This window comes from Triticum aestivum, chromosome 2D (genome assembly GCF_018294505.1).
Source record: "Triticum aestivum cultivar Chinese Spring chromosome 2D, IWGSC CS RefSeq v2.1, whole genome shotgun sequence".
Classification (NCBI taxonomy): Eukaryota; Viridiplantae; Streptophyta; class Magnoliopsida; order Poales; family Poaceae; genus Triticum; species Triticum aestivum.
In genome coordinates this window covers 558,981,983-559,054,071 of record NC_057799.1, presented here as the reverse complement: position 1 = coordinate 559,054,071, position 72,089 = coordinate 558,981,983, and the positions used below count along the sequence as shown (strand labels likewise).

At 45.0% G+C, this 72,089-nt stretch overlaps 2 protein-coding genes and 2 pseudogenes across 2 annotated transcripts in view; all 4 read left to right on the top strand.

Moving 5' to 3' along the window:
• The first annotated feature begins 26,642 nt into the window (after nucleotides 1-26,642).
• Nucleotides 26,643-30,953, top strand: LOC123054487 (E3 ubiquitin-protein ligase RNF14-like; annotated as a pseudogene).
• Nucleotides 30,954-36,440: 5,487 nt separating this feature from the next.
• On the top strand, nucleotides 36,441-38,790 carry LOC123054489 (uncharacterized). Its single transcript, XM_044478268.1, has 3 exons — nucleotides 36,441-37,279; nucleotides 37,656-37,885; nucleotides 37,983-38,790. Exons 1-3 carry the CDS (start codon nucleotides 36,754-36,756, stop codon nucleotides 38,646-38,648), a joined length of 1,422 nt encoding a protein of 473 aa, XP_044334203.1. The 5' UTR covers nucleotides 36,441-36,753; the 3' UTR covers nucleotides 38,649-38,790.
• Nucleotides 38,791-46,855: 8,065 nt separating this feature from the next.
• LOC123054485 (uncharacterized) lies at nucleotides 46,856-56,025 on the top strand (annotated as a pseudogene).
• An 11,983-nt stretch (nucleotides 56,026-68,008) lies between these two features.
• LOC123054484 (E3 ubiquitin-protein ligase RNF14) overlaps nucleotides 68,009-72,089 on the top strand; it is a 5,180-nt gene continuing 1,099 nt past the window's right edge. The window contains exons 1-4 of the mRNA XM_044478264.1: nucleotides 68,009-68,284; nucleotides 68,876-68,950; nucleotides 69,104-69,602; nucleotides 70,386-70,768. Of these exons, the coding sequence (XP_044334199.1) occupies nucleotides 68,135-68,284; nucleotides 68,876-68,950; nucleotides 69,104-69,602; nucleotides 70,386-70,768 (1,107 nt within the window). The 5' untranslated portion in view covers nucleotides 68,009-68,134. The remainder of the gene's footprint in view (nucleotides 68,285-68,875; nucleotides 68,951-69,103; nucleotides 69,603-70,385; nucleotides 70,769-72,089) is intronic.

The following is a 72,089-nucleotide window of genomic DNA, read 5'->3' as shown; positions in this document are numbered from 1 at the left end:
GGGCAGCAAGATCTAAGCCTTGGGCGCCTCCCTCCTCCCCTGCAACACCTCTCTCTCTCTCTCGCAGAAGCTTGCGAAGCCCTGCCGAAGACCCGCTACATCCACCACCACGCCGTCGTGCTGTTGGATCTCCATCAACCTCTCCTCCCCCCTTGCTGGATCAAGAAGGAGGAGACATCGCTGCACCGTACGTGTGTTGAACGCGGAGGTGCCGTACGTTCGGCACTCGGTCATCGGTGATTTGTATCACGGCGAGTACGACTCCGTCATCCACGTTCATTGGAACGCTTCCGCTCGCGATCTACAAGGGTATGTAGATGCACTCCCTTCCCCTCGTTGTTAGTAGACTCCATAGATGCATCTTGGTGAGCGTAGAATTTTTTTAAAATTATGCTACGATTCCCAACAGTGGCATCATGAGCCAGGTCTATGCGTAGTTACTATGCACGAGTAGAACACAAAGCAGTTGTGGGCGTTGAGTTTGCCAATTCTTCTTGCCGCTACTAGTCTTTTCTTGTTTCGGCGGCATTGTAGGATGAAGCGGCCCGGGCCGATCTTACACGTACTCTTACGTGAGACAGGTTCCACCGACTGACATGCACTAGATGCATAAGGTGGCTAGCGGGTGTCTGTCTCTCCTACTTTGGTCGGAACGGATTCGATGAAAAGGGTCCTTATGAAGGGTAAATAGAAATTGGCAAATCACGTTGTGGTCATACGTAGGTAAGAAACGTTCTTGCTAGAAACCTATAAACCACGTAAAAACTTGCAACAACAATTAGAGGACGTCTAACTTGTTTTTGCAGCAAGTGCTATGTGATATGATATGGCCAGAAGATGTGATGAATGATATATGTGATGTATGAGATTGATCATATTCCTGTAATAAGAATCACGACTTGCATGTCGATGAGTATGACAACCGGCAGGAGCCATAGGAGTTGTCTTTATTATTTTGCATGACCTGCGTGTCATTGAATAACGCCATGTAAATTACTTTACTTGTTGCTAAACGAGTTAGCCATAGAAGTAGAAGTAATCGTTGGCGTGACGACTTCATGAAGACACAATGATGGAGATCATGATGATGGAGATCATGGTGTCATGCCGGTGACAAAGATGATCATGGTGCCCCGAAGATGGAGATCAAAGGAGCATAATGATATTGGCCATATCATGTCACTATTTGATTGCATGTTATGTTTATCATGTTTTTGCATCTTATTTGCTTAGAACGACGGTAGCAAGTAGGATGATCCCTTATAATAATTTCAAGAAAGTGTTCACCCTAACTGTGCACCGTTGCGAAGGTTCGTCGTTTCGAAGCACCACGTGATGATCGGGTGTGATAGATTCTTACGTTCGAATACAACGGGTGTTGACGAGCCTAGCATGTACAGACATGGCCTCGGCACACACGCAATACACTTAGGTTGACTTGACGAGCCTAGCATGTACAGACATGGCCTCGGAACACGGAGGACCGAAAGGTCGAGCATGAGTCGTATAGAAGATATGATCAACATGGAGATGTTCACCGATCTTGACTAGTCCGTCTCACGTGATGATCGGACACGGCCTAGTTAAACTCGGATCATGTTTCACTTAGATGACTAGAGGGATGTCTATCTGAGTGGGAGTTCATAATCAGATGAACTTCATTATCATGAACATTGTCAAAAAGGTATTTGCAAATTATGTCATAGCTTGCGCTTTAGTTCTACTGGTTAAGATATGTTCCTAGAGAAAATTTAGTTGAAAGTTGGTAGTAGCAATTATGCGGACTGGGTCCGTAAACTGAGGATTGTCCTCATTACTGCACAGAAGGCTTATGTCCTTAATGCACCGCTCGGTGTGCTGAACCTCAGCGTCGTCTGTAGATGTTACGAAACATCTGACATACACGTTTTGATGACTACGTGATAGTTCAGTGCGGTTTAGAATTGTGGCACCAAAGACGTTTTTGAAACGTCGCAGAACATGAGAGATGTTCCGAAGACTGAAATTGGGATTTCAGACTAGTGCCCACGTCAAGAGGTATGAGACCTCTGACAAGTTTCTTAAGCCTGCAAACTAAGGGAGAAAAGCTCAATCGTTGAGCGTGTGCTCAGATTGCCTGAGTGCCACAATCGCTTGAATCGAGTGGGAGTTAATCTCCCAGATGAGATAGTGATAGTTCTCCATAGTCACTGCCACCAAGCTAGTAGAGCTTCGTGATGAACTATAACATATCAAGGACAATTATGATGATCTTTGAGCTATCCACGATGTTTGACACCGCGAGAGTAGAAATCAAGAAGGAGCATCAATTGTTGATGGTTAGTAAAACCACTAGTTTAAGAAGGGCAAGGGAAAAAGGGATACTTCATGAAACAGCAAGTCGTTTGCTGCTCTAGTGAAGAATCCCAAGGTTGAACCCAAACCCGAGACTAAGTGCTTCTGTAATGAGAGGAACGGTCACTAAAGTAGTACTACCCTAGATACTTGGTAGATGAGAAGGCAGGCAAGGTCGACAGAAGTATATTGGATATACGTTATATGAATGTGTACTTTACTAGTACTCCTAGCAGCACCAGGGTATTAGATACTGGTTCGGTTGCTAACTGTTAGTAACTCAAAATAAAAGCTGCGGAATAAATGGAGACTAGCTAAAGGTGAGATGACGATATGTGTTGGAAGTGTTTCCAAGGTTGATGTGATCAAGCATCGCATGCTCCCTATACCATCGAGATTTGGTGTTTGCGTTGAACATGATTGGATTATGTTTACCGCAAAACAGTTATTCATTTAAGGAGAATAATGGTTACTCTGTTTATTTGAATAATACCTTCAATGGTCTTGCACCTAAAATGAATCTCGATCGTATTGATACACATGTTCGTGCCAAAAGATATAAAATAGTAATGATAGTACCACATACTTGTGGCACTGCAATTTGAGTCATATTGGTATAGAACGCATGAAGAAGCTCCATGTAGATGGATCTTTGGACTCAGTCGTTTTTTGAAAAGATTGAGACATGCGAACCATGTCTATTGGTATATATGCATGAAGAAACTCCATCCAGATGGATCGTTTGGACTCACTTGATTTTGAATCACTTGAGACATGCAAATCATACCACATGGGCAGGATGACTGAAAGGCCTCGTTTTCAGTAAGATGGAACAAGAGAGCAACTTATTGGAAGTAATACATTTTGATGTATGCAGTCCAATGAGTGCTGAGGCATGCAGTGGATATCGTTGTGTTCTTACTTCACAGATGATTTGAGTAGATGCTGAGTGTATTTACTTGATGAAACACAAGTCTAAATTATTGAAATGTTCAAGTAATTTCAGAGTGAAGTTGAAGATCATCGTGACAAGAGGATAAAATGTCTGTGATATGATCATAGAGATGAGTATCTGAGTTACGAGTTTGGCACACAATTGAGACATTGTGGAAAGTGTTTCACAATTAATACCGCCTGGAACACCATAGTGTGATGGTGTGTCCGAACATCATAACTGCACCCTATTGGATATGGTGCATACCATGATGTTTCTTATCAAATTACCACTATCGTTTATGGGTTAGGCATTAGAGACAACCGCGTTCACTTTAAAAGGGGCACCACGCAATTCCGTTGAGACGACACCGTTTATAGAAACCTAAGTTGTCGTTTCTTAAAAGTTTGGGGCTGCGATGCTTATGTGAAAAAGTTTCAGGTGATAAGCTCGAACCCAAAGCGGATAAATGCATCTTCATAGAATACCCAAAAACAGTTGGGTATACCTCCTATTTCAGATCTGGAAGCAAAGGTAATTGCTTCTAGAAACAGTTCCTTTCTCGAGGAAAAGTTTCTCTCGAAAGAATTGAGTGGGAGGATGGTGGAGACTTGATAAGGTTATTGAACCGACACTTCAACTAGTGTGTAGCAGGGCACAGGAAGTTGTTCCTGTGGCACCTACACCAATTGAAGTGGAAGCTCATGATAGTGATCATGAAACTTCGGATCAAGTCACTACCAAAACCTCGTAGGACGACGAGGATGCGTGCTACTTCAGAGTGGCACGTGATCCTGTCTTGGAAGTCATCTTGCTGGACAACAATGAACCTACGAGCTATGGAGAAGCGATGGTGGGCCCATATTCCGACAAATGGTTGGAAGCCATGAAATCCGAGATAGGATCCATGTATCAGAACAAAGCATGGACTTTGGTGAACTTGCCCGATGATCGGCAAGCCATTGAGATAAATGGATCTTTAAGAAGAAGACTGACATGGACGGTAATGTTACCGTCTATGAAGCTCGACTTGTGGCAAAGAGTATTTTCACAAGTTCAAGGAGTTGACTACGATGAGTTTTTCTCATCCGTAGCGATGCTTAGGTCCGTCGGAATCATGTTAGCATTAGCTACATTTATGAAATCTGGCAGATGGATGTCAAAACAAGTTTCCTTACCAGTTTTCGTAAGGAAAGGTTGTATGTGATACAATCAGAAAGGTTTTGTCGATCCTAAGGATGCTAAAAGGTATGCTAGCTTCAGCGATCCTTCCATGGATTAGAGCAAGCATCTCGGAGTCAGAATATATGCTTTGATGGGGTGATCAAAGTTTTTGGGTTTATACAAAGTTTGTTAGAAACTTGTATTTACAATAAAGTGAGTGGGAGCGCTACAACATTTCTGATAAGTATATGTGAATGACATATTGTTGATCCGAAATGATGTAAAATTTTTGGAAAGCATAAAGGGTTGTTTGAAAGGAGTTTTTCAAAGGAAGACCTGGATAAAGCTGCTTACATATTGGGCATCAATATCCATAGAGATAGATCAAGACGCCTGATGATACTTTCAAAAGACAGCACACCTTGACATGATTTTGAAAGAGTTCAAAATAGATCAGCAAAGAAGGAGTTCTTGGCTGTGTTACAAGGTGTGAGTATTGAGTGAGACTCAAGACCTGACCACAGCAGAAGATAGAGAAAGGACGAAGGTCGTCCCCTATGCTTTAGACGTAGGCTCTATAGTATGCTATGCTGTGTACCGCACATGTAGTGTGCCTTGCCATGAGTTGGTCAAGGGGGTACAATGGTGATCCGGAAAGGATCTCATGACAGCGGTCGAACCTATCCTTAGTACCTAGTGGATTAAGGAATTTTTCTCGATTATGGAGGTGGAAAGGAGTTCGTCGTAAAGGGTTACGTCGATGCGAACTTTGACACTAATCCGGATAACTCTGAGTAGTAAACCGGATTCGTATAGTAGAGCAATTATTTGAAATGGCTCCAAATAGCGCGTGGTAGCATCCACAAGATGACATAGATATTCGTAAAGCACACGGTTCTGAAAGGTTCAGACCCGTTGACTAATAACCTCTCTCACAAGCATAACATGACCAAACCAGAACACATTGAGTGATAATCACATAATGATGTGAACTAGATTGATGACTCTAGTAAACTCTTTAGATGTTGGTCACATGGTGATGTGACCAATGAGTGTTAATCACATGGTGATGTGAACTAGATTATTGACTCTAGTGCAAGTGGGAGACTGTTGGAAATATGCCCTAGAGGCAATAATAAATGGTTATTATTATATTTCTTTGTTCATGGTAATTGTCTATTATTCATGCTATAATTGTATTGTCCGGAAATCGTAATACATGTGTGAATACATAGACCACAACCTGTCCCTAGTAAGCCTCTAGTTGACTAGCTCGTTGATCAACAGATAGTCATGGTTTCCTGACTATGGACATTGGATGTCATTGATAACGGGATCACATCATTAGGAGAATGATGTGATGGACAAGACCCAATCCTAAGCATAGCATAAAAGATCGTGTAGTTTCGTTTGCTAGAGCTTTTCCAATGTCAAGTATCTTTTCCTTAGACCATGAGATCGTGCAACTCCCGGATACCGTAGGAGTGCTTTGGGTGTGCCAAACGTCACAACGTAACCGGGTGACTATAAAGGTGCATTACGGGTATCTCCGAAAGTGTCTGTTGGGTTGGCACGGATCGAGACTGGGATTTGTCACTCCGTGTAAACGGAGAGGTATCTCTGGGCCCACTCGGTAATGCATCATCATAATGAGCTCAATGTGACTAAGGCGTTAGTCATGGGATCATGCATTGCGGTACGAGTAAAGAGACTTGCCGGTAACGAGATTGAACTAGGTATTGGGATACCGACGATCGAATCTCGGGCAAGTAACATACCGATTGACAAAGGGAATTGCATACGGATTGATTGAATCCTCGACACCGTGGTTCATCCGATGAGATCATCGTGGAGCATGTGGGAGCCAACATGGGTATCCAGATCCCGCTGTTGGTTATTGACCGGAGAGGCGTCTCGGTCATGTCTGCATGTCTCCCGAACCCGTAGGGTCTACACACTTAAGGTCCGGTGACGCTAGGGTTGTAGAGATATATGTATGCGGAAACCCGAAAGTTGTTCGGAGTCCCGGATGAGATCCCGGATGTCACGAGAGGTTCCGGAATGGTCCGGAGGTAAAGATTTATATATGGGAAGTCTTATTTTGGTCGCCGGAAAAGTTTCGCGCTTTATCGGTATTGTACCGGGAGTGCCGAAAGGGGTCCGGGGGTCCACCAAGGGGGTCCACCAGCCCCGGGGGGGCACATGGGCTGTAAGGGGTGCGCCTTGGCCTATATGGGCCAAGGGCACCAGCCCCAAGAGGCCCATGCGCAAGAGATAAGAAAAAGGGGAGAGTCCTAAAGGGGGAAGGCACCTCCGAGGTGCCTTGGGGGGGAAGGACTCCCCCCTGGCCGCACCCTTCCTTGGAGGAAGGGGCAAGGCTGCGCCCCCTCTCCCTTGGCCCTAGATATAGTGGGGGGAAGGGAGGGCAGCAAGATCTAAGCCTTGGGCGCCTCCCTCCTCCCCTGCAACACCTCTCTCTCTCTCGCAGAAGCTTGCGAAGCCCTGCCGGAGACCCGCTACATCCACCACCACGCCGTCGTGCTGTTGGATCTCCATCAACCTCTCCTCCCCCCTTGCTGGATCAAGAAGGAGGAGACGTCGCTGCACCGTACGTGTGTTGAACGCGGAGGTGCCGTACGTTCGGCACTCGGTCATCGGTGATTTGGATCACGACGAGTACGACTCCGTCATCCACGTTCATTGGAACGCTTCCGCTCACCATCTACAAGGGTATGTAGATGCACTCCCTTCCCCTCGTTGCTAGTAGACTCCATAGATGCATCTTGGTGAGCATAGAATTTTTTTAAAATTATGCTACGATTCCCAACAACATATAGATGCACATGCTAGATACAAAACCTAAGCATGCAAGGGGCGAGCAACTTTCAATGTAAGTAATATAAATACAAGTTACCGCAAAGAGGAACATTGGATAGATAATATGAAGATAATCCACATGACTTGGCTCGAACAAATAAATGGTGGATATCCTTTTCTTTATGAACTAGCCAAATCTCCAATGTCCTCCACACACCTATTGATCAAGTTTGAGCTTGATGGTACCCAACCAAGTTGGGTCCTAAGAAGTTAGTCACAATAGGCTTGGAAACCCAAATGGCCTTTTCCATTTCCAAGCCACTTTGGGCACCAGCAAACTTGGCAAACAAATTGCCAACAACATCCTTCCTAAGCGAATAATGATCATTGACTAGAGGAGGCTTAGGGATGTTACTGTTGGGACAAGATGAGGATATGTGTCCCTTCTCACGACAATTATAGCAACATGTGCTCCCCCTTCTCTTCTTCTTTATTTTCTCAACTTGGGGAGCATTATCTTGGTTCATCATTGGTAGTGGCCTTTCTTCAAGTTGAGGTTGACCTTGAGATTGAACTTGAGGCCGCTTCCCTTGTTGCTTCACATTTGAAGCCTTCTTCTTCAATGGACAATATCTCACATGGTGTCCAACATTCTTGCACTTGAAGCATGTAATGTTGGCATCATCCTTGACTTGGTCTTGTCCCTTCTTTTTTTCTTGGACTTCTTGTTGTTGGAGATGAAACCAAGTCCACCCTTGTCATGAGGGGATTTTTGAACACTCAAGATAGTGTTGAGAGTGGAATTTCCTTCATGACACATTTCCAAGTCTTTCTTCAAATTAGTGACTTGGGCCTTGAGCTCTTTGTTTTCCTCTACAAGGTTAGTATCAACAAAGGTACTGGAGGAAGTAGAAACTTCATTGTTAGAGCAACAAGGCAAGGAGAGCAATTCATCACAAGAATTGGGAATAATATGTCTAGATGAATCACTAGGACTAGCACATGTCAATAAAGAATTTTGAGTAGAAATAGTGCTAATGTCCACATGAGGCTCACAAGATGTTACCTTAGTCACAATAGCCTCATGAGCTAACTTTAGCCTTTCATGGGAGATTAAAAGGTCATCATGAGAGCCCGAGAGCTTTTCATGACTTTCTTCTAATTTCTCATAATTGCTAGTTAGCAAAACAAGTTGAGCCCGTAGCTCAACATTCTCCTTCAAGATAGATGCTTCACAAGAAGTAGAGTTAGTAGCACAAGCATCATTGACAAATATGAGAGGAGCTAGAAGAAACTAGAGACTTCACATGAGTAGCTTGAAGTTCCTCATAAGACTTAGAGAGTTTGGCGAGCTCTCCTTTGACATTCTTGTAGCCAAGGTCAAGGTGCTCAAAATCCTCTTTAAGTTTATCATGAGCAACTTCAATCTCTTCTTTGGAAGATTCTAAGTCTCTAAGAGTTTCTAGAGCATCAAGAAGGTTACAATCAAGTTTATCATTTTGTTCTTGCTCTTTGTGAAGTAAATCATTACACTTTCCAAAATGAGTAATAAGATCTTTAAATATCTCATAAGTGTTCTTATTTACTCCACGAAGAGAATTACCAATTTCATATATTTCTTGACTCATATCCCTATCACATTCATCATCACTCTCATCATTATCATTACTAAGAGTAGATGATACCTCGGTAGTACCTCTTGCCATGAGGCACATGTGAACATCGGAGGTTGATGATGATTCTTTTGGAGAGGGAGATTCTTCATCATCAAGAGTAGGATATCCATGTCCATCTTCTTGACACTCATAGCATTTCCTCTCCAACATAGTGATTTCCTTCTTTGCTCTTCTAGCAAATTCTCCATTAGTGATGTGTGCACCATTTTCTCTTATTTCCTCTACATGGTTAGTCAAACAACAACTAGAGGAAATAGAAGCATAGATATCATGGCAACAAGGAGAATCAAGCATATCATCACAACAAGTATTCAAGGAATCTCTATATGATATGTAAGGACTATCAACACAAGAATGTATGTCATTTTTGCTAGATGTGTTCAAGTCCAAAGAAGCTACAAAATTAGCATTTATGCATGAAAGATCATCAATGTTGAGCACAACATCATCATCACAAATTATATTTCCACTCACCACGTCATTACCTTGGGACATGTAGTATGATGGTGAGGTGGAAGAAGTTGAAATGTCCAAGCACACGGAGGAAGAAGCAATATGGAGTTCTTCATGATATGAAGATGTGGAGAACTCCTCAAGAGACACCTCCGAAATATGATTGACCTCATCAAGATTGGACCCACCATATATTTCTTCAAGTTTTGTCCACATCTCATGAGCCGACGCACACGTCATAATTGACTCAAACACCTCGAGGGATATAGACCGGATTAAGGCATTCTTTGCACCATACCCACAAAGCATATCATCATTTTCCTTAATAGATGGAAAAAGTTCATCCTTCCATGGAGAAGCCCCTACAAGAACAATTCGCACAAAATTTGGACCCATGGCCCAGAAATGACAAAGCATGCGAATTTTCCACAAGTGATAGTTTGTGCCACTAAAACAGAAAGTGTCATCGTGCACTATACCACTAGTCGACATCTTTACTCTCTAGGCGGTGAAGCCTAGCAAGGAGAGACCAAAGCTCTGATACCAATTGAAAGGATCTAGATGACGACTAGAGGGGGGGTGAATAGGCGTTTTAAAACTATTACAGATTTGGCTTTATCATAATGCGGAATTAAACTAAACGGATACCTTTCAAGCACAAATCCTAAATATGCTAGGCTAAACTAAGTGCACCAACAACCTATACTAAACAAGATAGGCACTTAAGGAAACTAGCAAGCACAAACTATATCACAAGATATGGAAATGTAGGAACAACTAAGCAATTCAACTAGCACAAGATATATCAATATGAGCAAGTATGAATTGCGGTAAGTAAAGGGTGTGGGTAAGAGATAACCACAAGTGAGTCGGAGACGCGGATTTATCCCGAAGTTCACACTCGTGAGAGTGCTAATCTCCGTTAGAGCGGTGCTGAAGCCGAAGCTCCGGGGCGTCACCAAGTGACTCACCGTATTCTCCTTTTCGAGTCACCCCCAACGGATGAGCCTTGATTCACTCGGGGTTGGTCTTGAAGGCGACCACCACACCTTTACAAACTTCTCCTGAGCACACCACAAACAAGGAAGCTTCCGGAGGAACTTGACCACCTAGGCCACTTCAACACCCTTCCCCGGAGCACACCACAAGAGGAAGCTTCCGGGGGAACCTTGGCCACATAGGCCTCTTTCACAATCTTCTCAATGTATCACCAAACCGTCTAGGGGGCGGAGGCCTCAAAGAGTAATAAACTCACGGGCTCACACTCGAACAAATCGATGCAAGGAGCTCAAACCAATGCAACAAATGCAATGCAAGGTCAAGCAACAAATGCTCAACTCACTCTCTCAATCTCATAAGATGCACTCTTGAAAGTAGGAGATTGAAGAGAGGGGATGCTTTGGATATGATCAACAAATGGCTCACTAATCCATCCACAAATCCCCCCTTCACATAGAGGGGAGATAGGGGTTTGGGAGAGGTGGAGAGAGGCTCAAAATGGTGTTTAGAATGTGTGTGAACCAACCCCCAACCGGTGGGAGGAAAGGGCCCTTAAATAGCCAAACTCCGAAACTAGCCGTTGGGGCTCCAACGGGCATTTCCTGGGCACCCCGTGCGCACGGGGGTTGAGACCCCGTGTGCACGGGGTCCCGTGTGCACGGTACGAGCCCGTGTGCACGGAGTACCCAGAATTTTGGACACCCCGTGCGCACGGGGGTCAAAGACCCCGTGCACACGGGGTCCCCAGGACAGCCAGCAGCAGCCCACTAAAACATCGATAACTTGGGCATACGGACTCCGAATTCGATGATCTTGGGCTCGTTTTGAAGCTATGGAAAAGCCCAAGGTCCTCACATAGAGAACCACCCAAGATCAACAAGAAAGAATGATGCAAGTAATGCAAAGGTTTGATCTCTCTACATGCGACGTGATCAAGCTACTTGCCCGAGAGTCCCTCTTGATAGTACGGCTATCAAACCTATAATCCGGTCTCCCACCAAGCACTATGAGACCGGCAAAACTAGGAAAACCTAGCTAAGGTATACCTTTGCCTTGCACATTCAACTTGAGCTTGATGATGACTTTAATGCTTGCCTCAAGTTGGAATCCCTTTCTTGTCCACGACCACTTGGTGAATATACTCGAATTGCTTCCTCATGATGCAATGAGGGAAGCCTTATGTCAAGCCCATCTTCACATACACATTATCATGATGTGGACCGCAAGCTTCAAAGCATATAACCTCCGGCTTCTCATCTTGCACCTGGACTCCTCGAACTCGATGACCATCACCACTTGATGTCATCTCATCTTGCACTTGGACTCCTCGAATCCGATGACCATCACCACTTGATGTCATCCACACATAGGCTACACGAGATCTTTCCTTTTGATGCAAGCCTATGAGAAACACCTAACCCACATAGACATAACAAACATATAGCATGGGTTAGGTAACAAAGCACAATTCACAATTACTTACCATACCACTAGATCACTTGATCTCACGTGGTACATTGTTTGTGCTTTGTGAGTTGACCACTTAGATATACTCTTCGAGCTTCATCTTGGTCAACCAAAATCTTTACTTCAAGCTCCATCTTGGTTTCTTGAAAGCCACAATGAACTCTTCATTTCACTTCATTGCTTCAAGACAATGTCACCAAAGACTCTTTCATGACCATATCAAGTTCCACTATGAATATCATCTTGGTAACCACTTGCCCTTCTAAAAACTCCATCCCAAACTCTTGAGAGGCATAATGAATTCGTCACTCTAGTTGCTTGCTTCAAGACTTGATCAACATGATCTTGTCTTGAGAGGCATAATGAATTCTTCACTCTAGTTGCTTGCTTCAAGGCTTGATCAACCGAAACCCAACACATGAGCTCACCATGATCTTGTCTTGAAACCATAACTCGAATTCTTCTCTTTGATTATTCTCTCAAGCCTTGATCCTCAGAAGACCAACTTGAAACCTCGCTGGATATGGAATCTCGAGAGCCAACACCTAGGCCCCGTGAGCACGGGGTATCCAGAGAGTTGACACTCGACCCCGTGCGCACGGTATAAGCCCGTGTGCATGGGGTATCCAGAGAGGGATACCATGAGGACTTCTTCGGATGCTTTGATGGCAATCTTCACATAACAACCCAAAGAACTTCAAGCATCACTATGGAACATATCTTCATATAAGATCCAATGCACTTGATGCTCCATAGGAATTGCCATTTAATACCAAAGCTTAGAGAAAATATAACTTCATCTATATGGACTTCATCCTTGATTCCATCCAATATCCTTGAGGCATTATCTTCATATATATGGACTTCATCCTTGATTCCATCCAATATCCTTGAGGCACCATCTATGGACAATACCTTCAAATATATCTCACTGAAAACATTCGTCCATAGAGATTGTCATTCAATTACCAAAACCACACTTAGGGGCTACATGCCCTTTCAATGTAGATGCACTCCTTCCTCTTGTTGCTAGTAAACTCCATAGATGGATCTTGGTGATGCGTAGAAAATTTTAAATTTCTGCAACGATCCCCAACAGTGGCATCATGAGCCAGGCCTATGCGTAGTTTCTATGCACGAGTAGAACACAAACTTGTTGTGGGCGTAGATGTTGTCAATTTTCTTGCCACTACTAGTCTTATCTTGTTTCGGTGGCATTGTGGGATGAAGCGGCCCGGACCGACCTTACACGTACGCTTACGTGAGACATGTTCCACCGACTGACATGCACTAGTTGCATAAGGTGGCTAGCGGGTGTCTGTCTCTCCCACTTTAGTCGGAACGGATTCGATGAAAAGGGTCCTTATGAAGGGTAAATAGAAATTGGCATATCACGTTGTGGTTTTACGTAGGTAAGAAACGTTCTTGCTAGAAACCTATAGAAGCCACGTAAAAACTTGCAACAACAATTAGAGGACGTCTAACTTGTTTTTGCAGCATATGCCTTGTGATGTGATATGGCCAAAAGGATGTGATGAATGAGATATATGTGATGTATGAGATTGATCATGTTCTTGTAATAGGAATCACGACTTGCATGTCGATGAGTATGACAACCGGCAGGAGCCATAGGAGTTGTCTTTATTTTTTGTATGACCTGCGTGTCATTGAATAACGCCATGTAAATTACTTTACTTTATTGCTAAACACGTTAGCCATAGAAGTAGAAGTAATCGTTGGCGTGACAATTTCATGGATTCACGATGATGGAGATCATGATGATGGAGATCATGGTGTCATGCCGGTGACGAAGATGATCATGGCGCCCCGAAGATGGAGATCAAAGGAGCAAAATGATATTGGCCATATCATGTCACTATTTGATTGCATGTGATGTTTATCATGTTTTACATCTTATTTGCTTAGAACGACGGTAGCTTAAATAAGATGATCCCTCGCAATAATTTCAAGAAAGTGTTCCCCCTAACTGTGCACCGTTGCGAAGGTTCGTTGTTTCGAAGCACCACGTGATGATCGGGTGTGATGGATTCTAACGTTCGAATACAACGGGTGTAAGCCAGATTTACACACGCAATACACTTAGGTTGACTTGACGAGCCTAGCATGTACAGACATGGCCTCGGAACACGGAAGACCGAAAGGTCGAGCATGAGTCGTATAGAAGATACGATCAACATGAAGATGTTCACCAATGTTGACTAGTCCGTCTCACGTGATGATCGGACACGGCCTAGTTGACTCGGATCATGTTTCACTTAGATGACTAGAGGGATGTCTATCTGAGTGGGAGTTCATTGAATAATTTGATTAGATGAACTTAATTATCATGAACTTAGTCTAAAATCTTTACAATATGTCTTGTAGATCAAATGGCCCACGTTGCCCTCAACTTCAACGCGTTCCTAGAGAAAACCAAGCTGAAAGATGATGGCAGCAACTATACGGATTGGGTCCGGAACCTGAGGATCATCCTCATAGCTGCCAAGAAAGATTATGTCCTAGAAGCACCGCTAGGTGAAGCACCCATCCCAGAGAACCAAGACGTTATGAACGCTTGGCAGTCACGTGCTGATGATTACTCCCTCGTTCAGTGCGGCATGCTTTACAGCTTAGAACCGGGGCTCCAAAAGCGTTTTGAGCAACACGGAGCATATGAGATGTTCGAAGAGCTGAAAATGGTTTTCCAAGCTCATGCCCGGGTCGAGAGATATGAAGTCTCCGACAAGTTCTTCAGTTGTAAGATGGAGGAAAACAGTTCGGTCAGTGAGCACATACTCAAAATGTCTGGGTTGCACAACCGCTTGACTCAGCTGGGAGTTAATCTCCCGGATGACGCGGTCATTGACAGAATCCTTCAGTCGCTTCCACCGAGCTACAAGAGCTTTGTGATGAACTTCAATATGCAGGGGATGGAAAAGACAATTCCTGAGGTATATTCAATGCTGAAATCAGCGGAGGTGGAGATCAAAAAGGAACATCAAGTGTTGATGGTGAATAAAACCACTAACTTCAAGAAGGACGGCAAGGGAGTTGCCGCCCCCGGTAAGCCAGTTGCCGGGAAGAAGCCAAAGAATGGACCCAAGCCTGAGACTGAGTGCTTTTATTGCAAGGGAAGTGGTCACTGGAAGCGGAACTGCCCCAAATACTGAGCGGACAAGAAGGCCGGCAACACCAAAGGTATATGTGATATACATGTAATTGATGTGTACCTTACCAGTACTCCTAGTAGCTCCTGGGTATTTGATACCGGTGCGGTTGCTCATATTTGTAACTCAAAATAGGAGCTGCGGAATAAGCGGAGACTGGCGAAGGACAAGGTGACGATGCGCGTCGGGAATGGTTCCAAGGTCGATGTGATTGCCGTCGGCACGCTACCTCTACATTTACCTACGGGATTAGTTTTAAACCTCAATAATTGTTATTTAGTGCCATCTTTGAGCATGAACATTGTATCAGGATCTCGTTTAATTCGAGATGGCTACTCATTTAAATCCAAGAATAATGGTTGTTCTATTTATATGAGAGATATGTTTTATGGTCATGCCCCGCTGGTCAATGGTTTATTCTTAATGAATCTCGAACGTGATGTTACACATATTCATAGTGTGAATACCAAAAGATGTAAAGTTGATAACGATAGTCCCACATACTTGTGGCACTGCCGCCTTGGTCACATTGGAGTCAAACGCATGAAGAAGCTCCATGCAGATGGACTTTTGGAGTCTCTTGATTACGAATCATTTGACACGTGCGAACCATGCCTCATGGGTAAGATGACCAAGACTCCGTTCTCTGGAACAATGGAGCGAGCAACCAACTTATTAGAAATCATACATACTGATGTGTGCGGTCCAATGAGTGTTGAGGCTCGCGGTGGCTATCGTTATGTTCTCACTCTCACTGATGACTTGAGTAGATATGGGTATGTCTACCTAATGAAACACAAGTCTGAGACCTTTGAAAAGTTCAAGGAATTTCAGAGTGAGGTTGAGAATCAACGTGACAGAAAAATAAAATTCTTACGATCAGATCGTGGAGGGGAATATTTGAGTCACGAATTTGGCACACACTTAAGGAAATGTTGAATCGTTTCACAACTCACGCCGCCTGGAACACCTCAGCGAAATGGTGTGTCCGAACATCGTAATCGCACTTTGGATATGGTGCGATCTATGATGTCTCTTACCGATCTACCGCTCTCATTTTGGGGCTATGCTTTAGAGACTGCTGCATTCACTTTAAATAGGGCTCCGTCGAAATCCGTTGAGACGACACCGTATGAATTATGGTTTGGGAAGAAACCTAAGCTGTCGTTTCTAAAAGTTTGGGGATGCGATGCTTATGTCAAGAAACTCAACCTGAAAAGCTCGAACCCAAGTCGGAAAAATGCGTCTTCATAGGATACCCTAAGGAAACCATTGGGTATACCTTCTACCTCAGATCCGAAGGCAAAATCTTTGTTGCCAAGAACGGGTCCTTTCTGGAGAAAGAGTTTCTCTCGAAAGAAGTGAGTGGGAGGAAAGTGGAACTTGATGAGGTGATAGTCACCCCTTCCAAACCGGAAAGTAGCGCAGCGCGGGAAGATGTTCCTGTGGTGCCTGCACCAACTGGGGAGGAAGTTAATGATGATGATCATGAAGCTTCAGATCAAGTTACTGCTGAACTTCGTAGGTCCACAAGGACACGTTCCGCACCAGAGTGGCACGGCAACCCTGTCATGGAAATCATGTTGTTAGACAACAGTGAACCTTCGAACTATGAAGAAGCGATGGCGGGCCAGGATTCCAACAAACGGCTTGAAGCCATGCAATCCGAGATAGGATCCATGTATGAAAACGAAGTATGGACTTTGACTGACTTGCCCGATGATCGGCGAGCGATAGAAAACAAATGGATCTTTAAGAAGAAGACAGACGCGGATGGTAATGTGATCACTATAAGGCTCGACTTGTCGCTAAGGGTTATCGACAAGTTCAAGGGGTTGACTACGATGAGACTTTCTCACCCATAGCGAAGCTGAAGTCCGTCCGAATCATGTTAGCAATTGCCGCATTCTATGATTATGAGATATGGCGAATGGACGTCAAAACGGCATTCCTTAACGGTTTTCTTAAGGAAGAATTGTATATGATGCAGCCGGAAGGTTTTGTCGATCCTAAGAATGCTAACAAGGTATGCAAGCTCCAGCGCTCCATCTATGGGCTGGTGCAAGCATCTCGGAGTTGGAACATTCAATTTGATGAGATGATCAACGCATTTGGGTTTACACAGACTTATGGAGAAGCCTATGTTTACAAGAAAGTGAGTGGGAGCTCTGTAGCATTTCTCTTATTATATGTGGATGACATACTATTGATGGGAAATGATATAGAATTCTTGGAAAGTATAAAGGCCTATTTGAATAAGTGTTTTTCAATGAAGGACCTTGGAGAAGCTGCTTATATATTAGGCATCAAGATCTATAGAGATAGATCAAGACGCCTCATTGGTCTTTCACAGAGTACGTACCTTGACAAGATATTGAAGAAGTTCAATATGGATCAGTCCAAGAAGGGGTTCTTGCCTGTATTGCAAGGTGTGCAATTGAGCACGGCTCAATGCCCGACCACGGCAGAAGATAGAGAAAAGATGAGTGTCATCCCCTATGCCTCGGCCATAGGGTCTATTATGTATGCCATGCTGTGTACCAGACCTGATGTAAACCTTGTCGTAAGTTTGGTAGGAAGGTACCAAAGTAATCCCGGCATGGAACACTGGACAACGGTCAAGAATATCCTGAAGTACCTGAAGAGGACTAAGGATATGTTTCTCGTTTATGGAGGTGACGAAGAGCTCGTTGTAAAGGGTTACGTCGATGCTAGCTTCGACACAGATCTGGATGACTCTAAGTCACAAACCGGATACGTGTATATTTTGAATGGAGGGGCAGTAAGCTGGTGCAGTTGCAAGCAAAGCGTCGTGGCGGGATCTACATGTGAAGCGGAATACATGGCGGCCTCAGAGGCAGCACAAGAAGCAATCTGGATAAAGGAGTTCATTACTGACCTAGGGGTGATTCCCAATGCGTCGGGCCCGATGACTCTCTTCTGTGACAACACTGGAGCTATTGCCCTTGCCAAGGAGTCCAGGTTTCACAGGAAGACCAGGCATATCAAGCGTCGCTTCAACTCCATTTGTGAAAGTGTTCAAAATGGAGACATAGATATTTGTAAAGTACATACTGACCTGAATGTAGCAGATCCGTTGACTAAACCTCTCCCTAGAGCAAAACATGATCAACACCAGAACTCTATGGGTGTTCGATTCATCACAATGTAACTAGATTATTGACTCTAGTGCAAGTGGGAGACTGTTGGAAATATGCCCTAGAGGCAATAATAAAATGGTTATTATTATATTTCCTTGTTCATGATAATTGTCTATTGTTCATGCTATAATTGTGTTATCCGAAAATCGTAATACATGTGTGAATACATAGACCACAACATGTCCCTAGTGAGCCTCTAGTTGACTAGCTCGTTGATCAACAGATAGTCATGGTTTCCTGACTATGGACATTGGATGTCATTGATAACGGGATCACATCATTAGGAGAATGATGTGATGGACAAGACCCAATCCTAAGCATAGCACAAAGATCGTGTAGTTCGTTTGCTAGAGCTTTTCCAATGTCAAGTATCATTTCCTTAGACCATGAGATCGTGTAACTCCCGGATGCCGTAGGAGTGCTTTGGGTGTACCAAACGTCACAACGTAACTGGGTGACTATAAAGGTACACTACAGGTATCTCTGAAAGTGTCTGTTGGGTTGACACGGACCGAGACTGGGATTTGTCACTCCGTATGACGGAGAGGTATCTCTGGGCCCACTCGATAATGCATCATCATAATGAGCTCAAAGTGACCAAGTGGTTGGTCACGGGATCATGCATTACGGTACGAGTAAAGTGACTTGCCGGTAACGAGATTGAACGAGGTATTGGGATACCGACGATCGAATCTCGGGCAAGTAACGTACCGATTGACAAAGGGAATTGTATACGGGATTGATTGAATCCTCGACATCGTGGTTCATCCGATGAGATCATCATGGAACATGTGGGAGCCAACATGGGTATCCAGATCCCGCTGTTGGTTATTGACCGGAGAGTCGTCTCGGTCATGTCTGCATGTCTCCCGAACCCGTAGGGTCTACACACTTAAGGTTCGGTGACGCTAGGGTTGTAGAGATATTAGTATGCGGTAACCCGAAAGTTGTTCGGAGTCCCGGATGAGATCCCGGACGTCACGAGGAGTTCCGGAATGGTCCGGAGGTGAAGAATTATATATAGGAAGTCCAGTTTCGGCCACCAGGAAAATTTCGGGGGTCACCGAAATTGTACCGGGACCACCGGAAGGGTCCCGAGGGTCCACCGGGTGGGGCCACCTATCCCGGAGGGCCCCATGGGCTGAAGTGGGAGGGGAACCAGCCCCTGGTGGGCTGGTGCGCCCCCCTTTGGGCCTCCCCTGCGCCTAGGGTTGGAAACCCTAGGGGTGGGGGCGCCCCCCACTTGGCTTGGGGGGAAGCCACCCCTTGGCCGCCACCCCCCTGGAGATTGGATCTCCCAGGGGCCGGCGCCCCCCAGGGCCCCTATAGTGGGGGGAGGGAGGGAAGCCGCACCACAGCCCCTGGCGCCTCCCTCTCCCTCCCGTGACACCTCTCCCTCTCGCTGTGCTTGGCGAAGCCCTGCCGAGATCCCCGCTACTTCCACCACCACGCCGTCGTGCTGCTGGATCTCCATCAACCTCTCCTTCCCCCTTGCTGGATCAAGAAGGAGGAGACGTCGCTGCTCCGTACGTGTGTTGAACGCGGAGGTGCCGTCCGTTCGGCGCTAGGATCATCGGTGATTTGGATCACGACGAGTACGACTCCATCAACCCCGTTCACTTGAACGCTTCCGCTCGTGATCTACAAGGGTATGTAGATGCACTCCTTCCCTCTTGTTGCTAGTAAACTCCATTGATGGATCTTGGTGATGCGTAGAAAATTTTAAATTTCTGCAACGATCCCCAACAGAGACCTTCTCACCCGTAGCGATGCTTAAGTCTGTCCGAATCATGTTAGCAATTGCCGCATTTTATGATTATGAAATTTGGCAAATGGATGTAAAAACTGCATTCCTGAATGGATTTCTGGAAGAAGAGTTGTATATGATGCAACCGGAAGGTTTTGTCGATCCAAAGGGAGCTAACAAAGTGTGCAAGCTCCAGCGATCCATTTATGGACTGGTGCAAGCCTCTCGGAGTTGGAATAAACGCTTTGATAGTGTGATCAAAGCATTTGGTTTTGTACAGACTTTTGGGAAGCCTGTATTTACAAGAAAGTGAGTGGGAGCTCTGTAGCATTTCTGATATTATATGTGGATGACATATTGTTGATTGGAAATGATATAGAATTTCTGGATAGCATAAAGGGATACTTGAATAAAAGTTTTTCAATGAAAGACATCGGTGAAGCTGCTTATATATTGGGCATCAAGATCTATAGCGATAGATTAAGACGCTTAATTGGACTTTCACAAGCACATACCTTGACAAAGTTTTGAAGAAGTTCAGAATGGATCAAGCAAAGAAAGGGTTCTTGCTTGTGTTACAAGGTGTGAAGTTGAGTAAGACTCAATGCCCGACCACTGCAGAAGATAGAGAGAAGATGAAAGATGTTCCCTATGCTTCAGCCATAGGCTCTATCATGTATGCAATGCTGTGTACCAGACCTAATGTGTGCCTTGCTATAAGTTTAGCAGGGAGGTACCAAAGTAATCCAGGAGTGGATCACTGGACAGCGGTCAAAACATCCTGAAATACCTGAAAATGACTAAGGATATGTTTCTCGTTTATGGAGGTGACAAAGAGCTAGTCGTAAATGGTTACGTCGATGCAAGCTTTGACACTGATCTGGACGATTCTAAATCGCAAACCGGATACGTGTTTACATTGAACGGCGGAGCTGTCAGTTGGCGCAGTTCTAAACAAAGCGTCGTGGCGGGATCTACATGTGAAGCGGAGTACATAGCTGCTTCGGAAGCAGCAAATGAAGGAGTCTGGATGAAGGAGTTCATATCCGATCTAGGTGTCATACCTAGTGCATCGGGTCCAATGAAAATCTTTTGTGACAATACTGGTGCAATTGCCTTGGCGAAGGAATCCAGATTTCACAAGAGAACCAAGCACATCAAAAGACGCTTCAATTCCATCCGGAATTTAGTCCAGGTGGGAGACATAGAAATTTGCAAGATACATACGGATCTGAATGTTGCAGACCCGTTGACTAAGCCTCTTCCACGAGCAAAACATGATCAGCACCAAGGCTCCATGGGTGTTAGAATCATTACTGTGTAATCTAGATTATTGACTCTAGTGCAAGTGGGAGACTGAAGGAAATATGCCCTAGGGGCAATAATAAAGTTATTATTTATTTCCTTATATCATGATAAATGTTTATTATTCATGCTAGAATTGTATTAACCGGAAACATAATACTTGTGTGAATACATAGACAAATAAAGTGTCACTAGTATGCCTCTACTTGACTAGCTCGTTGATCGAAGATGGTTATGTTTCCTAACCATGGACAAAGAGTTGTTATTTGATTAACGGGATCACATCATTAGGAGAATGATGTGATTGACTTGACCCATTCCGTTAGCTTAGCACTCGATCGTTTAGTATGTTGCTACTGCTTTCTTCATGACTTATACATGTTCCTATGACTATGAGATTATGCAACTCCCGTTTACCGGAGGAACACTTTGTGTGCTACCAAACGTCACAACGTAACTGGGTGATTATAAAGGTGCTCTACAGGTGTCTCCAAAGGTACTTGTTGGTTGGCGTATTTCAAGATTAGGATTTGTCACTCCGATTGTCGGAGAGGTATCTCTGGGCCCACTCAGTAATGCACATCAATATAAGCCTTGCAAGCATTGCAACTAATGAGTTAGTTGCGGGATGATGTATTACGGAACGATTAAAGAGACTTGCCGGTAACGAGATTGAACTAGGTATTAAGATACCGACGATCAAATCTCGGGCAAGTAACATACCGATGACAAAGGGAACAACGTATGTTGTTATGCGGTCTGACCGATAAAGATCTTCGTAGAATATGTGGGAGCCAATATAAGCATCCAGGTTACGCTATTGGTTATTGACCAGAGACGTGTCTCGGTCATGTCTACATAGTTCTCGAACCCATAGGGTCCGCATGCTTAAAGTTTCGATGACGGTTATATTATGAGTTTATATGTTTTGATGTACCGAAGGTTGTTCGGAGTCCCGGATGTGATCACGGACATGACGAGGAGTCTCGAAATGGTCGAGACATGAAGATTGATATATTGGAAGCCTATATTTGGATACCGGAAGTGTTCCGGGTGAAATCGGGATTTTACCGGAGTACCGGGGGTTACCGGAACCCTCCCGGGGGTTTAATGGGCCATAGTGGGCCTTAGTGGAGAAGAGGAGAGGCGGCTATGGCAGGGCCGTGCGCCCCTCCCCCTCTAGTCCGAATAGGACAAGGAGAGGGGGGCGGCGCCCCCCCTTTCCTTCCTCCCCCCCCTCCTCTTTCCCCCTTCTCCTAATCCAACAAGGAAGGGAGGGAGTCGTACTCCCGGTGGAGTAGGACTCCTCCTGGCGCGCCTCCTCCTGGCCGGCCACACCTCCCCCCTTGCTCCTTTATATACGGGGGCAGGGGGGCACCCCAAAGACACAACAATTGATTTGATCTTTTAGCCGTGTGCGGTGCCCCCCTCCACCATAGTCCACCTCGATAATACTATAGCGGTGCTTAGGCGAAGCCCTGCGTCGGTAGAACATCATCATCGTCACCATGCCGTCATGCTGACGAAACTCTCCCTCAACACTCGGCTGGATCGGAGTTCGAGGGACGTCATCGGGATGAACGTGTGCTAAACTCGGAGGTGCCGTGCGTTCGGTACTTGATCGGTCGGATCGTGAAGACGTACGACTACATCAACCGCGTTGTGCTAACGCTTCCGCTTTCGGTCTACGAGGGTACGTGGACAACACTCTCCTCTCTCGTTGCTATGCATCACCATGATCTTGCGTGTGCGTAGGAATTTTTTTGAAATTACTACGTTCACCAACATGCATCACGTCAATCTTAATTTGATTGATGATTCCTTGAAGCGGTGTGTGCGAGTTTTCAAAAATTCTGCCATTTCTTTCCCTCCATATACTCCATATAATTAGTGGTACCATAGTGTTCAAGGAATTCCTTCTAGGTCCATGGACTCTATTTCCGGCCTCTTGCCACCAACCCCAGAAATCAGGAGCATTTTGAGGGATGGCGTCGCTTAGATTTGCCCAAAGAAGCACTGAACTCCAAATGATGGTCACAACACTACAATCCATGAAGAGATGATGAACTGATTCTTGCGCAATGTTGCCGAAACAACATGCAACATTATGAGGCAAATCACGCTTAGCTAGACGGTCCGCTGACCAGACACGCCCCTTGACGACCAGCCAGGGAAAGAGCTTGCATTTTAAAGGAGCCCAAGCCTTTCAAATGGTGCAAGAAGTATTACACATAACTGATGCAGCGAAGTGCACTTTATAAACAAATTTCACCAAGTAGGTACCTTTAGAATTCCACGACCAGAACCATTTGTCTTCAGCACCATGTATGATTTGAACTTCAGAGATCGCCTCCCATAAGGTTAAGATCTGATGAAAAATGTGAATGTTTATTTTTCCCTTTATGTCCTTGATCCATACTGCACTAATCATTGCATAAGGACATCAGAATCTAACGATCAGATGATCTGCATAAGGATCCAAGTATATGTGAAGATTTAGATTTAATTACTACTTGGATCCTTATAATATTGAAAGGCAACAATCAACTAGCAGTCTAGCTACATGGATCGGATCCTCTTTGCTATCCCCACGCCAGGATGGATAGATAGGATATGCGGCGGTCCCAGTAATGCAGATATGCAGATGCACTTTGCCCAACACAGGGAGGCAGCAGGTAGTACTGAACCATGCTAGTGATGGATTATGGATGGGCTTAGGCCCATATACGACAATAATCTCTAGTTAATCTCTAAGGCCCATGCATGTATACGGCAAGTGGTGGGAAGTGTGGGAATTTTAGTCCCATACTGCTACAGTAAGAAGAGTGAGACCTCTTTATAAGGGCTGCTTTATCACTTGTTATTGGGAGCTTGGGAATACGAGCTGTACACGCGCGCTGCTCCTCCTTCGCCGCCCGCCTCGCCTCGCCACGGCACGCCGCGCGCGCCGCGGGTTGCGGGAATGAGCCGAGCCGAAGCTTATTTTTGCCGCTTAGGAATGGTTAATTAATTGTTCACTCACTCCCTCTCATACAAGCCTAGCCGCCACCTACTGAGAACGGCAATAAGGTTTTTGGGGAGCGTCTCGACGCGACTGCTCCCGATCCGTCCCCGTCTTTGTCCGCCTCTGCTTCCACTACTTCCTTTACATCGACTCCATGGCTGACGACGAAGTCGCCAAGAAGAAGGCCTTGGCTGATGCCGAGGCTGCTGCTGCCGTATATATGCTGTTCACAGATGGTTCGGTTCTATGTACTGTACGTGCTCACATGCTTAGGTATCAGTATGAGATGCATACCGTATTTGCCATGCGTACTGTTTACTCGTGGATTAGATTAGTCGGAAAAGTGCTAATATTTCCAACAGCTAGCTCAGTGAACATGGCTGATGAACAAGGTAAATTTCTTGCGAGACAACTCGAAACGATTCCACTTGTTCAATCGTTCAAGGCCAGCCAGTAGCGGTGTAACAACAGCGCTGCGGCGTCCATGATGGAATTGGATGGCGGTCTTGCGACCATGGCGGAACTGGATGGTGGCGGTGCCCTAATCATCACCGCATCACCGCGGAAACGTGGGCTTGATGCGGACGCCGCGGGACAGCCCACATATCCCACATATCTGGCTGCTCTATCCACGGGCGTCCATGAAAGTTGATTATTTGGGTTTTTATGTGGGCGCCGCGGGCAGCCCGTGTCCACTTGCAGCCTTAGCTACAAGAAGATCGATGCTCAGTGTCAGTAGTAGACACACGCCACAAAGGGTGCACACATGCATCAACTCATACAAGTGTAACATGTCACTTTTAGGAGTGCCAAGACCCGTAACGCCGCACCCCAGTGGCGGAGCTTGGGCTGAATTTGTGGAGGGGCAATGGACTAGAGGGGCAAGAAACATGCTTTTAGGCTGATTTTAATTGGACATATGGGCTGAATACTAGAGGATATTCGCTAACTTTCTCATGGGCTGGGGGTGGGGGGAGCGATGGCCCAGGTTGCTCTTACAAAGCTCCGCCACTGCCGCACCCTACCAGTCACACACACAGTACCGAGAGAGATCGCCGAGCAATGATCCGGCTAGGGCTGAGGCTGGGGCTGGCATGTCTTTTGCTTCTATTCCAGGCGTCTGTCTGCCTGCGCTGTGGATTAGCAGTATGTCATCTTTAGACTCCACTTTAAAAGTTTGACGTCATTGTCCCATTGGGTGTACTCAGAGAGTATGTTCCGATCCAAAGCATGCATGGAACTCAATGATTCACATGCATCGAGATGTAGGGACCTCCCATCCAATTAATTACTCTCTCAACACTCCAACTCAGTCATTTCGTGTTCGTAGCTGCTAAGAGCATTCACAGTCGAGCGTCCCAAACCCGTCTCAAACACCCAGGCGAACGGCCCCTCATATCCAGCCCAAATTTGAGGTGGATATGCGGCGCCCGGATGTGTCCGCCACATCGTCCTCGGTCCACGTTGGCCCATCTGACCCCACATATAATCCTTCCCATTCGCTTGCCAGACCAAACCCTAACCACTTCACTTCACTCCCCTCCGCCACCCAAGCTCCCGTACGACGTTCTCCGGCCTTCTCCGGCATAACGGGCAGCGGATCCGAGTACTACACCTCCATATCCGTCGACTCCGAACTCATCCCACGCAGCCCTGACGAGGAGATGGCTATTCGTCTTGCGTTGTGCCGCTCCCGAGAGAAGGCTCGTATGAGGCAGTGCTCGGACTCCATCCGCCATGAATCCATTGGGTCCGCTCAAATGGTGCATGGATCCCGCGCTAGGTGTGCCATCGCTGCCTCGCTAGATGCGATGCGATCTGTCTGGCGTCCGGACGTGGTGGCGGACGCGCAACCCCTCTGGTGTCCGAACGCGGTGGCGGATGCACAACCCCTCTATTGGCGAGCCGAGGCCATGGATGCACCATGGGTGTCATCCGATGCAAACATGACGTGGTGTGCCCACCGTGCGAGGCTGCGGCAGCCCTCGCGGTGGTGGGAGTTGGCGAGGCGCAGTCGCATTCTCTGGTGCCCCATATGATGCACACCACTCCGGATGCCGCAACCGCGTCGTGGTGGATGTCGCCATCTCGTCCTAGGACCGATCCATCATCGATCTGATGTCCATCGGCACTGTCCAGGTTCCGGGCTCCGACGAGGAAGAATAGGGCATGGGAGATGGCGACGCCTTGAGTCTCGTGAGCCGGCTCGTTCCCATGCCCTACCCTACCTTACCGGCGACCGAACCAACGCTTTGGTAAGCGCAGCCGGCCTCCGGACATGGACATGGCGGAGCCGGACGGGCTCCGCTTAGAGATCAGTTTACCTTGCATGTAATAATATGAATTTAAGATTTTCAAATATCCGATTGTAGAATTAAATATTTGAGACATCGTGAACTCCGTTGAGGGCGGATTTGATAGGTCCGATTGTAGATGCTCTAAATTCTCCCGTAAAAAATAAATAGGCTCTAAATTCTGCCGTACGCGTGGCGTCGCGAGTCGCGACGAACAACCAACCCGCAGCAGAGCCCTGGATGGAGATGGAGAGCGCTCACCGCGACGACGACCTCTCGCCGGAGGCGGTGAGGATGCTCGGCGAGATGGCGCTGCGGGATCGCGAGGAGGGAGTGGAGCCCGATCTGTCGGACGAGTAGCTGCGCTCCAACGACCAGCTCCAGCAAGACGAGGTATCCCCTCCCGAAACTCCGTGCTTCGCCCTAAACCTCGTTACTGATAAACCCTTGGACCGATTTCGCACTGCAAATCCCTCTCCTGGTCGCGGCGTCCACTGAATCCTCCAAATTTTCCAAAGCTCTTGTGTAATTTCAGACCGCAAACCCTAACAGTGGAAGATAGAGGTCGCAGAAAAACAGGAATATCCATTCAGTTTTTGTGATTTGGAATAAGCTGCGACTTCGACTGTAAGATCCAAGTACTTTGTTGCTCTGACGTTCAGCTAAGCAGGTTCCAAACTGAAAGCATGCATACAGTAGTATGCAAAAGTTGGTTTCAGAGTTGGAGTGGCACTTCCAGATTTCTGGAATGCAGGATATTTAGAACAGAGGAAGCTCTGACATTGGGTATCAAACAATATGTGAATGGTTTCATTCACAAGTTAATTCCCGCCCTTTCTGTCAAGTAGGCTACTTTTTCGGGAACGCAGTCCGGAATAAGCGTTCCTGTGTATATAGATATCTTCGATGCTGTCATTTTGACATGTCCGCTTCAACCCCTGTTTCGCCTCCCAAAAAGCAAAGTTGGCTTGACGAGGGCATTTGAGGAAGCGGGAGCAATAAAACCAAGAATCTCTTTCTTTTCTTTGATTACATAGGATAGGAGTATTTACTTCAAGACAAAAACAACATAAAATTTCTTATGCCAAACAACCCATGTTCAGAAACAGAAGATGAGTATTGGTCGTCTCAAACTTGGATGTAAAAAAGTTATAGTGAATTTCAAAGAGTAAATGCCGAGGTAATCTTATTCTGTGATATCTTATTTGTTTCTTAGATGTTAGCTCTGGAGGCGATTTTTGGAGACAAGATCTGCATTTTTGGTGAAAAAAAGGCTGGACCTCGGTCTTTCCAGGTAAAACTTTTTAATTGGCCCACAGGGTCCCAGGAATCAGTAACTATCATCGACACAAAAAAAATCATGATGCTTCCTTTCTCAATTATTTGCAGATCCAGGTGTATTGTGAAATTCCAGATGGTATCACTGTAATGTTAGAACCATTCCAGGGTGATGATGACGACCCAAAGAGCCAGTTCCTTGAAAACTTCAGTGTCGAGCACTTGGCTCCGCTATCACTGACATGCCTCATGCCTCCATCGTACCCAAGCCATCATCCTCCACACTTCACTCTCGGTGTACAATGGTTGGATAATGTGAAGGTCTCCTCCCTTTGTCACATGCTCGACTCGATCTGGGCGCAACAAGCTGAATAGGAAGTTGTTTATGAGTGGGTGCATTGGCTGCAGAGCTCTATGCTTTCTCATCTTGGTTTTGATAACGGAATAGTCGTACGACAGCCTCATATTGCGGTTGGTCCTGTGGATTTTCGGGTTGTGGGAGAGATTTTGTCTGCAGAGTCTGTCGTTCAACAGTTGATCAGCTACAATGAGGAGCAATGCCATGAATCCTTTCTCCACGGGCTTCATGCCTGCATGATTTGCTTCAGCGAGTACACAGGTAACTTGAATGCTCTAGTGGTAACTTGAATGCTCTAGTTGATGCTCGGGGTACTCTTCCTGGGGCTCATTTCTTGCACTATGCTCAGCATTATGATATCTCTATTTTTTTCGTCTGAATATGCTGTTTTCTGCACATAGTAATTTTTTCAGGACTTACTATTCACATTTCAAAATATATACATTGGATGCCGAATTGGGGTTCCATGATTTAATGAGCACGAATTCGAGCCTATATTGGCCAGAATTTGGAAATAATATCACATAACTAGAATCTAAATATTTGCTCAGAATTCATTTCAACTATTTAATACTCGTCAAGGCACAACATTTTAAACCTGACAAAAATATCATTTTTCGCATATTCGTCAAGGCACAGTTGAGCCTCTACTAATTATGTACAGCAATAACAAATGCAGTGTCCATGTGTCACTGCGTTTCACTAATTATGTACACAATTGAGCCTCTGCTAATTAAACCAATGGACCATTCAAAAGCCTAAACTTACCATAGATAATCATGTCCATGTTCACTCTTCTGTGAAATAATCAATTAATCATGGGGATCTAAGTTCCATCATGTCAGGAGACTGGATCTTGTAAGAACTAAATCTTTGTCTTTTGATTACCCTCAGGCGTTGATTTTGTAAAGCTTCCATGCCAGCATTACTTTTGCCAGAGGTGCATGGAGACTTACTCAAGGATTCATCTCAAGGAAGGAACAGTACTAAAGTTGGTGTGCCCTGATGACAAGTGTGGAGGCATTATTCCTCCTAATCTATTGAAGAGATTGCTAGGAGATGCAGATTTTGAACGGTGCGAAAGGTTGATGCTTCAGAAGGCTCTAGATTCAATGGCTGATGTAGCATACTGTCCAAGATGTGGAACAGCTTGCCTGTTAGACGAGGATAAAGCCGGATGCTCCAATTGCCTCTTCAACTTCTGCACCCGCTGCAGAGAGCCTTGTCACACAGGGAGGAGCTGCATTATTCTTACTCCAGAAGAAAAACTTCTCACCTTACAGGTAGTAAATGGATCTAGGAGTACTATGTCATACTCTCTTTGAAGTCCAGCTAAACGCTACAGAATCTCTCGTTTGTCTCAATTCATTATTAGCTGTGACCTATGAGTGTTCACAATCAGAGCCAAGTCCAACTTCCAACATATTAAAAGCATTTTCATAAAAGAAAAGGCTTATTTTTTTCTTAAGAATTTAGTAAAAAACAATTTCAAACTTTAGGCCCAACATATTACAAGCATGGATATAACCCTATGGTCACACTGGCTGCGCTCTTCTGAGCTCAAAGACCACGCACTGCTGTGGTGTGATTTCCTTTCTTCGCATTGAATAAGCGCGCCTTTATAAGACATTGCCTCTCGGAGATTTTTGGAAAAAAAGGCATCAAAAAATATTCAGATGGAGAGTCTCCCCCTATGAAAGTTTCAAAATATTTTTTCCCAAGCTTCGGTGTTAATAATTGAACCATGTGTCCTACTTAAGTGCTGAACAAGAAAATTTGGGATGAGGGTGTGTAGTAATAGCACGTGCCGCTGGATATATCTCCCTACCAAATTAATCGTTGTAGAACTGATTTCCTTTGGTTAGTAGAGAAAAGGCACTACAAGTTTTTTCATTATATTTTCATTTTGAGGGGAACACATTCTTGTACATAAGGTTATTGTATAACATGATTTCCCGGAAATATATGTCTGGTTGATTAATGCAATGATGAACGATTACAATTATCAATGTGATGTTTGTTTTATACAGGAACAGTCAAGGGTGCGCCAATGGAGCAAAGGCGACATTGACAGACGAATCAACTTGGCAAATGAAATATTTAGCATCAAGGAAGTCCTCCGTTCTTCCGTTCCATGTCCTCATTGTGGTATCGCCTTCATACGTGTGTCTGGCTGCAACCACATGTTTTGCAGAAACTGTCACCGTGAATTCAACTACTTAAATGCTAGGAGGACAGAGACTGTAAGGGCACTTGATTTCATTACAGTGAATACGGTGCAGATTGAACGAAAAGTACTGAGTCTACCCGTCAGCATCAGACAGTATCCATGCCCAAAATGCCACCGACCATATCCCAAGGTAATGTTGATGTGGCTTTGAGATATCGTATGGATTTAAACATCAATTTTTCATCTGATGTTGGGGAATATTTCACTGTATCTGATATGAGCAGATGGGAAACAACAACCACATCTTGTGCCTGGCATGTCAGGTTCATTACTGTGCTCTGTGTCGGAAGGTGGTGCGGAAGATCTCGGAGCACTATGGCCCCAGAGGATGCAAGCAGCACACTGTCGACCCTGAGATTGTTAGAACAAAGAACAAGGATGACTCGGGATCAGAACTTCTGTGAAATGAATTAGAGGTCAAGCACATTAGGCTGTTCTTATAGGTTTATTTTTGTGCAGTTACACACATATATACAGTTTGGAATAGGAATAGTTACACCTACAACCTATTTTTATGGAACATGTTATTGAAGGTCAGTGACCCTCTGGATAGACTCAATTGACGACATTCGTTTTTTTAGGTTGGGGAGCATCAGTTATATTGTTGCGATGCCTGCCAGATTCAGTACAACACACTGTTCAAGGAATTAAGGTTTGTTGCTTGTTTGCCGCTGTCACAAGTTTTTTTTACGTAAATGATATCTGGCGAACGTTAGCCAAGAGGCCAACCCCAGCGAACGCCTTCCCTGCTGTTGCCCGTATCTTGGCACAAGGCCGATGCCATATGGATCAGCTGGAGCTGTTTGCTGATTCCCGTTTCCTGACAAACATTCTCTTTTTTTTTCTCTAAAAAAAATGCAGGACCAAGGTGCCCGAGGAGCGGGCGACCTCTTGCGTAAGGGGCGGCCGCTTATCACTCAACTAAAGTGAGGGGTTGTGACTTGCGTTTAAACTGCTATATGTATTTTAAAGATATTTTTTAATTTGATTTCCCCCTGAAAATCCAGTTTTTTTTTTTAATTTTCAAGGAACAAAAATCCCAATTTTTAGAGAGGGGGTATTTTCTAAAGTTTCCATGTGCATTTTAATTATAGGTAGCACGGCAATTCTTTTTTGTTTTAACCATGCCATTTTTTGTCTTCCAAAACATGGCAATTTTTAGGTTTTTTTTGTAATGCCCCCAGCAAGCTTTGGGAAATTTTATCACTTATTCATTGCAATTTTGGAAATTTCTTCTTACTTTCACATATGGCAATTTATTATTAAGAGCATGATCTTTTAATAATTAATAACGTGGATATTATTTAGAGGACGACAATTTTATTATTAAGAACATGTCATTTTTATTATTAATAACATGGCATTTTTTATTAAGAGGATGACTTTTTTATTATTAAGAGTATGAAATTTTTATTATTAATAACATGTCAATTTTATTTTTAGGAGGATGTCAGTTTTATTATTAGTAGTATGATAGTTTATTATTTGATTTGAGAGCATGACATTTTTATTATTAAGAGGATGTCAGTTTTATTACTAAGAAGATGCCAATTTTTAATTGGCATTGCAATTTAGTTTTTCATTGGCATGACATTTTTATTATTTTTTGGCACCGTGGACCAAATAAATCAAAAAAATTATATGATGGCATTTTGTTTTCTGTCCATGGAAAAAAGGAAAAAAAATTCTTCAACATATGGCATTTTTTGCACAGTGAAATATCTCTACAACAAAAACCATAATTTTTTTTTGTAGATCACACGACACTTTTTCTAATCATACCATTGTAAACTTATAAATTAGAGAAATGGCAGTTTCATAAAGTTGCATGTCAATTTTCATATCTTTAGATCATGGCAATTATAATTTATGTTTTCTCTATTTTTTATAATAAAACATGTATTTGTTTTGTTCATGACATTTAAAAAAATAGTTAACTGGGCCTATGGGTCAATCGGAGGGTTTGCCCTGGCCCTCCCCCCGGCGAAATCCAACGTGCTGCCGCCGCACCTACGTTAGTTCTTCTCCAAACCACTGCCACCCCAGAGCTGCCGCTTGCTTCCCCGGCACCATTGCGTCCTCGCCATGCCTCCGAAAGAAAGGGCACGACCGAATTAAAAGGGGTGCGCCGGTGCCTGTCCGGCAACTACGCGTTGAGTTCCAACATGCCAGCTAGAGGTCTTGGCTCGACAAGAACTCGACTGGCGACCTTGCTGCCCGCTTGTACGGCGTTGCCGTGTGGAGGCTCAACCTCCCCCGCTCGAAGCTCAATGTCTAGTAGATTTAGTTTTGGGCCGATGCGGAGCTCGTCAGGCCTTCGGTGACAATCGAGTCGAGCCCGATCAAGCCGGCTCCTCGCATTGTTGTCGACAAGTGGGACAACATCCGAGAGAGCGGCGAGGAGGCCATGGCGGCGTTTGCTAGGGCACATTCGGTTTATGTGCAAGCCGAAATGGAGTTCTACTGTAAAAAGGACACCGAAAAGCGCAAGAACGACGACGAGGCAGTGCCTTCGTCATCACAGGGCTAGAAGAAGAAGAATGCAGGAGCCTCCGGTGTGGTCAATGTCGATTCTGACGGCGAGAGTGATGGGTCCGATGATATCGACTGTGTAGTGATCGTAGTTTAAGTTGGTAGTTTGAAGTGGCAGTGTCATATTTGAACTATGTTTTCCATATTTAAACTTCGGTCAAACTTTGTTTGAAATATGAAATATGGTCGAAGTAGTTCAAACGTTAGTTAAAAAAATGATTTTGTTGATCTGGGTGCCCTATTTATAGGGCTGCTGTTGGAGACGACGCTTGCTCGTACCCAAAAAAATGCGTTTCATGCCTAATTTTTTTACTCCACCCTGTTTTCGTGCTAAAAAACAGGGCTGCTATTGGAGTTGCTCTAAAGTAGTAACACTATGATTAGTTGAGAAGATGATTTTTTTACTCCACCTGGTTTATGTATGCATTTTCAAACTTTCCATATGTTTCTTTTTTCGTTTTGGAACAAATTCTTGTACCTAAGGCTATTGTATAACATGATTTTCCTGTAATATATGTCTGGTTGATTGATGCAATGGGAATTGATCACAATTATCAATGTGATGTTTTTTATACAGGAACGGTCAAAGGTGCGCCATTGGAGCAAGGGCGACATTGGTAGACGAATCGTTAATGAAATATTTAGCATTAAGTAAGTCCTTCGTTCTTTTAGTCCCGTCCGCATTGTGGTATCACCATCATACGTGTGTATGACTATGATCACATGTTTTTCGCCGTGAATTCAACTACTCAAATGGTAAGAGCATCTATACTCGAATGGACCCCCCCCTCCCTTGTGGTATCACCATCATACATGTGTATGCCTGCAATCACATGTTTTTCAGGAACTGCCGCCGTGAACGTGAATTCAAGTAACCCCCTCCCCCACCCCACCCCCCACGCGTAAAAGTCAGTCTGTGGGTGCGTCGGACAACGCCGGCCCGTCCCCTCGAATGTCCTCCGGACAACCCCCCCCCCCCCCCCCCCCCCCCCCACTTTTGAAATCTCAAATTCATGCAGACACATGGACGTTAACCATTACACGTAAACAATGAATACCACACACAAATTAATATTATCCATATATAATAATACATAGTTCAAACATAAAATTTATTCGAAGTGCATAATTGAAACATAAAATTCATTAATTTCTAGCATGGGTCCACATATACTCCACAAAATTATTGAGTAGTTGCATTAGCACCCGTTGATCTCGAAGTTGTCGATGCATATCTAGAAAGTTCACAACATGCTTTGCGTCTTATTCCGGGAGGCGGGCATGAACTCGAGACTTCTCAAAATCATGCGTGTGGGCTGCCCCTTCGCCCTCATCCTCCACAATCATGTTTCACAAGATTACAGAGCATGTCATAAACTGCCAAAGTGTCTCCAGTTCTCACATCATTGCATCTCCACGAACAATACCCCAACGAGCTTCGAGCACTCTGAATGCCCTCTCCACATCATTCCTAGCACCTTCTTGCATTTGTGCAAAGAGACATTGTTTTCTACCTCGGGGATTGGATATAGTCTTCACAAACAACTTCCCACCAAGGATAGATACCATCGACAAGGTAGCATCCCATTTTATAGGTGTGCTCGTTGACGGTGTAGTTTCACGCATGAGCATCCCATCACAAAGTCTCTTGAACAATGAGATCGTTGGAACATATTTATGTCATTTGATAATCAATCATGCCAAAGAAAACATATCAAATGCACAAGTCCTTGGGTTCCCTGCTTTAAGTATGATGATGACCTCTTTGGTGTGATCTTGGTACTGACTGCGCAAACCTTTTGACCAGTTTTTTCATTGATAATGCATGCAATCAACTAAACCGAGCATATCCAAGAAACATCTTGATGGTCCAATTGCCAATAAATTTTCCGTGTCCTCCATAGTTTGTTCTCTCACGTACTCTGGTCCGAACACCTTCACCATATTGTATGCAAATTTCACCATAGTCTGTAGGCATGTGGTCGCTCCCATCCGGATTTCAGCATCAATGCCATCCGCGACTTTGCCATAAGCAAGCATCCCGAGAGCAACCGTGCATTTCTGCAAAGGACAGAAGGAAAGTTGTTCGATAATCCTTCCTCAGCTTGAAATAGTCATCAGCCTCTTCCACGATATTCACTACGTGCAAGAACAAAGTTTCACTCACCCGAAAGCGACGTCAAAAAAACCTTCATGGTATGTTGGGTACGATGTGTAGTAGTCCTTGTAGAGAAGTCATGCGACAGAGATCCTATCACGGAGAATAACTCTCCTGCTCTTTATCGAACCCTTGAAGTTAAGAACATGCTCCTCTTGCTTCTCCAATTCTCCCTGGATGCTCATTATTATCATCATCATTTCAGCATCTTTGTCGTCCGAATCTGACAAGTCAATGAATTCTTTGTATATGAATTCGCCAATGTCCTTCCCATACCCATCATCCGGCGAATCCATCATTTACGTACAAATGAGCAAAAAAAGAAAAACTGCTCGTACATTTCATCAAACACATAGAGGGCGAGGTGTATGTCCAAATGAGTTGGACGTACCGGCGTGGCGTCTTGTGGCGGCACGAACGGCTGCGTTGTGGATTGGGGCCTCCGGTGACGGTGATATGGGCTGGAGACGACGACAGAGCTAAGGTAGCAGTGGAGCTAAGTTGGCGGCTGTGCGGGTGAGGCGGAAGAGAGGAATGGAAAAGGACAGGTCGGGGATGACTCGAAAGGATTTTGGATGGCCCCCTCCCTTCAGTCCGACATGGCGAACGCATCAGACATGCGAACGTTTGGCCCAGACGTATAGGAAAATTTAAGTGGTTCGGTTGTAGATGCTCTAAGTAAGAGCACTTGATTTCATTGGAGTGAACTTGATACAATGAAGAATGGATGAAGGTCCGCGGGAGCGGCGGTGGCAGTTTCTATTATTGCTATTTTCTGGCCTGTAATTATTCTTTCACTAGTTTTGAACATTGTAATAGGGAAGTGAATAAGACCCATGAACTTGCTAGGTTAGCGAAATTTTCGGCGACAAAGGGATTGATTTGAGGAGCCTATGGACGATATTGTATCTCTCCTTATAGACGATGTAACCGTTATTTCTAACTAACAAATTTGTGTTATTTTCCAAAAAAAAAAAAAACTTGGTTTCATTAGAGTGAACGCGGTACAGATTGAACTAAAAGACCTAGTCTATCCGTCAGCTCCAGAAAACATCCATGCCGTTTTCAAAAAAAAGAAAACATCCATGCCGAAAATGCCGTCCATCATATTCTAAGGTAATGTTGTTGTTGCTTTCAGATATAATATGGATTTAATCATCAATTTTCCGTCGCAAGTATCTGATATGAGCAGATGGGAAACAACAACCACATCTTGTGCTTGGGATGTCAGGTCAACACGTCGTGCACCTGCATGACTGCATCCCCCTTCTCCGCCGGCAGTGACGGCGAGCTCTGCGCCCAGTACAGGTTCAGGGTGATCAGGGTAAGGTTGACCGGGATCAGTTATAAGGTACTATCAGTTTTAGGGATTAAGGGCTTCGATTCCAATGGGACTCGTAAGCGTTCAAGATTTTTTTTTTCATACTTCGATCTCCTGTAAAAGATTTGCTTCCTAAAATCCAATCCGGGAAGTAGGAAGCACGGATCAGAAGGAAATCCTCTCCGATTTTTGTAAGCAGCCCCGCCAGGCATGGTAATCTCAAGACGTTCGTTTCCAGAGGTCCAGATGCAAATCCATCTCCGACTCCGAGCAGTAGTAATATATTAGCCCGCCGGAAATCGAACCAGAAAACAAGATCCCGCCGGCCAGACGCATACATCCAGCCGAGGGTAGATGTCAAGGAGGAGATGGACGGCTGCAGATCCCACTCCCACCACCATCACCAAAAGTGACGATCGCGATACCAAGCCGTTACTTGAAGCTGCAACTCCCGTTCCCATCAACAACACAGGCTATGGTAATGTCGACGCGATGACCGGAGGCAAATCAGCCGACCAATCAGCCATGGAGTCCGATGAGATGGCCGACGAGGAGAAGCAGCACATGATCGAGCCGACCAAATCCGACGGCGAAGCTGCGGATCTCTCTCCCACCATCACCGAAAGTGACTTCGGCTACGATGTAGATGTTGATGAGTGCCGTGCTACCACGTTCGATTCAGACAAGCTGTTACTTTTAGCTGCAGATCCAGTTCTCAACAGCATAGGTTATGGCAATGTCGATGAGATGGACAGAGGCAAATCGGCCGAGCAATTAGCCATGGAGGCCGAGGAGATCGCCCATGATGAGAATTATTTCGCGCAGTACGCTGAGGCCCGGGACAAGGAATGGGCTCACCATGGTTGCTTCGGAGACATGAGTGAGTAACCAAATATCCTGCATGCTTTTCTCACTCGTTTTTGTTACACTTCAATAATAAATTTAAAAAACAATTTGAAACGATATCCAAAAAATCTGAAACTTTCCGACATCAAACATGATCAAATGTTTTAGGTTGTTGCGAAATTTCATCTACAAGCTAAAACAGTTTATCATGTTTGATATCGCCAAATTTCAACAAAAAAATTGGATGTCGTTTTATATTGTTTTTTTCGATTTATTGTTCACCTGGGTGTAGTATACCAGGAGTAGAAAATCTGAAGCTGGGGATTTAATAGTTAGTTTATATCTAGTAATTGTTCATGTTTGAAAGATCCCTAACACAACTTAATTAATTTCTATTGGATGAAATGCAGCGACATTGAGCTCCACGCAGTTCACACACTTGCTACCTGGTACCAATTCATACGGTACTGGATTCCCGCCCACCCTGCAGATCCTCTCCATCAAACTCACGGAAATAAAAGGTGGATTGGAATGGCCATTGCCGGTGTACGGTGTGGTTGCTGTCCGAGACACCGTGGATCACAATCACAACCTTCTGTTTGCTCGTCATCGGAGCGAGTGCCAGAGAGTCGAGAAGGACGTACGTGCACTACCTTTGCTCTTCATTTACTTTTGGGGTATATGCATTACCTTGGCTCTCTCGTTGATTAGTGGCTAATGGTAATGGGTGCTTGCAGCATCCTTACTTGCGCTTGACTGGCCCGTCTAGTGCAATTGTGTTTGAAGACAGTGTTATCTTTGAAATCCAACTGAAACTAAGAGGCAACACAATGTCTCAAGATAGAGCTTTGCTCACTGGTATGAAAAATTACCACGCAGGAAAGGGTACAATTAGCTTTAAGAACTGCTTTTGTACGGCAGAGGTAAGTTTGGAGGTAATTCAGCAAACAGTCCAGGCCACTATCTTGGGTGTCCGTCTCAAAGGGGGGCCATGGCCTTCCATATATGGAGGTAGAGTTGTTTGCTTCGCACCAGAGATCATTGATGGTCAAGTCACTGGCAGACCTGATGCCCAGCCTGGGGAAGTGGTGCTACTTGATTCTCGTTGTGGAGCAATGCCTATGGCTTCGGCTGGTTACCTTCTCATCTCAAGGCAGGTTGTTTCTGTAGAAATTCAAGGCAGCCTCAAAGTTGTCTTGCAGACTTACTCTGCATCTGGTGATATCGATTCAGAAACTCAGGTATGCTTCGCACCCGAATATTCGAACGCTCGTGTGACGACATGTAAGCTTAGCGGTGTTGAGGTGGAGATGACTGTTGCTTGGTCCCGTATGGTCACGGAAAAGGATTATATCACATCACGGGGCTGGGTACTCATCGACAGACACCAAGTGACATTATGACTAGGAGGAGTATATATGAAGCGAGAGGCCAACGGCAACCAAAACTTGGCTCTCTCCTTCGTATTTCTGTAGCAATTAGCTATGTATGTTGTGTATGGACAACAGGTCGATGTAATCCAACTATTTTGTATCGACAATAACTTATGCTATCATCCAACTATTTGTGTATCCACGGTAACTCTTAGGTTACTTCTTCTGAATTGGTCAGCGGTGTGGACAAGTGATCGGAGATTCATATAAAAAGAGGCCTGTTAAGCCAAGTTTTAGGAGTAAATTTATGTATCAATCAGCTTTGTAAGACATCCAGCTATTCGTGTACGTGCACATCATCATACTCTTCTGATGATAGAGCAACAATCTAGCAAACAAACATAGTAAAGGATGTGTACAACATATTAACCACAAATTGAAGATGAGGATGTATCCCAAATTTCACACTTTTGGAAAAGTGCTAATCTCCCTTGAAGAGGTGCAAGAGCCCTCGAAAGCCACCCTATTCTCTTTGAGCGTCCCACAAAAGAAAGGACCTCAATCCACTAATGGTTCATCAAACACAATGAGCACACACACCCTGTATGACTAGAATGCACACGACCAACATCAAGCCGCACACATGAAGAATCACGTCAGCAAAGAGCAAAGTCATACAAGACCAAAACTATAGTTTGATGGATGGAAAAAGAAAGCCCTGAAGCGATCAAAATGACGATTGACGAACAACAACAACAACAACCATCTCATGACATAGCAAGGATGACGAGATATGTTCTCTAGCAGTAACACCTCTAAAGAAGGGAATGGCGCCAAAGCGTCGCAGTTGCCATTGTTGCTCCAACGAGGACGGGGTGGTAGGAGGCGACCACTAAGGGTTTGGGAGTTGTGGTTACTAGATGGATTTAGGGTGGAGCCACCTTAACATGATTTACTTTGCTGGTATGCAATCTTTATTTTTGTTTTTGCATTCTTACCTGTATCTACATTGCTACCATTATTTTTACCAGCTTATGAGAGGGTGTTATTCTTATAGTTGGTTTAGTGCATTTTCAGGCTCTGGCGTGGCGTACAATCAAAGGAATAGGACGCACAATATGGATTTTGACGTAATTTTAATTTTTGCTGGTTGTTTTTATCTTTGTTGTCTTCCATTGTATTGCCCACGGGTTTCCTTGAAAAAAATATAAGTTACAGTTTTGCTAAAGCACATCTAGATGTGCCCTAAGTATTGCACATCTAAGTCCTATATCATTAATTTTACACAGAGATTCGTGCAGGCATTTTCTTTTGTCTTTTGTCTTCCCATTCTAGTTTGATTGAGTCACTTAGATGTGCAATAAGTAAGGCACATCTAGTAGTTATAAGATTCCCTTTGATATCTTTTCTAGAAAAACACTATTGATCTGATGGAACATACACGTGTACTAGCCATAGGGCCAGTTCGGTCCTTTCCGGTGTCTGTAAATGCAAAAAGGAAAATGAAATCAATCAAAGAGAGGAAGATGTCATGGTAATCAATGTGTTCACGAGTTGGATGGTAATTTTAAGAAGCCCATCTTGATGGTGGCAATTTTGCAGAGCCACATGTTCAAAACGTCGAATATTCAACTTTCTCGTTGTGATCTGCGTGCTAACCTAGGGAAAATAATTTGGACCGCATACCCGGCTGACGTTCCTGGGGAGGGAATCCAGCGTCAAAGAATCGTTTCGTAGGTGTTTGGTTGGAAGGGGATTGGAGCGGATTGCAGAGGATTAAATCCCCTACAAGTCAACTTCCCCCTCAATCCCCTCCAAACCTCTTCAATCCTATCCAAGAGAGGTTTAACCCAACAACGGGGGGGGGGGGGGGGGGGGGGGGAGTGTCAGAACCTTTGAAGCTATTAAAAACAACACATGATAAGGAAAATTGGGCCCAAACAAGGGCCCAACTTTAGTACCACACACAAAATGGACAAAAAAGCGAAAATAATTGCATCCGACTTAATTAACTAAAATATACAAATTTGCCATCCTTTTTTATAATAAAACTACGCATAGCCAACAATTCTAAATAATATATATTGTATACATTTTGATGTGTATAGATGAAAACTTGCCAATGTCCAGGAAAATAATTCACCATAGCTCTAAAATTTAATTTTCCATGACATCTAAATTTTGAAGTCATGGAAAATTTGCCTATTAAATAATAATAAAATACATACAATAATTTTTCCATGATCTTATATTAAAAATGGCATGCTCTATATTTTTTGTCATAACATATAAATCACCTGCACTGACAATAATTTTGACATGGTAGAAAATAATAAAAGTGCCATGTAATGTACCAAAACTTGCCGCGGTGAAGATAAAACATTGCAAACATATGCAAAGATCATGTGAAAAATAATTGTCCTGGTTCTGAAAATAAAATTTTCACGGGTCCAGGAAAAACTAAAATTGTCATGATTCTAAAAGTAAATGTGTCATGGCTATGAAAATAAAAATGTCATGTCTTTGAAAATGAATTTTTCATGGTCTAGGAAATAAAATTTGGCATGGTCCATGAAGAAACTAAATTGCCGTTGCTCTAAATATAATTTTTGCATGGGACTGAAAATAAACTTGCAATGATCCAGGATTAACTAAAGTTGCCATGGCTACGGAAATAATTTTTTCCATCTATTTGGAAATAAATTTGCCATGGTCTAGCAATACAATTTTCCATGGTCTATGAAATAAAAAAATCTCTAATTCATGGCATATGTCAAAAACATTATGTCATGCAAAATTTAGAATTTTTGTTCTCTATGGAAAATTCGAAAAGAACATAGTACATTGACATGGCAAATTAAAAACTCCTATGAAAAAATAGAGATCATAATAGTACATTGATATGGCAAACGATGCCTAATTCATAGCAATTTGCCATGGTCTATTAAATTAAACAATCTCTAATTCATGGCAAATGTAGAAAAAAAATCTATGAATTAGAGATTGCTTATCATGGAAATTTTAGAGGTCTCAAATGCATGGCAAATTTAGAGAACATAGTACATTGACATGGCAAACAGTCTTTAATTCACAACAATTTGCCATGGTCTATGAAATTAAACAATCTGTAATTCATGGCAAAAGTAGAAAAATCTATGTCATGGAAAATTGAGAAAAAAAACCTCTAATTGATGACAAATTCAAAAAGAGCATATTACATTGACATGGAAAATATAAAAAAAAAATCTTTGAACATAGTACATAGTGCATTGACATGAAAAACGATCTCTAAATTATCCATGGCTATGAAAAATAATCTCTAATACATGGCAAGCGTAGAAATATTTATGTCATGGCAATTTTATAATATTTGTTCCCTAATTGATGGCAAATTTCGGAAGAACATACTCCCTCCGATTGTACTAAGTGTGCGTCAACTAATTTGGATTGAAGGGAGTAGTACATTGACATGGCAAATTAAAAAATGATATATTTAGCATTAAAAATGCCGAAACAAATTATATTGGTCACATGGAAAATGTATAAAATTTATAAAAGGAGTCACATGGCAACTTTAAAAAACTGTTGTTTTCTAAAATTTGCCATGATTATAGATTTTTTTTTGTAAATTCCCATATACCCCAATGGCAAGTATATATAAACAACATGGCAAAAAGTACACAAAATAATGGAAATATTCAAAAACACATGACCACTAGTTCATGGAAAAATGTGAAAAAAGTTTATTCCAATGACAATCACGGCAACCTTATGACTTGCCAATTGCCATGATGAAAATTATTTGAAAAAATAAATGTCATGGTGATTATAATGAATATGACATGTTAATACTTGCGGATTCACCATGATGTAATATAAGTATTTGCCATTTTGATTATAATGAAGTTGCCAGCGTGAAATTTATCTGAAAATTTGACATATGATGATTATAATGAGTTCGCCATGCTAAGACTATTGGATTCACCATAATGGAATGTCGAATTTGTCATTGTGATTATAATGAAGTTGTCATGGTAACACTTTAATGAAAATTTTCATGTTGATTATCCTAAATGTGCCATGCTAAGGGTATTGGATTCATCATGATGTAATGTACTTATGTGCCATTGTGATTATAATGAAGATTCCATGGTAAACTTATTAAATAAATTCGCCATGCTAAGACTAGTGGATTACCATGATGCAATGTAAGTCTTTACTGATTATAATAAGGTTACATGGTAAAACATTTTTGAAAAATTGTCATAATGATTTTAATGAATTTTCCATGGTAAGACTAATGGATTTATCATGACCTAATGTGTATTGTCCATTGTGATTGCAATGAAGTTCCCATGGTAAAACTTACAAAGGAAGTTTGCCATGAAAACACTTAGTTGGACAAAAAAATGTTGACATGCTAAGATTAGAGTTGCCAAAATATCCAAACAGTAAATTTGCCATGATGATGATAAATTAGCTAACTCGGAAAAATATTTTTCCTGTTCTATACATCATAAAGATTCCATTATATGTAATGGACCACCGTTCTGATGTGGGTGCCTAGATAGCAAATTGCCATCTACTTCTTCGATGGCTCGATCAGCTGCATAAAACATTTGCGAAAACTGTAAAAAGGTCGAGAATATTCAGTTATGCACCTTCTGCAACAAAATTTATTATTCAGGCTTGGCCGAAAAGATCTTCAACAGAAGCACCACTTGCAGAATAATTGTGCACCAAAAATATGATTAACCTTGGATGCGTGAGCTTCACAATGCAATTCACCACCCCCTCGGGAAAATGGAATGAGGGAAGAGTGCTTGTCAGAAACCAAAAACAATGAGAGTGTCATACATACATCCATAGATGGAAAAAATATAATGCATGATATGACGATGTTTGCCATCCGTTTTGGTAGATACAAGGACGAGTTCAATGCCCCCCCTGTATGGGGGCTGGAGCAACAATGCATGCAACTCGAGATCCTCCAGCTGCGGGTCGAGGACGCATCGTGAGCTCACGGGGTTGCACGAGAAGCTTCAGATCTGCCGGATAGGACAAGCGCATTGACAGTGGGAGTAGGGCACAACAGCGTGACTACTGGCAGGAGCATGTAACAACACTATGTATAACTCATTCGGTAGCACGAGGATCTCCAAAACATCGTGTAACTAGTAATTAAATGAGGGCTTGGCCGGAGAGGTGATTAGATCGGAGGGGAAACAAGAAGGCGAGTTTACCCAGGTTCAGGCCCTCTCGGTGCAGGTAAAAGCCTACTTCTGTTGTATGTATACAGCGATAGAGTGTAGAAAGTACAAGTATCAACCAAGGGATTCTAGATGACCTATCGGCTATACCAGGCCCCGCCGGCTTATATAACACACCGGGGCCCCTAGGGTTACACAACCTAGTCAGACACGTCGATGGAGGGGAGTCCTCCATGGATCCGTCTTCCCAGACTTGGACGACAAGGCTTTCGGAGTCCTCTTATAGAACACCGAGGGCCACCCGTAGTGGCCCAAGGTGGAAACCAACCTAGGTGTCCTCGCGCCGGCCCAACAGGCCAGCAACTGACATAGTGAGGCACCCTTGGGCCGTTACACCGTCAGCAGGAGTAGGGCACAACGGCCCGACTATTGACGGGAGCATGTAACAGCAAGATGTAGAACTCATTCGGCACCAAGAGGACCTCCAAAACATCATGTAACCAGCAACGAAATGAGGGCTTGAGCGGTGCCACACTCATCTCAAGGTCCACCGCACCCTAGGAGCAGAGTCGATGACAGAAGCAATTGCGCCAATCGCCTAGTGGTTGGAGCTCTACCACATGAGGAACACGTTCACGTAGGCAATGAAGAAGAAACATTGGTCGTCGTGCACCTTCATGATATGTCCATTTTGCATCATAATTAGCTGCTTTTATTTATCTTATTTCAGTGCTATATACACAATATGATGCAATTATAATGCCTTTTCTCTCCTAAAATGTAAGATACATCAAAGGAGGGAGATTACCGGCAGATGGGATTATGGCCTAAAAAAGAAATAGCAAAGATAGCAATTCTCCAGAGCTCAAAATGGAGTGTGGATTTTTAGAGAATTATTTTGGAGTATATGAAGAATTTTGGAATAAAAATATGCCAGAGGGGCCCACGAGCTAGCCACATGGGCAGATGGCGTGGCCACCCCCTGGCCGCGCCACTTGTCCATGTGGGGCCCCCGTGTCTCCCCCCATGTCCTTTGGCCATAAATTCCTATTTGACCTAGAAAACAATAAGAAAAGAGTTTCGGGACTCTCCACTACCACCCCAAGGCGGAACCAGGGAAGGAGCACTTTTGCTCTTGAGCGAGCGATTCCACCGGGGATAATTCCCTCCGGGAGGGGAAAATTGAAGCCTTCATCATCACCAACATTCTCATCATCGTGGGAATCATCATCTTCATCAGTATCTTCACCAGCACCATCTCATCTCACAACCATAGTTCATCTCTTGTGTTCAATCTTTGTATCAAACTTTAGGTTGGCATCTGAGGGTGCTAGTAGTCTTGATTACATATTGTAGTTGACGCTAGTTAGTTTAATTACTTGGTTGAATATTAGTATGTTCAGATTGTTAATCATATATTCAAACCCACTGATCATGTTTAATAAGATGAGTTGTGAGTATTTCTATTTGTTCTTGAGAATATGAGAGAAGTCTTGTTATTAGTAATCATATGAAGTTGATCACCGTTCAATGTTCTGATATTATGTTGTGTTGTTCTTTCTCTAATGGTTTTATGTGAATGTCGACTACATGACACTTCATCATCTTTGGGCCTAGGGAAGGCAGCATGAAATTACTTTGTAGATGATGGGTTGCAGGAGTGATAGAAGCCTATACCTCGGTTTATGAATTGTTCCGCGAGGGACTGTTTTGGATCTATATGTATAATGCTATTGTTACATTTATTTTAATTACTTCTCTTGTAATCATAAGTAGGTGTTTGTTCCAGTCGACCCACATAACACTTATCAAGGCAATGAACATGAAGTCGATGAATCATGGTGAAAATAAATTGACGATATTTCTGGGTGTCCTCAAGAGCGTTTTAATCACTATAAGAAGTATCATCATCTTGTCCTTAGCATTATTAAGGATTGGGCCGCTTGCCGCACCTTACTATTTTTGTTACTTGTTACCAAATAACTTGCGATCAAACTATTTATCAAAGCTATCTTACAACACTTGTAGAGAATACCTTGCTGAAAACCACCTATCAATTCCTTCTGCTTTTCGTTGGATTCGACACTCTTACTTATTGAAAGGACTATGGTTGATCACCTATACTCATGGGTCATCACTCGGGGTAGTTAGCTCACCTTGGCCACCGCACACCGCGTGCATCGCGCCTACGGCGCGACCACAAGCCCGAGTGACGGCGCCATTCCGTCGAGCTCCACGGCGAGCCCCATCATCCGCCTCTCGACCACACGCTCACCAAAAGCTACCCCTCCCCTGCATGCACAACACGCGCGAGTCTCTGGCCCCACACCACGCCTCTCACGAGCCCCCACGCCGGCACCATGCTGCCGAGATCTGCAGGCTAACCGCCACAGCACCCTTGCCCGGGGTCCAGTCGGGATAGAGCAAACTGAAGGGTCGCGGGAGTGGAAAAGATAGCAAGTGAGAGGGCCAAGAAAAATGGAGAACGAAGGGGATCTATCTGTCTCCTCGTCCGGTAGGAGAAAGAAGGTTCACGACCATCATCCGTCTGGCGAATGGATCACAACCCGTGACGTGGCGAGGAAACCCGCTTCAAGATTTGTGCGGCTGATCGAACGGCTACAACGGCGTTCGCGCGGGGAGAGAAAAAAAATCTTAGGTCTGGTGTATAAGGGCATCTCCAACGGCGACCCGCAAATTTCCTCATGCATCCGTCTACAGACAGGGGAATCAGTCCGGACACGGACGCGGGAGGACGCCATCCAACCGTAGCTATATATGTCCGCCAGCAAATTCAAATTCAAATGTATGCTGACCCACACAATGTGCTGGATCACACCCGCGCCGAATCGCATCCCCGATCACATAAAAAAAGAGGCAAATATGCTTAGTTTTTACATGCTTGAATCCAAAAGAACATCAGTACGGTAGTCTATACATTTTTGCATGCTGGACCGGCCATCCCAGCAAGCTCATGGAACCATATGTGAATGTTCCTCAAAAGATTGTGCCCTTTTGCTCAGTGCCATGGACAGGATCGAGGCTAGTGGCCAACCATGCATCGCACAACAACTCCTCCTCCACATGTTGAAGCTTTCTCCTCTACCCTTCTTAGGATCGCCGGTTGTATCCATCATCGTCGCCGTCCTCCTCCTCCCCCCCCCCCCCCGGATGCTGCTCTCCAGCGACCCAATGTTGTTATTGTTGTGTGCCATCGCCAGCCTGGTTGTAGGACTGCTGCGTGGCCGTCTGGGTGTAGAACAGCTGCTGCTGGTAGTTACCGGACTGGGTGGGATTCGAGTCTTCCACTTGCCCGTCCTCATAGCCCCTCCTCCTCCCTTGTCTCTGTCGTGGATGATAGGGAACACCTCCCTGTCCGCGTCGTACGCCATCTCCGAGCTGATCTTCCGGGCGAGCGTGATGCTCGGATCCTCCGGCAGCTCCGCCAGCTCCATCTTCGACAGGTTCTCCGATGGTTCCATGTGTTGTGTGACGCCCCCGATTTGACCGTACACTAATCATGCACGCAAATGTGTACGATCACGATCAGGGACTCACGGGAAGATATCACAACACAACTCTACAACATAAATAAGTCATACAAGCATTATAATACAAGCCAGGGGCCTCGAGGGCTCGAATACAAGTGCTCGATCATAGACGAGTCAGCGGAAGCAACAATGTCTGAGTACAGACATAAGTTAAACAAGTTTGCCTTAAGAAGGCTAGCACAAAAGTAGCAACGATCGAAAAGGCAAGGCCTCCTGCCTGGGACCTCCTAACTACTCCTGATCGTCGTCAGCGGCCTGCACGTAGTAGTAGGCACCTCCAGTGTCGTAGGTGTCGTCGTCGACGGTGGCGTCTGGCTCCTGAACTCCAGCATCTGGTTGCGACAATCCGGTATAGAAAGGGGAAAAGAGGGAGAAAAGCAACCGTGAGTACTCATCCAAAGTACTCGCAAGCAAGGAGCTACACTACATATGCATGGGTATATGTGTAAAGGGGCATATCAGTGGACTGAACTGCAGAAAGCCAGAATAAGAGGGGGACAGCTAGTCCTGTCGAAGACTACGCTTCTGGACATCTCCATCTTGCAGCATGTAGAAGAGAGTAGATTGAAGTTCTCCAAGTAGCATCGCATAGCATAATCCTACCCGGCAATCCCCTCCTCGTCGCCCTGTTAGAGAGCGATCACCGGGTTGTATCTGGCACTTGGAAGGGTGTATTTTATTCAGTATCCAGTTCTAGTTGTCATAAGCTCAAGGTACAACTCCGGGTCGTCCTTTTACCGAGGGACACGGCTATTCGAATAGATAAACTTCCCTGCAGGGGTGCACCACATAACCCAACACGCTCGATCCCAATTGGCCGGACACACTTTTCTGGGTCATGCCCGGCCTCGTAAGATCAACACGTCGCAGCCCCACCTAGGCTCAACAGAGAGGCCAGCACGCCGGTCTAAACCTATGCGCGCAGGGGTCTGGGCCCATCGCCCTATGCACACCTGCACGTTGCGAACGCGGCCGCGAGCAGACCTAGCAACCCACACGATCACGGCGGTTACGTCAAAGCGGTCCAACACGGCGCGCGCCACTCAGTCGCTGACGTCAAAAGAGCTTCGGCTGATACCACGACGTCGGGATACCCATAACTACTCCCACGTAGATGGTTAGTGCGTATAGACCAAATGGCCAGACTCAGATCAAATACCAAGATCTCGTTAAGCGTGTTAAGTATCCGCGAACGCCGACCAGGACCAGGCCCACCTCTCACCTAGGCGGTCTCAACCTGCCCTGTCGCTCCGCCACAAAGATCCACTTGCGGGTACTCCTACGAGCCGACCCGACTTTAGTCATCACATGTGTCATGTATATAGTATATAAGTATATACCCGTGATCACCGCCCAGGTGATCACGGCCCGATAGTATAGCACAGCAGACGGACAAGAATGTAGGGCCACTGATGGAAATCTAGCATCCTATACTAAGCATGTAGGATTGCAGGTAAAGGTATCAACAGTAGTAGCAAGGATAGGCTATGCATCAGAATAGGATATCGAAAAGCAGTAACATGCTACACTACTCTAATGCAAGCAGTATAGAGGAGAGTAGGCGATATCTGGTGATCAAGGGGGGGGGGGGCTTGCCTGGTTGCTCTGGCAAGTAGGAGGGGTCGTCGACTCCGTAGTCGAACTGGGCAGCAGCAGTGTCGGTCTCGTAGTCTACCGGAGAGAAGAGGGGGAAGAAACAGTAAATACAATGCAAACATAAGCATGACGATGCGTGACATGACAATGAGCGGTGCTAGGGGTGTCCTAACGCGACAGTAGGTGGTACCGGTGAAGGGGGAGGACATCCGGGAGGTATTCCCGATGTTTCGCGTTTTCGGACAGACGGACCGGAGGGGGAAAGTTGCTAGTTCGATAGGTTAGGGAGGTGTGGTGGATGAACGGACTGCGTATTCGGATTCGTCTCGTCGTTCTGAGCAACTTTCATATAGAAAACATTTTCATCCGAGTTACGGTTTAAAAGATATGAATTTTCAAAGTTTATTTGAATTTCTGGAATTATTTAATTAACAGAAAAAGGGATATGACGTCAGCATGACGTATGAGTGACGTCAGCGGTCAACAGTCCGGGTTGACTGGTCAAACTGACAAGGGGGGCCCAGCTGTCATAGACAGTGGGTTAACAGAGGATTAACTAATTAGTTTTTAGTTAATTAACTACTGGGCCCACCTGTCAGTGAGAGATTAATTAAACTAATTATTTTTATTTATAAAACATTTTCTTTTTCTTTTCTTTTTTTTAATTTTTGCGGCGGGGCCCGCATGTCAGTGACTGGGCCTGCCCAGTCAGCAGTTGACTGGGTCAACCCAGTCAACTGGGGCCCGTGGGGGCCACTGGCAGTGACACTGGGGGTGGGGCCAGGCCAGCCACGTCGGCGGCCGGCGCCGGCGCAACTCCGGCGACCAAAACCGCGGCGGTCCCTCGCCGGAGTTGGCCGGAATCGCGCTACGGGGCTCGGGGAGGAACGGGGCTAGGCCCATTCGAAAGAGCTCGCAGCGCCGCATCCAGGGGTGGCCGGGGCTTCGCCGGACTCGGCCGGAATCGGCGCCGGCGAGCGGCGGAGGCGGCGGCGCGCACGGGTGCCCGACGGAAACAGGGCTACGGCAGGCGGTCGAGCAAGCGGAGGGGCTGGGGAGCTTCTACGTGCGGTGGGGAGCGCTGTGGGCTTGAGCCCGTGACCATTTGGTCACCGGAGACCCGCCGGCGGCGAGCCTCGCGGCGCGGCGTTCGGGCGCACGTGGGGGGGGGGGCAGCTACGGAGCGCGGGCGAGCTAGCGGAGAAGGGGAGGAGGTAGAGGAGCTCACCGCGCGGCTGTAGGGGGACGGCAGCGTGCTCGGGGAGGCTCGTCGGAGGCGAAACGGGGCGGCGTTCGACGGCGGCCGTGCGGGGAAGACGAGCTCGGTGTGCTCGTTGTAGGTGCTCCGGTCTCCAACGGGATGCACCAGACGATGCAGCGGGCGACGGCGGTCCTTGGAGACACCTTGGGGCGGCGAGGTGGGTACGGTGGCCGTGTGAACGACGGTGAACGGCGGCGAGCGCGTCGGGCGTGGGGAAGAGGAGAGCGGCGCGGATCCGGGGGGAGGGAAGAGGGAGGCGCGGGGGCCGAGGGAGTGAGCGGGGTGAGTGGGAGAGAGGCCCGAGGGAGCGGGGGCCGCTGGCGCCCTTATCCTCTCGCGGGGTTCACCGCCGGCGAGGGGGTGCGGCGGCAGCGCGCCCCTGTTCCGACCCGGTCGGGGGAACAGGGAAGGGGCGAGGGAGGAGGTGGGCTGGGCCGGGGGCGCGGGGGTGCGGCCCAGTTTGGGCCGGGGGGGGGGGGGGTTCGGGGGTTTGGGCCGGGGGGGGGGCAGCGGGGGGGAGCGGGCCTTTTTCCCTTTGCTTTCTTTTTCTGTTTTGTTTTCTGTTTTCCTTTTATTTGTTTTATTTCCTTTTCTGTTTTATTTCATTTAAAGTATTTAGGCATTTTATAAAAATGTGTTCTCTCCATCATAATTACCAGTGTAATATTTGGCACCCACTGAACATTTTTGTTTGAGTTTTTGAAAACTTTTATTTTTCACTTTAATTATATTTGAAGTTTGAACTAGGAGTTAGAAAGGAAGGTGATTCAAATGTGATCAAGCCCTGTTTAGCAACATGATTAGCTTAATCACAGGGAGTTACTGTTGCATGATTCCCAGGGTGTTACATGTTGGCGGCAGATGGAATGAGAGGGTGGGAGAAAAGAGTGGAAATTGGGCGGAGAGCGGCGAGGTGTGGAAGAAGAGAGTGGGGAATTTTGGCGCAGAAATAGCGTGGGATGCTACAAAAGCACGGGCTTCGCCTTCCTTTTGGGTGGGCCGGGAGGGCGAAGAGCGACATTTTGCGTGTCCGGACTTCCGCAAATCTCCCTCATGTTTGTCTCCGGTTTGCAGGAGAAATCGTGTTTGGACCGTCCAGCGGACCGATACATGAATGTGTTGGATGGCTTCCGCGGTCCGAACAGCACAGTCTGGACGGTTGCGAGAGGTTTGCGGGTTGGCGTTGGAGATGCCCTAACGTTTCAGTATAATTTTGGCTCAAATGTTACCAATTTTCATTATGTTCAAACCGGTGATACTTTTAGTTGAACTCCTGTTTTGATGAATCCGTCCGACTATACACATGGTTCCATACTCCATAGGCAATTCGTATCCGTTGCGATTCGTATTCAATCGTGTACATTACTAGACACACCAAATCGGGGCGAGAGCACACACCAAATCCCTCCGTACGCGCACCATAGCAACAACCAAGGCCGCTCCGGCCGCCACCCGTGGTCCGCTTATGGAGAGTCCTCACGGCGGCTCCCTCGGAGAAGGCGGCGCCCTCTCGCCGTCGCCGGAGGCAGTGGGGATGCTGCACGAGATGGCGCTCCGGCCTCCGGGACAGCCAGCAGGGGGAGGAGCCCGATCTGCCCGACGAGCAGCTGCGCTCCAACGACCAGCTCCAGCAAGACGAGGTACTCCCACTGCTACCTCGCTATAGGGATTAACCCCCGGGCCAGTTTTCCGGAACTGCGTCGCGAATCCCTCTCGTGATCCCGGCCGTTCGCAGCTCGCAAACTGGAAATTACGAACACCCGTTGCAACTAATGCGTCCATGGACACCCGTTCTCTGGTCTGTAGATTGTGATTCGGAGTAGCTGGAACAGGCTCACAAATAGTAAGATCGCGAAATATCGTAAGACCAGCTACACAAAAGCTTTTGAAGTGAAAGCCTGCATACGGCACACAGCTCTGTGTCGATGGTCTAGAAAAGATGGTTGCAGAATTAGAGTGGCACTTCCAAGTTCCCTTCACCTTTAGAATGCAAAAACAATGGTGGAATTGGTAAAACAAAACCGCGGATATATATAAGTTAGTACTACATACTCCCTCTGTAAAGAAAAGTGATCTAAACGCTCTTACATTTCTTTACAGAGGGAGTACTTTGTTCTGCCAGACTTAAACTGAAGAAAGTTATATGCCAAAACACGCGCCAAAAAACAGATGTTGAATGCAGATTGGTTTTCTCCAAACTAGATGAATGTGCACGACAGTAAATTTCAAATCTCCGCCGTCGTAATTTTTCTCTGGTATATGATTGCATAGATGCTGGCACTGGAGGCAATTTATGGAGACAATTTAAACATTCTTGGTGAAAATTCTGTACCACGGTATTTCCAGGTATATCTGTTTTATATATTTATTATCTTCTTGAGGAAATTATTGTTGTTTTAATTGGTTCCAGACTCCAGGACCCAGCAATTACCAAAAAATCAACAAAGATTGTGTTACACTTTTCCTTTTGTTTTCAATTCTTTGCAGATCTATGTATATTGCGAAATTCCAGATGGTATCAGTGTGTCCGTGGAACTCCCGGGTGTTGATGATTACCCAACCAAATTTAGTGTCGAGCACTTGGCTCCAATATCACTGACATGCCTTATGCCTCCATCTTACCCGAGCCATCATTCTCCATACTTTACTCTCGCAGTACAATGGTTGGATAATGTGAAGATTTCCTCCCTCTGTGACATGCTCGACTCGCTCTGGGCGCAGCAACCTGGACAAGAAGTTATTTTTGAGTGGGTGCAATGGCTGCAGAGCTCTACGCTCTCTCATTTTGGTTTTGATGATGGAATAGTAATACGGGATTCTGAAAGTACGATGGATCATGTGGATGTTCGCGTTGTTGGAGAGATTCTGTCTGTAGAGGATGTTGTTCAGCAGTTGATCAACTACAATGAAGAGCAATGCCAAGAATCTTTTCTTCAGGGCTTTCATGTTTGCGTGATCTGTTTCAGTGAGTACAAAGGTAAGTCGGATGCTTCATCGATGCTTGTGTACTCCCACCAGTACTCGTTGTTGTACCATGTTATGTATTAGATTAACTTTTGCAAGACTTACCGTCTGTTATTTTGCAACTCCAGCTCTTTCATACTCCTAACTTAAATTTGCTGTTCTTGAACAGTAAGGGAGAGTGCTAATGATATTATCGGTATCTATTTGACACCGTACTGGGGCTCCATGGAGTTAGGGAACCATGGTTTCAAATGCACAAATCCAATCCAAAATTTGAATATATTTTTCAGAAAATTTAGCCCCGGGTTATATACCTGATTATAAGAATTAACACACTTTGCAATGCACATACATTTCAAAGATAACACTCGAATTTGGATATTGCAGGGTATTATCTATTCGCATACCATACTGTTTTCATATAAAATCCGCACATACCCGCAGTCAAATAATCATTTTAAAAGATAAATAATATTTTAATATTACTTCAAACTTGTTTCAGTTAGTTTGTATACAACTTAAACCTGACAAAGGAAATACCATTTTTTGTGCCCCATACCTAGACGAAACTAACGAATTTGGTGCATGGTGCCCCTGCCAACTGTATATATTGTGAGTAAATCAAAGTAATTTAGAATGTTCTGCTGAACCAAGGTACAGCTCAAACACCTAAAGATAACTTATTCAACAAGAAGCTTATCTTCCCTGCAAAATAAATATTGAGCTTCTTCACAAAATTTCTATATTTGCCAAGATGAGCATGAACAATCCAAGTTCCATCATGTGCTGAGTCTGGAATATCTAAAAGTTAAATCTGTATCTTTTGATTACTACCAGGCATCGACTTCATTAAACTTCCATGCCGTCATTATTTTTGCCGGAATTGTATGGAGACATACTCACAGATGCATGTGAAGGAAGGATCAGTCATGAAAATTGTGTGCCCTGATGACAAATGCGGAGGGTTTGTTCCTCCTAATCTACTGAAGAGGCTGCTAGGAGAGGCAGATTTTGAACGGTGGGAAAGATTGTTACTTGAAAGGACTCTAGACGCAATGGCTGATGTAGCCTACTGTCCAAGATGTCAGACAGCTTGCCTGGAAGATGAGGACAACGCCCAGTGCCCCAAGTGCCTCTTCAGCTTCTGCACCCGCTGCAGAGATCGTCGTCACATAGGGGAGAGATGCCTTACTCCAGAAGAAAAACTTCTCTCCTTGCAGGTTCAGAATCCCTCTAAGCACTAAATTTCTCTTTTTTGTAGTAAGTATCTACCAGCTCATTATCTATTCTTGACCACACCTGGTTTTGATGCCATTTATGTACCGAGCGAACCTGGTCCAAAGTGCAAAATTTTGTAGCCCAACTGGTGTTATGTGCAACATTTGAACATATCTAGTCCATGCAACTAGCAACACAATATACTGGCATAAAGTGCAATTTAGTCAAACAAAATAAATTACACGATCACTCTATTTGCTGCCTCATCAAGGCGTTCTTCTTAATGCAAAGATGCCCAGGCCTTCTGCGCATTCTAGAACAAATATAACTCTACTACTTGTATATAATATATCTGAATTCTGGATACAGTAACTATTCATAAACTAATTTTATTTTCAGCAGAACACATTATTTTACTTATATGGTGTTATTTCTAGAAAAATGGACGCTTGAAGTTCCATCATTTCTGTTAGGGCTATTCATCATTTGTCATAGTGGTGTTCCGTTCAATGAGAACAGTATTGAGATCACTGTGTTGAGTGTGCTATTTTTTTTTACAGGAACGTGAAAAGGTACGCCACTTAAACAAAGGCGATACTGGACCTAGTAAATTGGTGGATGAAATATCTAGTATCAAGGAAATACTTCGTTCTTGTGTTCCATGTCCGCATTGTGGTACCGGCATCACACGTGTGTCAGGCTGCAACCACATGCTTTGTAAGAACTGTGGTAAGTTGTTCTGCTATGGCTGTGGCAAGCCACTAACTCCTGCTCATACAAGGTACATTCTTCTGATAAAAATGTGATCTATCAAATATGCTGTCCGGTAGCTATTCTCTGGATACCAAATCTGAACCTATGCTCCCTTTGAAAGTGAACAATGCAGAATCGATTATGAGAAGCGGACAGCGAAGGTGGATTTGGTTGATGCTATCAAAGAGCTACAGAAAAAACTGAAAGTGGGAGGATACAAACCGCATCCATGCCCGAATTGCCACCTGATAACTTACAAGGTGAAGTTTTGGTCTCTTCCGAATACCATATGGATCGGTGATCCTTTTTACTGTGATCTGAATATAGCTGTAGTTTATTTTTCACTTGGTTCTGGTAAATGAAGACTCTGTCTCTGATGTGAGCAGCTGGGAAACAACAACCATGTCTTCTGCGAGGGATGCCAGGTTCATCATTGTGCTCTGTGCCGGAAGGTGGTGCGTAAGAGCTCGGAGCACTATGGCCCTCGAGGGTGCAAGCAGCACACTGCTGACCCCGAGATCACTCGGATTAGACCAAAGAAGAACGATGACTCTCAATCAGAATCCTTGTGAGGATATCATAGGGCGAGAATTGGTTTCGGCTACGGTGAAGCCTTTCCTCATTTAGAAGAACAGGTTTATTCCCGTGCCGTTACAAGTATATATACAGTTTCAATTTTAAAATAGCAATAGTTGCGCCAGCAGTTTCAATTTTACCGAGCATGTCATCGATGATTAGTGAATCTCTGAACCCTGATAATCATTCTATTTTTATGTTAAGCAACATCAGTTCCGTAAAAGGCCTTTGTAACTGCAAAGTTTGCTGGATTCAGTATACCATAATGTTTCAGGCTACACTTATTTATTGTTTTTGTTTGGAAAAAATAAGTATACGTTGCTTCCTTTTGTGCGCTCACACATCTGAAGTACTTGATCTCTGGACAGTAAACTTCGTCTTGGCATTGAGCTATTGCTGCCCGTCCATTGGAACAAGATCGTCCTCTGCCTAATTGCTAGCACCCCCAGCACTTCTGCTCAATGAAAGCGTATTTTACACATCAGTAACTTGTTGGTATGATCTAGTACCTCTTTTTACCTGTGGTATGATCTAGTACTACTGAGACCCGCCATGCTAGGCCAGCAATAGCGCAAGCGACAGGGAGGTAACCCTAGCTGCCGCCGCCGGGCCTCTTCCCTCTCCTTTCCTCCTTCTCCCTCGCCTCCGTCAAGGGGCTAGGCGAGGCTAGGCGAAGCCTGGTCGGGCCGGTGGCAATGGGATCTCTCGCCCCTTGTTGGGTGAGCACATCTAGATGTGTCATAAGTATTGCACATCTAAGAGCATCTCTAGCAGACTTCGTATAATGCCTCAACCCGTAAAATATTTCACTGAAACTTCATTGAATTTTTTAACCATGGTGGTGCGTGGTCGGGGTGGCAGCGTCGGCTGGATTTGCTCGGGGGGTAGAAAAGGTTACGACAGCTTGGTATGGGGATGTGCTTGGCGGCGAATGTGCGACGTGGGCGTAGGGGGCGTCGTGGTGGTGGTGCGGGCTAGGTTATTAGAACTTCCGGATGACGTTTTTGGCGACAGCTTGCAGGCGATCTGGTGCCCCGTTACGGTGGGTGGGCGGTTGGTGCTGCCTCACACGGATTTTCTAGCCAGAAGCCATGGTGGGGCGTCAGGGAGTGGAGTGTGGGGAGGTTGTCGACGGGTGAGGGGTGGCCTGGCCGAGCATTGCAGGTGTAGGGGATGCCGGTGGACATGCTCCGCTCCTTCTTCTTCCCCCTTTTCCCTCGGTCTGGTGCTTCCTAGCTCCTGATCGGGTGTTGATCGGGGCAGGTCGATCGCTGGCAGCTGTTGGAAATATGCCCTAGAGGCAATAATAAAATGGTTATTATTATATTTCCTTGTTCATGATAATTGTCTATTGTTCATGCTATAATTGTGTTATCCGGAAATCGTAATACATGTGTGAACACATAGACCATAACATGTCCCTAGTGAGCTTCTAGTTAACTAGCTCGTTGATCAATAGATGGTTACGGTTTCCTGACCATGGACATTGGATGTCATTGATAACGGGATCACATCATTGGGAGAATGATGTGATGGACAAGACCCAATCCTAAGCATAGCACTAGATCGTGTAGTTCGTTTGCTAAAGCTTTTCTAATGTCAAGTATCATTTCCTTAGACCATGAGATCGTGCAACTCCCGGATACCGTAGGAATGCTTTGGGTGTACCAAACGTCACAACGTAACTGGGTGGCTATAAAGGTTCACTACAGGTATCTCCGAAAGTGTCTGTTGGGTTGGCACAGATCGAGACTGGGATTTGTCACTCCGTATGACGGAGAGGTATCTCTGGGCCCACTCGGTAATGCATCATCATAATGAGCTCAATGTGACCAAGTGATTGGTCACGGGATCATGCATTATGGTACGAGTAAAGTGACTTGTCGGTAACGAGATTGAATGAGGTATTGGGATACCGACGATCGAATCTCGGGCAAGTAACGTACCGATTGACAAAGGGAATTGTATACGGGATTACTTGAATCCTCGACATTGTGGTTCATCCGATGAGATCATCGAGGAGCATGTGGGAGCCAACATGGGTATCCAGATCCCGCTGTTGGTTATTGACCGGAGAGTCGTCTCGGCCATGTCTGCGTGTCTCCCAAACCCGTAGGGTCTACACACTTAAGGTTCGGTGACGCTAGGGTTGTAGAGATATTAGTATGCGGTAACCCGAAAGTTGTTCGGAGTCCCGGATGAGATCCCGGACATCACGCGGAGTTCCGGAATGGTCCGGAGGTAAAGATTTGTATATAGGAAGTCCAGTTTCGGCCACCGGAAAAGTTTCGGGGGTCACCGGTATTGTACCGGGACCACCGGAAGGGTCCCGGGGGTCCACCGGGTGGGGCCACCTATCCCGGAGGGCCCCATGGGCTGAAGTGGGAAGGGAACCAGCCCCTGGTGGGCTGGTGCGCCCCCCATGGGCCTCCCCCTGCGCCTAGGGTTGGAAACCCTGGGGGTGGGGGGCGCCCCACCTGACTTGGGGGGCAAGTTCCCCCCTTGGCCGCCGCCCCCCCTTGAGATTGGATCTCTAGGGGCCGGCGCCCCCCAGGGCCCCTATATAAAGAGGGGGGAGGGAGGGCTGCGCACCCAAGCCCCTGGCGCCTCCCTCTTCCCCGTAACACCTCTCCCTCTCACTGAGCTTGGCGAAGCCCTGCCGAGATCCCCGCTGCTTCCACCACCACGCCGTCGTGCTGCTGGATCTCCATCAACCTCTCCTTCCCCCTTGCTGGATCAAGAAGGAGGAGACGTATCTCCCAACCGTACGTGTGTTGAATGCAGAGGTGCCGTCCGTTCGGCGCTAGGATCATCGGTGATTTGGATCACGACGAGTACGACTCCATCAACCCCGTTCTCTTAAACGCTTCCGCTCACGATCTACAAGGGTATGTAGATGCACTCCTCCCCTCTCGTTGCTAATAAACTCCATAGATTGATCTTGGTGATGCATAGAAAATTTTAAATTTCTGCTACGGTCCCCAACAGTGGTATCAGAGCCAGGTTTATGCGTAGTTTCTATGCACGAGTAGAACACAAGTTGTTGTGGGCGTCGATTTTGTCAGTTTACTTGCCGTTACTAGTCTTATCTTGATTCAGCGGCATCGTGGGATGAAGCGGCCCGGACCGACCTTACACGTACGCTTACGTGAGACAGGTTCCACCGACTGACATGCACTAGTTGCATAAGGTGGCTAGCGGGTGTCTGTCTCTCCCACTTTAGTCGGATCGGATTCGATGAAAAGGGTCCTTATGAAGGGTAAATAGAAATTGGCATATCACGTTGTGGTTTTGGCGTAGGTAAGAATCGTTCTTGCTAGAAACCTATAGCAGCCACGTAAAAGTTTGCAACAACAATTAGAGGACGTCTAACTTGTTTTTGCAGCAAGTGTCATGTGATGTGATATGGCCAGAAGGATGTGATGAATGATATATGTGATGTATGAGATTGATCATGTTCTTGTAATAGGAATCACGACTTGCATGTCGATGAGTATGACAACCGGCAGGAGCCATAGGAGTTGTCTTAATTTATTTATGACCTGCGTGTCAACCGGAACGTCACGTAATTACTTTACTTTATTGCTAACTGTTAGCCATAGTAGTAGAAGTAATAGTTGGCGAGACAACTTCATGAAGACACGATGATGGAGATCATGGTGTCATGCCGGTGACGATGATGAACATGGCGCCCCGAAGATGGAGATCAAAAGGAGCAAAATGATATTGGCCATATCATGTCACCATTTGATTGCATGTGATGTTTATCATGTTTTACATCTTATTTGCTTAGAACGACGGTAGCATAAATAAGATGATCCCTCGCTAAAATTTCAAGAAAGTGTTCCCCCTAACTGTGCACCATTGCGAAAGTTCGTTGTTCTGAAGCACCACGTGATGATCGGGTGTGATAGGTTCTAACGTTCGCATACAACGGGTGTAAGCCAGATTTACACACGCAATACACTTAGGTTGACTTGACGAGCCTAGCATGTACAGACATGGCCTCGGAACACAAGAGACCGAAAGGTCGAACATGAGTCGTATAGCAGATATGATCAACATGAAGATGTTCAGCGATGATGACTAGTCCGTCTCACGTGATGATCGGACACGGCCTAGTTGACTCGGATCATGTATCACTTAGATGACTAGAGGGATGTCTGTCTGAGTGGGAGTTCGTTAATAATTTGATTAGATGAACTTAATTATCATGAACTTAGTCTAAAAAATCTTTACAATATGTCTTGTAGATCAAATGGCCCACGCTAATGTTGCCCTCAACTTCAACGCGTTCCTAGAGAAAACCAAGCTGAAAGACGATGGTAGCAACTACACGGACTGGGTCCGTAACCTTAGGATTATCCTCATAGCTGCCAAGAAAGCATATGTCCTTGAAGCACCGCTAGGTGATGCACCTGTTTTCCCAGCAACTCAAGACATTCTGAACGCCTGGTAGTCGCGTAGTGATGATTACTCCCTGGTTCAGTGCGGCATGCTTTACAGCTTAGAACCGGGGCTCCAAAAGCGTTTTGAGCAGCACGGAGCATATGAGATGTTCCAAGAGCTGAAAATGGTTTTCCAAGCTCATGCCCGGGTCGAGAGATATGAAGTCTCCGACAAGTTCTACAGTTGTAAGATGGAGGAGAATAGTTCCGTCAGCGAGCACATACTCAAAATGTCTGGGTTGCACAACCGCTTGTCTCCGCTGGGAGTTAATCTCCCGGATGACGCGGTCGTTGACAGAATCCTTTAGTCGCTCCCACCTAGCTACAAGAGCTTTGTGATGAACTTCAATATGCAGGGGATGAAAAAGACCATTCCTGAGGTATATTCAATGCTGAAATCAGCGGAGGTGGAGATCAAAAAGGAACATCAAGTGTTGATGGTGAATAAAACCACTAAGTTCAAGAAAGGCAAGGGTAAGAAGAACTTCAAGAAAGACGGCAAGGGAGTTGCCGCACCCGGTAAGAAAGCTGCCGGGAAGAAGACAAAGAATGGACCTAAGCCTGAGACTGAGTGCTTTTATTGCAAGGGAAACGGTCACTGGAAGCGGAACTGCCCCAAGTACTTAGCGGATAAGAAGGCCGGCAATACCAAAGGTATATGTGATATACATGTTATTGATGTGTACCTAACCAGCGCTCGTAGTAGCTCCTGGGTATTTGATACATGTGCGGTTGCTCATATTTGTAACTCAAAGCAGGAGCTGCGGAATAAGCGGAGACTGGCGAAGGACGAGGTGACGATGCGCGTCGGGAATGGTTCCAAGGTCGATGTGATCGCCGTCGGCACGCTACCTCTACATTTACCTACGGGATTAGTTTTAAACCTCAATAATTGTTATTTAGTGCCAGCTTTGAGCATGAACATTGTATCTGGATCTCGTTTAATGCAAGATGGCTACTCATTTAAATCCGAGAATAATGGTTGTTCTATTTATATGAGAGATATGTTTTATGGTCATGCGCCGCTGGTCAATGGTTTATTCTTAATGAATCTTGAACGTGATGTTACACATATTCATAGTATGAATGCCAAGAAATGTAAGGTTGATAATGATAGTCCCACATACTTGTGGCACTGCCGCCTTGATCACATTGGTGTCAAACGCATGAAGAAACTCCATGCAGATGGACTTTTGGAGTCTCTTGATTATGAATCATTTGACACGTGCGAACCATGCCTCATGGGCAAAATGACCAAGACTCCGTTCTCCGGAACAATGGAGCGAGCAACCAACTTATTGGAAATCATACATACTGATGTGTGCGGTCCAATGAGCGTTGAGGCTCGCGGTGGCTATCGTTATGTTCTCACCCTCACTGATGACTTGAGTAGATATGAGTATGTCTACTTAATGAAACACAAGTCTGAGACCTTTGAAAAGTTCAAGGAATTTCAGAGTGAGGTTGAGAATCAACGTGACAGGAAAATAAAGTTCTTACGATCAGATCGTGGAGGGGAATATTTGAGTCACGAATTTGGCACACACTTAAGGAAATGTGGAATTGTTTCACAACTCACGCCGCCTGGAACACCTCAGCGTAATGGTGTATCCGAACGTCGTAATCGCACTCTATTGGATATGGTGCTATCTATGATGTCTCTTACCAATCTACCGCTATCATTCTGGGGTTATGCTTTAGAGACTGCCGCATTCACTTTAAATAGGGCTCCGTCGAAATCCGTTGAGACGACACCGTATGAATTATGGTTTGGAAAGAAACCTAAGCTGTCGTTTCTTAAAGTTTGGGGATGCGATGCTTATGTTAAGAAACTTCAACCTGAAAAGCTCGAACCCAAGTCGGAAAAATGCGTCTTCATAGGATACCCTAAGGAAACCATTGGGTATACCTTCTACATCAGATCCGAAGGCAAGATCTTCGTTGCCAAGAACGGGTCCTTTCTGGAGAAATAGTTTCTCTCGAAAGAAGTAAGTGGGAGGAAAGTGGAACTTGATGAGATGACCCCTCTCGAACCAGAAAGTAGCACAGTACAAGAAAATGTTTCTGTGGTGCCTACACCGACTAGAGAGGAAATTAATGATGACGATCATTATCAAGTTACCACTGAACTTCGTAGGTCCACAAGGACACGTTCCGCACCAGAGTGGTACGGCAACCCTGTTCTGGAAATCATGTTGTTGGACAACGGTGAACCTTCGAACTATGAAGAAGCAATGGCGGGTCCAGATTCCAACAAATGGCTTGAAGCCATGCAGTCCGAGATAGGATCCATGTATGAAAACAAAGTATGGACTTTGACAGACTTGCCCGATGATCGGCGAGCGATAGAAAATAAATGGATCTTTAAGAAGAAGACGGACGCGGATGGAAATGTTACCATCTATAAAGCTCGACTTGTCGCTAAGGGTTATCGACAAGTTCAAGATGTTGACTACGATGAGACCTTCTCACCCGTAGCGAAGCTGAAGTCCGTCCGAATCATGTTAGCAATTGCCGCATTCTACGATTATGAAATATGGCAAATGGACGTCAAAACGGCATTCCTTAATGGCTTCCTTAAGGAAGAATTGTATATGATGCAGCCGGAAGGTTTTGTCGATCCTAAGAATGCTGACAAAGTATGCAAGCTCCAGCGCTCAATCTATGGGCTGGTGCAAGCATCTCGGAGTTGGAACATTCGCTTTGATAAGATGATCAAAGCGTTTGGGTTTACGCAGACTTATGGAGAAGCCTGTGCTTACAAGAAAGTGAGTGGGAGCTCTGTAGCATTTCTCTTATTATATGTGGATGACATACTATTGATGGGAAATGATATAGAATTCTTGGAAAGTATAAAGGCCTACTTGAATAAGTGTTTTTCAATGAAGGACCTTGGAGAAGCTGCTTACATATTAGGCATCAGGATCTATAGAGATAGATCGAGACGCCTCATAGGTCTTTCACAAAGCACATACCTTGACAAGATATTGAAGAAGTTCAATATGGATCAGTCCAAGAAGGGGTTCTTGCCTGTATTGCAAGGTGTGAGATTGAGCACGGCTCAATGCCCGACCACGGCAGAAGATAGAGAAAATATGAGTGTCGTCCCCTATGCCTCGGCCATAGGGTCTATTATGTATGCCATGCTGTGTACCAGACCTGATGTAAACCTTGCCGTAAGTTTGGTAGGAAGGTACCAAAGTAATCCCGGCATGGAACACTGGACAGCGGTCAAGAATATCCTGAAGTACCTGAAAAGGACTAAGGATATGTTTCTCGTTTATGGAGGTGACGAAGAGCTCGTCGTAAAGGGTTACGTCGATGCTAGCTTCGACACAGATCTGGATGACTCTAAGTCACAAACCGGATACGTGTATATTTTGAATGGTGGGGCAGTCAGCTGGTGCAGTTGCAAGCAAAGCGTCGTGGCGGGATCTACATGTGAAGCGGAGTACATGGCAGCCTCGGAGGCAGCACATGAAGCAATCTGGATGAAGGAGTTCATTGCCGACCTAGGAGTTATTCCCAATGCATCGGGGCCGATGACTCTCTTCTGTGACAACACTGGAGCTATTGCCCTTGCCAAGGAGCCCAGGTTTCACAAGAAGACCAGGCACATCAAGCGTCGCTTCAACTCCATTCGTGAAAATGTTCAAAATGGAGACATAGATATTTGTAAAGTGCATACGGATTTGAATGTCGCAGATCCGTTGACTAAACCTCTTCCACGAGCGAAACATGATCAACACCAGAACTCTATGGGTGTACGATTCATCACAATGTAACTAGATTATTGACTCTAGTGCAAGTGGGAGACTGTTGGAAATATGCCCTAGAGGCAATAATAAAATGGTTATTATTATATTTCCTTGTTCATGATAATTGTCTATTGTTCATGCTATAATTGTGTTATCCGGGAAATCGTAATACATGTGTGAACACATAGACCATAACATGTCCCTAGTGAGCCTCTAGTTAACTAGCTCGTTGATCAATAGATGGTTATGGTTTCCTGACCATGGACATTGGATGTCATTGATAACGGGATCACATCATTGGGAGAATGATGTGATGGACAAGACCCAATCCTAAGCATAGCACTAGATCGTGTAGTTCGTTTGCTAAAGCTTTTCTAATGTCAAGTATCATTTCCTTAGACCATGAGATCGTGCAACTCCCGGATACCGTAGGAATGCTTTGGGTGTACCAAACGTCACAACGTAACTGGGTGGCTATAAAGGTGCACTACAGGTATCTCCGAAAGTGTCTGTTGGGTTGGCACAGATCGAGACTGGGATTTGTCACTCTGTATGACGGAGAAGTATCTCTGGGCCCACTCGGTAATGCATCATCATAATGAGCTCAATGTGACCAAGTGATTGGTCACGGGATCATGCATTACGGTACGAGTAAAGTGACTTGTCGGTAACGAGATTGAACAGGTATTGGGATACCGACGATCGAATCTCGGGCAAGTAACGTACCGATTGACAAAGGGAATTGTATATGGGATTACTTGAATCCTCGACATCGTGGTTCATCCGATGAGATCATCGAGGAGCATGTGGGAGCCAACATGGGTATCCAGATCCCGTTGTTGGTTATTGACCGGAGAGTCGTCTCGGCCATGTCTGCGTGTCTCCCGAACCCGTAGGGTCTACACACTTAAGGTTCGGTGACGCTAGGGTTGTAGAGATATTAGTATGCGGTAACCCGAAAGTTGTTCGGAGTCCCGGATGAGATCCCGGACATCACGCGGAGTTCCGGAATGGTCCGGAGGTAAAGATTTGTATATAGGAAGTCCAGTTTCGGCCACCGGGAAAGTTTCGGGGGTCACCGGTATTGTACCGGGACCACCGGAAGGGTCCCGGGGGTCCATCGGGTGGGGCCACCTATCCCGGAGGGCCCCATGGGCTGAAGTGGGAAGGGAACCAGCCCCTGGTGGGCTGGTGCGCCCCCCATGGGCCTCCCCCTGCGCCTAGGGTTGGAAACCCTGGGGGTGGGGGGCGCCCCACCTGACTTGGGGGGCAAGTTCCCCCCTTGGCCGCCGCCCCCCCTTGAGATTGGATCTCTAGGGGCCGGCGCCCCCCCAGGGCCCCTATATAAAGAGGGGGGGAGGGAGGGCTGCGCACCCAAGCCCCTGGCGCCTCCCTCTTCCCCGTAACACCTCTCCCTCTCACTGAGCTTGGCGAAGCCCTGCCGAGATCCCCGCTGCTTCCACCACCACGCCGTCGTGCTGCTGGATCTCCATCAACCTCTCCTTCCCCCTTGCTGGATCAAGAAGGAGGAGACGTCTCTCCCAACCGTACGTGTGTTGAACGCGGAGTTGTCGTCCGTTCGGCGCTAGGATCATCGGTGATTTGGATCACGACGAGTACGACTCCATCAACCCCGTTCTCTTGAACGCTTCCGCTCGCGATCTACAAGGGTATGTAGATGCACTCCTCCCCCCTCGTTGCTAATAAACTCCATGGTGATGCGTAGAAAATTTTAAATTTCTGCTACGATCCCCAACAGCAGCTCCGTCGGTATCAGGGATCTATCGGTAGGTGCAAAGCCTGTCCCTTGGATGGTTACTAGGGTGTCTGGATGCAGTGGGGTGGCCCTAGGTGTTGGGAGTTGCGGTGCTCATGGGCAGAGCTTGTGGCTCAGGTGCTGGCTGGCTGCCATGGCCGCGCAGTCAGCGTGGTGGTTAGTGTTCGGCATTCTAGGGTGGTGATGCGGCTGGTGTTCTTGTGATCGACCGTACCCCGATTCGAAAACCTTGTCTCGATTTGGCCAGGCTAATGGCAGCAGTGTCCATGGGCGTCATTTCCTTCTTCAACACCATTGCGGTGGCCCTTTGTCCTTCTGATGCTTTGGGCAAAAACTTGATCCTTTGGATCTAGCGATGGTGGTGCTTCGGTATCGTGTCCTTTCCTGAAGGAGCCACCTTGGAATCCATGGTCCATCATTGTTTATCTTCGTCTCTTTGGGGTTGGCCGTTCACGGTTGGAGCTCCATTGACCCCAAGTGATGCTCAATTTGTCCACTTGTCGTTTGCTTTGAGTTGTATGGGATGGCGTTGTTGTTCTTCAGCTCATCTAGGCTTGGGTGTGTGTTGTGGTGATGTGCTATATGCGGGTGTTTCTATGGTGGTCGCTACTTTATATATAAAACGGGCCAAAGGCCTTTTTGGTAATCTAGTACTATTGAACCTGACATGTATCTCATAGTTGTACGAGGATCAGAGCATCTCCAACAAACTCCTTAAAAATCCATTGTTTATAATGCTTACAAGATCATCGAAGCCACGCTTTGCCGCGTTGGTCCATTTTTGCAATAGAATGATAGGAACCGCAACAAGTATTAATGCACTAAACACGAGAGTTAAATTTGCATAAATTTACACATATTTGCTGGTTACAAAAGAGCGGGGTTTAATGAATTTGTAGCGAAATAATGTGGTGTTAGGAGGCCATAAACCTTAGGAGCTGATGTAGACAGGAAGAGAGGGGCATAAACATTATTTGGAATAATTCCATAAAATAATCCTACAAACACAAGATAGATGTATTGAAACTTGAAGGACCACTTACAAGTTACCAAGGGGGGAAAGCTTCTCAATATATTGCATAGGCACAGAAATAGACATTTTATTACTGGAAATTACAAATTTCATACATTTTAAAATCGACCCCTACCTACACCCGGAGCCAATCTCTATGGATAGAAATGAAAGTAGGATAAAACGAGATTGAGTTGACTCTTTCATCGAGGAAGTTAGTTGAGGCAATAGAATTACTCAATAAGTTACTCCCTCTGTAATTTAGACGTTTCACTCCTTTGTTTACTCTTCAGCCCTTGACATATGAACAACAAACATTGTCTTTAACTGGACTGGTTCCAAGGCTAGCAGCTTGGTGAAACCGGAATTTCCTAATCAATCAAATATGTTTGCAAATTAGCACAGGGAACAAGGTTTAGGAAAGACAAACCAAGGGCAGTTAGAGCTAGTGGTCTTAACAAAAACATAGATATTGGCTAGGGTTTCTGATTTTGCCCCTAATGTATTCACAAATGAGTCTAACATTTGATTTCTTCTGGTCTCTCCCCAAGTTAGATTAGTGGTATAGTTGCAAGGAAGCAAGTTTCTTGACAGAGGTCTCTATCTCCCCCATGTCCTAATGAGGAGGATAAATCAATTGGTTCGAATCCCAATCCCATCCCCGCTGCACCATGACCACAACCTAGATAGTGTTGTCGGAGGGAGAAGCTGGTTACAGACACATGCTTGGGTTGACTCAAGTGTGAACACTACGGGATGCGTATGAATATAATAAGCCTAGAGGCGGAGATGACGATTTGGAAAAAGTTACTCAAAGAGAGCAATGCAAGCAAAACATTAACAAAGTGTTATCACTAGATTTCGCGAGTGAAAGAAAAAATATGTTGAGGTTTGTGTAGCCTTGTTCCTTTGAACCAATGTGTTGCATTGATTCCCGTAAAATAAAAGTGTTTCATTGAAAAATAAATTCAATGTAAAGTGAAATCCTTTAAAAGTTCCAAAAAGGAAACCCAAATGATAAGTCATGCGTGGCACGAGGCACTTCGGCCCTGACATTTTTCACAACTAACTAAAATTGTCATTCGAAAAGAAAAGCAAACAAAAAAACTAAAACTTGTCATCCTAAACAAAATTGGTATGTTTGACAACTAAAGTTGTCATCCTCACTTCATTAAACTTGCCATAAAATAATTGGACCCAATCATTGCCATACACACGCTAATATCAACATGGGACCGATGGTTCGAGAAGCACGAGTCCATTCGTAGCAATTCCAAGCCGCGACCGCGAACACACCCACCCACGCACACAATCCAAGACTGCCCCTGCCCCGGCCGCAGCGAAACAGAAAGAAAAAGAAAGACCACCCCGGCCGCCACCCGCAGCCCGCTGATGGAGAGCCCCCGCGACGCCCACCTCTCGCCGTCGCCGGAGGCCGCGCGGATGCTGCACGAGATGCTGCTCCGGGACCTCCGGGAGGCGGATGGGCCCGATCTGCCGGAGGAGCAGCTGCGCTCCAACGACCAGCTGCAGCAAGACGAGGTACCGCTACCGCCTGCTCGAATCGATTGATTGCTTCGTCGCCCTACGCCTCGTCCCCTGTGCCAGTTCTGGGGACTGCATCGCTAACCCCTCTCGTGGATTGCGGCTGTTCTAGTAGGGTGTAGAAGAGGTCCAGGCTAGCGAAGCGGAGCGGATGAAAAATCCGGATTTTCCTTCAATCTAGGGATCAACGGTTCGGTCTATAGCTAGCAGTCATGGTCCTTGCTTAATCTTAGGGAGCGAAGTTTCGATTGTCGTCTGATGCTCGTGCGGAGGAGGAGGAATGCGAGCTGAAAGGGGGGCATTGCGAGGAAGAAGATGGTGGGCTGGTGCAGGGGAGGGGAGAGGCATTGACCATGTTTTTTCATCATTGACCAGATACGGGCACTTGAGGCAATTTATGGGGACAACTCAGTAAATTTACAGACTTTCTTCTGATGTACTTTACAGTACTACAGTACTTTTTCTCTGATATATGATTGTACAGATACTGGCACTTGAGGCAATTTATGAAGACAACTCAGTAAATTTCCACAGTAAATTTCCAGACTTTCTTCTGATGTACCTTTTCTCTGATATATGATTGCACAGATACTGGCACTTGAGGCAATTTATGGAGACAATTTGGATATTTTTGGTGAGAAGTCTGTACCACGCTCCTTCCAGGTATATCTGTTTTCCTATATTTATTTTCTTGAGGAATTTATTGTTGCTTTAATTGATTCCAGACTTCCAGTTCCAGCACTCACCAGTTACCAAAATAGTAATACCAACAAAATCTGTGGTACTCTTTACTTATTCGTTTTCAACTCTTTGCAGATCTATGTGCACTGTGAAATTCCAGATGGTATCAGTGTGTCCACAGAACTCCAGAGTGTTGATGATTGCCCAGACAACCAGTTCACATTCAGTGTCAAGCACTTGGCTCCAATATCACTGACATGCCTTATGCCTCCATCATACCCGAGCCATCATCCTCCATACTTCTCCCTCGGTGTCCAGTGGTTGGATAGTGTGAAGGTCTCGACCCTTTGTCACATGCTTGACTCGATTTGGGCACAACAGTCTGGACAGGAAGTTATTTTTGAGTGGGTGCAGTGGCTGCAGAGTTCTACGCTCTCTCATCTTGGTTTTGATGGCGGGATAATCATACGCAAGTCTGACAGTACGATGGCTTCTGTGGATGCTCGTGTTATTGGAGAGATTCTGTCTGTAGAGGATGTTGTTCAACAGTTGATCAGCTATGATGAAGAGCAATGCCTTGAAACATTTCGTCGTGGCCTCCATGTCTGCACAATTTGTTTCAGTGAGCACCCAGGTAATTCAGATGCTCCATTTGATGCTTGGATACTCTCCCTGCTCCTCATTTCACAACTACATCTCCATCATAACTTAAATCTGTTGTTTTGCAACAGTAAGGGAGAACACTACTGATACAGTATATATTGGACACTGAATTGGTGCTCCATGGAGCCAGGGCACCATGATTTATGCACAAATCCAAACAAAATTTTGGTATAGTTTTTGGAAATTTTAGTTCTGGTGTATAATGCCTGATTATTAGAATTCAAATACTCTACATTCTGGGATATTGCTGGGTATATCTATTATTTGCATACCATACTGCTTTTGTATAAAATCAACGTATATCTGCATGCAGTCAAACAATCATTAGAAATAGTAACTATGTTTTGGCTTTAGTTCAAACTTCTTCCAACTAGTTAGTAGACAAGTTAAACCTGATAAGAAATGTAAAATTATTTTGCACCCCATACCTAGGCGAAACTAACAATTTGGGCCATGGCCCCTTTACTACATATATCGTGAGGAAATACAAGTTAAAGGTTCTGCAGGAACCCAGATACAGCCCAAATGCCTATGAAGCTAATCCCTTATTCAATGATAAGCTTACTTTCCCTGTAAAAAATAATATTTATAAGCTTCTTTACACAGTTTCTATAATTGCAACATTAGCACAATTAATCATGTTCATGTGTCATGCTGCTGAGGTACATCCTCATTAACAATCCAAGTTCCATCATGCTTAGAGTCTGGAATATTTAAAAGTTTAATCTGTATCTTTTCTTTTGATTCCCCTCAGGCATCGACTTCGTAGAACTTCCATGCCGTCATTACTATTGCTGGAGGTGCATGGAGACATACTCAAAGTTGCATGTCAAGGAAGGATCAGTCCTGAAATTGGTGTGCCCTGATGACAAATGTGGATGTTCTATTCCTCCTAAACTATTGAAGAAGTTGCTTGGAGATGCAGGTTTTGAACGGTGGGAAAGATTGGTATTTCAGAAGACTCTAGACTCAAGGGCTGATGTAGCTTACTGTCCAAGATGTGAAACAGCTTGCCTGGCAGATGAGGACAGCGCCCAGTGCTCCAATTGCCTCTTCACCTTCTGCGTCCGCTGCAGAAATCGTCGCCATGTAGGGGAGAGATGCATGACTCCAGAAGAAAAACTTATTTCTGTACAGGTTCAAAATCCATATGAACACTACATATTCTTTTTTTTTAAAATAAGTGTTACCTAACTGTCCATGTTCTGATTAAAATCCATCTAACGGTGCATATTCTGTTGTAAGTTTTAGCTGTTATGTTTAATACGAGAGCTAACTTCCAACATATAAGAACACGAGTATTGGGAATGCTAAAATTATTATTGGATATTTTATAGAATAGATAACTTATTAATTTCTTCAGAACTGTAAACATAGTTTTCTTTAACTCTTCACTGTTGAATGGTGAATCATGGAATCCAGTGAAGTTCCAGACATGGGAATGTCTGTGCAGTGTTTAGTCGTATTTTCCACCGAATTATCATTAGAGAACTTAACATGGCACTTTGAATGTCGCATGGTACCTGATCTGATGCCACTGTGGAATCTGACAGATGAGACTGAGCTGGTAAAGTGTTGGGTTTTTGCTAAACCGACCAGACCTGGTGTTATGTATACAACATTTAAAAATACCTGGTCAAAATGCAACTAGCAACGCCTGGTCTAAGTGGAAATTACTCAAGGAAAATCCATTACAAGATAATGTACTAGCTATGCTTCATGGTGTTCTTCTTAATAGAAAGATGCACAGTCTCTATGCGTAAAATCATCGATTTCATAGAACTAAAAAAAACTCTATAACCGCATGACAAATGTGGTAGCCAAACTAAAAAAACTCCCATCATCATTTAGATCATCCCACGTAAGGAAAGGAGATCAGCCAACTCCTAGTGCATAATGGGATCATATATTTCTTTTTCACATGTTGATGGGACTTAAAAGCTCACTTACATGCATGCTACCGGTGCATACTTGCATGCAGACATGTTGATGGGATTTAAAACCCACTCACATGCATGCCACGGTAAGTTTCTGCATGCTTGTATGTGGCTTAGTGCGGAGCCTCACAAACATCTAGATCGGGCGGCTATTATGGACTGATTTAGTTCATCTAACGGCTACATTAATTTTGATGATGTGGCTCAAGGAGAGGGTAGAGAATTCCTAATAGTGGGGGCTAGCTATTTAGATATAGTAGATTCTAGAAAAAGCTATAGCTCTACTTGCATATAATATATCTGTATTCTAGATAAAGTAACTATTCATAAACTAATTCTGTTTTCAGAAGAGCACATCATTTTACTTTAAAGTTATATTGCAAAACATGGTGCTATTTCCAGCAAGATGGGCATTCCAAGTTCCATCATTTGTTTTATGGCTATTCATCATTTGTGTTAGACTCTTTCAACGCAATGAGAACAGTATTGAAATCACATTGTTTATTGCGCTATTTGTTTTT

Coding starts and splice junctions, on each gene's coding strand:
- LOC123054489 (XM_044478268.1), top strand. CDS start 36,754: ATGTCAAGGAGGAGATGGACGGCTGCAGATCCCACTCCCACCACCATC. Junction 37,280..37,655: donor TGGTTGCTTCGGAGACATGA/GTGAGTAACCAA, acceptor GATGAAATGCAG/CGACATTGAGCTCCACGCAG. Junction 37,886..37,982: donor GCCAGAGAGTCGAGAAGGAC/GTACGTGCACTA, acceptor GGGTGCTTGCAG/CATCCTTACTTGCGCTTGAC.